Source organism: Eretmochelys imbricata, chromosome 10, assembly GCF_965152235.1.
Source record: "Eretmochelys imbricata isolate rEreImb1 chromosome 10, rEreImb1.hap1, whole genome shotgun sequence".
NCBI classification, from domain to species: Eukaryota; Metazoa; Chordata; order Testudines; family Cheloniidae; genus Eretmochelys; species Eretmochelys imbricata.
The window spans coordinates 2387730-2459818 of NC_135581.1; the positions used below are offsets into that span (position 1 = coordinate 2387730).

General features: G+C 41.9%; 1 protein-coding gene and 1 long non-coding RNA gene across 4 annotated transcripts; one reads left to right on the plus strand and one right to left on the minus strand.

Moving 5' to 3' along the window:
• Positions 1–6463: 6463 nt before the first annotated feature.
• On the minus strand, positions 6464–52159 carry RBBP6 (RB binding protein 6, ubiquitin ligase). 3 transcript variants are annotated; one of them, XM_077828168.1, is made up of 18 exons: positions 51542–52159; positions 37501–37600; positions 35652–35690; positions 33936–33972; positions 28632–28676; positions 26023–26111; positions 25816–25912; positions 24441–24580; positions 22372–22544; positions 20830–20933; positions 19965–20269; positions 17848–17947; positions 17688–17766; positions 17546–17603; positions 15934–16299; positions 15479–15580; positions 11371–13119; positions 6464–9384 (listed from the first exon to the last, which is right to left on the minus strand). In XM_077828168.1, exons 1-18 carry the CDS (start codon positions 51705–51707, stop codon positions 7806–7808), a joined length of 5328 nt encoding a protein of 1775 aa, XP_077684294.1. In that variant the 5' UTR covers positions 51708–52159; the 3' UTR covers positions 6464–7805. The 3 variants fall into 3 exon arrangements, with proteins under 3 accessions (XP_077684294.1, XP_077684295.1, XP_077684296.1); XM_077828169.1 differs by lacking the exon at positions 35652–35690; XM_077828170.1 differs by lacking the exon at positions 15934–16299.
• LOC144271087 (uncharacterized) lies at positions 51520–57020 on the plus strand. Its single transcript, XR_013347301.1, has 2 exons — positions 51520–51654; positions 56249–57020. It is a non-coding gene; the product is annotated as an uncharacterized LOC144271087 (long non-coding RNA).
• Positions 57021–72089: the final 15069 nt, after the last annotated feature.

Consider the following 72089-nt stretch of genomic DNA (forward strand, 5'->3'; position numbering starts at 1 on the left):
ACTGCAGACAGGAGAAAAGAGTACAAAACTTCCAGGAGACCCAGAGTGTGTGTGAAATATTTGTTTTCTGGGCACAGAGAATGCTCGTGGTTGTCGCTAGAATGGGTTTTTCACACAATGCACAGTCAACCTGTGGAACTCTTTGCCAGAGGATGTGGTGAAGGCCAAAACTATAACAGGGTTCAAAAAAGAACGAGATAAGTTCATGGAGGATAGGTCCATCAATGGCTATTAACCGGGATGAGCAGGGATGGTGTCTCTAGCCTCTGTTTGCCAGACGCTGGGAATGGGCGGCAGGGGATGGATGAACGGGTGATTGCCTGTTCTGTTTATTCCCTCTGGGGCACCTGGCCTTGGCCACTGGGCTAGATGGACCTTTGGTCTAACCTAGTATGGTTGTTCTTATGTTATCACAGGCTGACATAGCAGGTTACGAAGAGGTTTTAAGATGAGATTGATTCAAGTACAGATATGCCACCTACCTAAATTACCAGGCTGACACAACCCTGCCTCGCTTTATTGCACAATCAAGGGCTAATTTCTCCCATCGACATCCAGGCTCTGATGGTTGCACCTAGAAGAAGGGGAAAAGGCACCCCCCCGTTTGCATTCAATTTCTCCCGGCTCGCAAGGCATGGCTGTGTGCCTGGCCGACACCCACTGAGCTGGCAGGGAAGGCTGGGGAGTGGGGCAGGGTAGAGGCTGAGGATTTGGGGCATCGTCAGCATTCTAGGTGTTTCCCGACCCTAGGATCCTGGGGGAGCAGTTTGTCCTTACACCAGATTCCTCCCGTGTTCTGGGGCTGCCCAGGTGCAGGGTGCCAGGGCGGTGGAAGTGTGCAGTGCCAGCCAGCTTTGTATCAGCTGGGTCCGGCTAGCAGGGCAGCCTTGCTTTCTGCACGCGGAGCGTGCCGTCGTGCCTCGGTGGAAGCTGCCGTCCCCGGGCCACATGGCGAAGCGGTCCCCTGCAGGTGGGGCTAGGCAGAGGGGTGTCAGGGATCACCCTGTGTCCCCACTGCTGCCCTCACATGGGACCGTGGCAAGGGCTGGTCAGGAGATGCTTTGGGGCCTTTTCTGCACCTGCCCAGGGTCTCCAGCACACCTCAGGGTCGGGGGGCTGCCTCAGAGCCAGTTGTTCCCTCCCCAAACTCTAGGCCCAGGTGACCCCTTCCCCAGCAGGGCCTCACAATCCCCCATCTCTCCCGCACTCTGGGGCACCTCCCCGGTGTGTTAGTTGCACTCTGCCCTGCCCTGCGGGAAACTCACCTGCCAGGCTGCCCCACTGCAAACACCAGTCACACCCCAGCACTCCCCCTAGTGGCGCAGGGCTGTGCTGCAGAGCTGGCTCCCTCTGAACCTGGCCGCTGGGAGCAGAGCGGCAAGATAGGAGGATTCCCCGGGGCAGCTGGCTCCCTCGGCACCCAGGGCCCTGGCATCTCTCATCAGCTCTGGGGGAGAAACACCAGCATCCACTTTCCCCACTCAGGCTTCCACTCTCCTATGCACCAGCAGGGCTTGATACCAAGTCCCAAGCGGCCACACGGGGCCTTGCCTTGCATCTACTTTATTTACAAGAATCATTAGGAAATTATTGTTGAAAGGGCTCCTTAAAAGTTCCCTGCTTCCCCACCTCTGGGATCCCTGAAGGGAGTTGCACAAAGCTCAGACAGAGCTCCCTGCACAGACTGCCCCAGTCCCTGTGAGCTCCTCCCCACCTGTACTTCTTATTTGCTTTAAGTCTAAGGTGGAGTGCAAGCTCCTGGGGGCAGGGACTACGTCATCTTTACCCATCAAAAGCCGTGCACATGCCCCTCAGCTCTGTACGAATAATCACGCACCTTTGGCTCCATGTAGCAACACTGCGCACAACCCAGCACAGCCACCCACAGCGGGAGTGGCTGTGAAGAGAGGGGCAAGCTAGCAGAGGGCTGAATAGCTCAGCTTTAGGCCTTGGTGCCAGTCAGATACCATTGATGAGCGTTACAAACAGTAAATGCAGCCTACGGCCAGGGTCTCTAATGGCTGCAGTTCCAGTGCACCAGAGAAATGCACCCACGCACTGTAGTGCACCATAGTGCCCCAGGACAATAGAAGCTTTGCTATGTCTTTTTGTTGTTGTTGCTGTGAACACACAAAGCATGGGCTCTCCTGACCTTCCTCATCTGCTGTCATGGCTCGTTGTTTTCAATCACAAGCCCACTGACATAGTTCTGCTTGCTGTTACAGCATCACTTTGTCACACTAAGCCCAATCCATGCACTGGATGACCCATGGAGGGCTGGGAGCTCACATGGTGAGTAGTAAAGGAGCTTAACACCAGCCTTATTTTTCATGGGGAGGTGGATTATTACTGGAGAGAGAAAAGCAGAGAATTTAACATTAGGTTCAAGTGGAATTATTGCTACTCGGAATGTTTCTCGTAAGTCTCCCTAAAGAAGCGAGCATGTGGTTAAGTCAGACTCTAACCAGTGAGTTTGCAGCTGTAGAGGCTGAAGACTGTATGTTGACCCAGGGCCCACACGAAGAGTGCTGGATAAAGCTCACAAAGGCTACCGTACCTTACACTAGATTTCTTCCCAGTATTCAGTATACAGCGACGACACTCACAGCAAAGCTTAATGCTCCCCCTCCAGTACAGACCCTAACTTTTAAATGGTTTTTACCACATCTCATCTCTGCTACCTGACTTCCTCAAACATTGTACGTCCTAGCTTGTGTTCAACTACAGGGAGAAGCCTAAAAAAATGCAGTGAGAAACAGTGTAGCTTTATAGACCTTCAGAGTGCAGGTAGAAATTAATGGCAATTTCTCCCCACCCCCACCAACCATAACTTAATCGAAGACTATGTGGAGTGGAATCGGTTGCACTGCTGATGCCGCTTCGGGGTGTGGAACATTACAGGAGATGGAAGAAAACAAAAGATACCATAAAAAATAGAGCACAATGCCTGTAATTATAAGGCGGCCATTGTGGCAACATAAGGAAAGACCATGTAGTGCATCAAATTCCTATTTAGCCGGATGACTTCCACAGTGTAAATTTCAGGCTTTATATCATGGGACTCAAACCTTTGCTTGAAATTCCCCCCCTCCTGATACCAGTCTCCATTCTCCTTTAAGGTGGCAGGGAGCTCAAGGTCTGAGAGGAGACGCAAGCAGTTTTGGAGTTTTTGATTCTTGCCCCAGCACATTAAGGTATGTATCTAGCACCAAGCAGGCATTAACGGGGAATGAGGGGTTTAAATGCTTTCCCATATCTGAGTTTCATATACTAATTTCAGAACATTCCAGTGCTTTATAACAACTGGTAGGATCTTGCACATATACCATCTTTACATCTCTCGACTATTTCATTTATTAAGCACTGTACAAAACAAGATGCAGACGCTCCTGGCCAGAGCTTACCAAACACTAGAGATGGGGAGCAGAGACACTACATGGAGGCATTATCTAATACAAGGGCTTTAATTTTCTTTTCATAGCATAGACTAGATCTGAAAAGAGAGATTGCCTTAAGGGCCAGCTGTTATTGGCAATTAAACATCCCTGTGCCAACTACAAGTAGTGTTTACATGGAAACCAGTAGTAGTATTTAAATTTATTTACATTTATAAAAATGTACAAAGATACCTTAGAGTGGAGGCATCTGTGTCATAAGTTACAGAAGCAATCAGCTAAAACTAGCAATCCAGGTATGTTTAACTTCTTCTAGCACAATTTAGTGCCAAGATGAGTCGGCACATAACAGACTTCTTTGGGAGCTCCGCTCTAACAACGTATGTTCTTATTGGATTGGCCATTCTTGCAGTTCCCAACTCTACCAGGGCCCCAGCCTTGACTGAAGTCTCTGGGTAATACCACAATATACATTTTAAAGGGTTATTTTTAAACCACCTGTGCATGAGTATGTGGGGGATGGGGTGGGTGGGGAGGAATGTGTGTGTGGTGGGTGTGAGAAGCAGCCCTCAATCTTCTGCACTCAGTGGTACCATGTTCTCAGAAGAGGGATTAAAACAGGTACACATTTCACTGACAATTGGGACTTAGGAAACCAATGTAGTTAAAGGCCAGGGCATGTTTCTCTAGATCTCCAAAAAGTTTTTCAAAACCTTTATCCAGAGGCATAACAGGCAGTACATTTTGCATTGAATATTTATTTTTGCTGCAGAGGCAGGGTAGTGGTCTTCAAGCTTATAAATTCCCAGTTTCAGGATCAATACCTCACTGGGCAGATGACAATGTTGTGCGGTTTCTTTCTGTTGCATCATTGTATTTCAACTAATGTGACTGTAGTTTCTAGAGCCAATTGTTGTCACCAGCCCAATGCCAGTTCTTCCAGCAGTTGCATGAAATATGATCACCTGGCTGGCCTTAGCGAGGGCAGTGACAACAACATACACTGTGTACAAAGCAAGCCTAGTGGGGCTGACAGGTGTATTCAGATTGGTCTTTTTGTTGCCCCCCCCCATAGGGGTGTGTGTTGGGGGGGGTTGTTTTTACGTTAAACATTCAGATTGGAAGCACTGATGGTTAATACAGGACTAGTAAGTTTATGGCAGAAATAGTGAAGTCTGATTTTAGAAAGAATTAGTTTTAATCATACTGTTCAAAGCTCTTATTTCAGTTCATTTTTGTTAACATCTAACATGCTTTTGGGAGAGTTGTTCAGTAAAGAGACAAGCCTCACACCTCCATGCCTTCAGGTAATGGCTGAGCACTTACAATCTCTGGAACACCAATAAAAACAGATGTAGGTGGGTGGAGGGAGCCTTAGTTGCTAAACATTTATCAGCTTCTAAAACTGAAGTGATCACTGATTGCAAAGCCACTTTCAATATTTAACTGTGCCGAATAGATCGCAAAGGCAATAAGGTCCTCTGCAGTTCATGAGAGCCATCTCCACATCTCCAATTCCTGCACTTTTACCTTAAAGTACCACATTTCATTCTGACAGGCCATTCCATGTTCAGCTCAAATCACAGCATCAAATATCTAATTCCTTCTGTATTGCAAATGCATTCTGATGGCTGATTAAAGACTGGATCAAGGAGAGAGACCCTTCATTAATAAACAAAACCCTAGACCAGATGGAACACTAGTGGATTTTCCCAAGGTTGGAAGCCAGAAACTCTCATAGGTCATTCTGTTGAAGCGATATATATCAAAGGAACTTGGCCATTTTGACAAAATTTGAAAAGCTGGTTTAGATGTTAGAAACAAGCATCTTTTGCTGTGTGCATCCAGCTCTCGACATTCTTGGTTAAGGACATCTCAGTTTCACTACATTGAAGTCACTGGAGTTGCACCAGAGATTAATTTGACCCCACAAGTCTAGAAAACGTGTTTGGAGCTACTCCCTTCATAGCACACTATGGACTGCATGAAAACAGAATACATTAATACCAAATCACATTTCCTTCAGAAATTTGTTGGATATAAAAGGTTGCTCAAAAGTGACAGTGGTACCGAATGCTCTTACATTCAGGGTTGAACACAACAGCTGTATTTCAGTCTTTTCCATCCCAAGAAATTTGTAAAGGAAGATAGGTGATCACAGAGATTCTGCACATATTACCTCAAAATTCACTGGAGACAAGTGCGAAAAATCTCCTGAAAAACCCTAATGTAGGTTTTACAGCTCTGACAGCAAAGGATATATAAACTGAAGTTCTAAAAACAGCGGCATTGAGAGTTTTTTTTAGCATTGGATTATGAAGAACTACAGCATCTTGTCTTTTTTGTGAAGGCACATGGTCGTAATCAACTTCCAAAACCTGACTGCTAAACAGATGTCTTATTTTGAGCCTAGACAATAAAGAGCATGTTAACATTTTCTTCTAACTGGAGTTTTAAGAATTTAACTGAGGCCTGAAGAAGGCTGCTGTACTCATCAGGTCCAAACAGGGCCATAGTGGTGAACCCTTTTCCATTTTCAGTGGCATCACTCTAGTGAGTAAGAGATACAGGAACACAGAGAATAGAAGAGGTCAGTTTTACAGATGCATTCGAATACCAGCACATTTGCTGCGTACTTAGCTATGAAATAGCTGCACTGGATTGGAATGTAGGAACATTTAGAAAGAGGTGCATGCAACAATTCTACTTCCTTATACATTTGCATAATTGTTTTGATTCTTCAAAGCAAAAATTTGACTGCCTTATCCCTAAAATCTGCTACTCCTTTGTACAGCAGAAGATTCCTTAAGTCCACCGTAAGAAAAATGCCTTACCATAAAAATGGGAAATTTGCTGCTGGAAAATGCAGTCCAAAATTCATCCTGATTTACTATTGTTTTAGCTAGCACAAGCACCTGAATGCTCATCTTTAAGCCAATGCTTACTGCACGAAGGCCCCCCTGTAAACAGGCTGGAACGAGTTTACTTTCTCTCCTGATTGACTCGTCAAACTGCTGCCACCACAAACAACGCCACTTTTGAAGAAAATAGTCTCCACAAGCAGGAAGCCCTGAAATGCCACTTTTAATTTAAATAGTTTCAAACAAAACTCAGTTTAGATCAAATCCCAGAGCCACTGAAGTCAAGGAGTTTTGCCACAAGCTTCAAGTGGTTATCAGGATTTGGCTCTTAATTCACAGTGAAAAATACTTCTCACCATGTTAACTTTCCAACTGTTGAACAACACTGCTGTCACTTTAATAAAAGAAAGTGACGCTATAGGTCTTCTTTACATTATCAAAATCATTACTTTTACACTTTTTCTGCATTTCCTCTCACCATTCAGAAATGTTTATATAAAAAGCTTGCCTTTCTAATTGGCTTCTTCCTCTTGACAGACTTATTCACGAACCCCAAAATTCAATGGTAGCGATAAGTCACTTCCATGATGATATACAAGGAACTGTGTCATCACAGTATAAAACAGCCCATTATAAAGCAAAAGCTTCTATTCTGAAGACACAAATATCTTGGTGATCAGCAATGATACAAAAGGAAATACAGAATATAGGACATGTTTCCTAAAATACATTTGTAAACATTTGCCAGAGTGTGGCAATGGCTCTTTAACATAAATTGGAACAATGTTGACATGTGACAGCTTCATATATATGACATTTTTAAGAGTCAGTACCGGCTACGTAGAGTGGCTATTTATTCAGGTAATATACCTTTTTAAATATAAAAACATCTAGTTGGCATAACCTGGCACATAAAAAAAGCTTTTTTGCAACACCACCCTTATTAGCTCAGCTCAAAACTTTCCTCATGTTCTACTGTTTTTTTTTTTTTTTAAAAAAAGGTTAGAACTGTTATGTTCAGTACATTTCGGCTGCCTAAAAGCTTTTATTTGTCATTTTTGTCTGCTGCTGTTCTTATCCATACCCTGTTTATGTTCAGCTACTATTGCAAATTCCATCACATTGAATAAAGTTTACTGAAAACTTTTTATTGTAATCAAAAAGTGACATAACAGGGCTGTAACGTATTCTGCAAATCATTCTGCTGATATTTCAGAACGGATATCAGCTTTTTCTGCCAGGCAATTAAAAAAAATTCAAATGTGAAAATTTTCACAGTACAGTAAACTCCACCCAAACTAATTAACGGTGGTTAAAAATAAGATGCCTTAGCAAAACCTTTCATGTTACATGGTCACAACTCACAATTCTGTACAAAATGTTCACTTTATAAAGCTCTGATGTAAAAATCAAATAATCAAGCAGCAGTATTTTAAGTGCAGCACAGGGTCTTTCATGTCATTATTTACAAAGCTTGAATTTGTTTACATTATAACAAAATTTAATACAGATGACTTAATAATTAAGTCAATTTTTCTTATCTGTCATTTTATACAGCGACAGATTTCACTTTTTGGTCATCTTTCTCTTTCTCCTTTTCTTTATCTTTGCTCTTCTTGGATTTTTTCTTCTTGTGTTTGTGTTTTTGGCTTTTCTCCAATTCAGATTCATTTCCAGTGTGTTTCTTATGTTTCTTGTGTTTTTTATGCTTCTTATGTTTCTTTTTGTCTTTTTTCTTTTTCTTTTTCTTGCTGTCCTGACTCTCTGCTGAGCTTGCGCTGCTGCTGTGGCTCCGAGTCTGACTTTCAGAAGGGCTCTGACTACGACTGCGGCTAACACTGGGACTACTTTGACTCTGGTTTCTACTTACGCCAGGTTGGCCAAGCGTTGCTTTAACTGCAGTCTCTTTAGTTTTATCCACTGCCTTTTCTTTCAGTTCTCTAGTATTTCTTCCTATAGAGTCTTCATCTTTTGTCGACACATTACTCTCGCTGTCACTTTCATTGTAGTCTGGTACAAATGCAGCCTCATCAGTTTCTCTAGTTAAGTCAGAAGAGAGTCGAGAGGAGTGGCTTAACGGAGGCTTAGGTTTGATGGTGCTCTTGTCACTTTGCCCAGTAGCATGTTCTCTCTCATTTTTTGCATCCGGTGATCCATGTTTGTAAGATGATTTATTGCCACTTGTGTCTCTGTCTTTATTGCTCTTTGTTTCCGTTATGTGTTTCTCTCTCTCTTTACCCGAACTTCTATCTAAAGATTTGTGTTCGTCAGATGAACGTTTGGACTCATATGCTGTTTTGTGATCATGCTGTCTTCTGTCCCTCTGAGGACTATAGCTGCTCCTTTTGGACTCTACGGTTCCCTTTTTGGACAATTCTGTACGTTCTTCTCTTGGTTTACTCTTCTGGCCTGATGCAGACTCTCTATTTCGAGAAGGGGAGTCTTTTCTCCTTGTTAACTCATTCTTTTCATCTCTACGCTTGAAACTAGAATGATCCCTGCTGCTATCATGATCAGATTTTTTGTCCCTGTTAGGAGTAAAATCTCTAGTGGAAGAGCCACGCCCAATATCATGTTTATCTGAAGATCTGCTGTCTTTGGAAGATTGAGAAAGGTTTTTTAGGTTTCCTTGTTCAGTCCCACGTTCTGAGTGGCCTTTTTCTGGTTGAACACTGCTCTTCCTTCTCTCAGAAGTGTCCTTGTCTGACACAGAATGATCCCGCTCTTTGGTTTTCCCTTTTTCATTTGACACAGAACTTTTTGAACTTTTTGCTTCATGCTGGGAGCTTTCATAATTTGCTTCTTTTGCAGTTTTCTGTGTTTTTTCCAAAGGCTCATTTTCTTTTTCATTGTGTTTCACAGGGTTTGTGGGCTTAGCACTGACATTTTTTACAACACTAGCAGGTTTTCCTACATTTGAAGGTGTTTGGGTAGATTTAACGTCTTCCTCTTCAGACTCAAAGTCATCTTTATCCCACTTTGACTGAGGAACCTGAATCATAATAATGACATCTTCAGCAGGGGCTGTAATATCATTATTATACTCTTCCATGGTCTTAATGACCGTTCGTTTTGCGTCTGGCTTTTCTTCAGACTTTCTAACAGGGCTGCCTCCAGTAGAGCTAGTGCTATGGTGGAGGGGTGGGGGGGTGTGGGGGGGAGGAGAAGTAAAATATATACATTAATAAAGACCTAAAATCCAGTTACAGCAGATTATTTTTGTTAATCAAAGTGATATACTCTATAAAGTGGTTTTTGTTTAATTTCACAATTTAAACTCTATATCTTCAATATTCCTTCCAAACAAATTCATATTATAAAAGTGGGCAAGAGAGGATGATTCCACAGGGTAAGAATTACGAGCAATAAATTAATATAGCTTCTCCCTACTATGCATTTAATTAGTTTATGCACTAGATCATCAGATTGGGGAATCTCTTGTCTGTAATTCCTGTGTCCCCTAGTTCCACCAGTACTAAACAGATAAGATAGTCCTCTTCAACTTGCAGTTCAGCAACCAATGACACTCTAATTTTCATCTGTCCAGCTGACCCAGGCCACCTTTGTGTTAGGTTTTTTTCCAGATATCACATTTATTTTTAAAATGCATGTTACAGTAATCCAAATCTCCCATCCTGGATGAGTATTATCTTGTTTTTAGCAGTAGCCACACCTGATGGAACAAAGGACAGCAACATGTTCTTCCCAGCCCCCACAATAAATGAGGCATAGTACACACCGCCAATTGGGCAATACTATACATGAGTAGGTGATAGATGGGAAGCAGCCGCAGCATCAGGTGGTGTATCTCTGCACCCCCAACCTGGGTCCTGCGTGGAGTGGAACTTGTCTGAATTCAAGGATTTCGCTCAAAGCATCTGCTTGTTTTACACAAGTTTGATTTTTAATAGATTAGATTGTAGTTTAAGGGCTAGTCTATAGGAACAATTCGTTCACAGCAAATTGGGGTATGAATCTAGCCCCACACTAGCCTGCTGCAGACTAAGGCCTGGTCTACACGTGGAAATCAGGTCGGCATAACTACATTGCTCAGGGGTGTGAAAATCCATACCCCTGAGCAATGCAATTAAACTGACCTAATCCGGGTGTAGAACAGTGCGAGGTGAATGGGAGAATTCTCCCGCTGACCTAGCCACTGCCTCTTGGGGAGGCGGAGCACTTATCACAAAGGGAGAACCCTTCCCCGAAGTGAAGGTAACATCTTCACTGAAGCACTGCAGCTGTGCGCCACTATAGCAGTTTGTGTTTAGACAAGCCCTAATTGTCCATGTGGACCCTGCTGATGTGCATTAACAGTTCCTTAACGTGCTTTGATCTAGTTCCATTTCAAAGAGGACCAGATAAAAGTGCATTAAACTGTTAGTGTGCCTCAGCAGGGTCAGACCCCAGCTTGCTGTGAACTAAATGTTCTGGTAGTCAAGCCCCGACACTACAAGAGTTTGTACAGGTTGAACCTCTCTAATCCATCCGGTACCCTCGGGACCTGACTGGGGCCAAACCAGGTAATTTGCCGAACCACGGGAAGTCAATGCAGAGTGCCGCGCGTCTCCACTGGCATTCGAAGTAGGGGTGCAGGGGGTGCTGCAGCACCCCCAGGCTTTGCGCCGAGTGTGGCCCCCCACCCGAGGGCCCCGCTGCCACCCAGGGTTCCTGTCACCGGCCCCCCACCCAGGGGCTCTGATGACAGCCCCCAGGTCCCAGCTGCTGGCCCCAGGTCCCCACCCCCAGCTTGAACGCTGCAAATCAGCTGTTCGTGGCACTCCAGAAGCGCTAGGAGGGAGGAGGAGGAGATAACCATGAGGCCGCCAGCGCGCAAGAGGCACTGGTGGAGGGGGGAGCCTGGCAACAGTGGATGCTCCGCACCCACTCATTTTTCCCGTGGTGCTCCAGCCTATGCCGGACCACAGATGTTGCCAGACCAGGGAGTGCCGGATTAGAGAAGTTCAACCTGTAGTAGAACACTACCATTGCTTGATTGTGGTTCATATGCTCATTTTATTATCAATTTAGTTGTTCCTGTCATTAGACAACCCAAAGATTTTATTTTATGGAGAGCAGAAGAGAAAACGAGCAAAGAGGAAATCAGAAGGTACCTGGTGTAATCTACAAGAGTTGAACTGGATCCATCAGCTGCTGTTACTTTTCTTCTCATTTTTCCTTTCACTTTTTCTTGTTTAACTTTGCTACTGGGTGGCTCAGGTTTCTCGGCAGGTTCTTTTGTAGGAGGTACATTTTCCCCACTTACAATCTTTTTGCCCGTTTCTCGGTTTAGTTTAATCTTTTTTGCTGGGGCAATCAGAGAAGCACCTTTGTCCTTTTCAGGGGATCTCTCTGCTTTTTCATCATCAGGCTCAGTTTTTCCCTTTGGTGATGGTTTCACTTCAGCAACTTCTGCTTTAGAGGTTTTTAATGAAGTGGTTTCATGTTCCTTTTCTACTTTTTCCTCTGCCTTTCTTTTTCTTTTTTCAGGTTTTGTATCAGTAGGTTTGCTTTTTTCCATCGGTTTTTTTGACTTCTCTTCCTTGCTTGATGGCTTTTCTGGCTTGGATTCTTTTGGATGCTCTTTCTTAGCTTTTTCGTCCTTGGCTGGTCTGGTTTCTGGATGCTCTTTTGTCACTTTTGGATTAACTTTCCGTGGTGTGCCTAGCGCCTTCTCATCCTTTTGAGATGAAGTCGATTTAGTACTGTCTGTCTTTGGTAACTCCTCCTTTGCCTTTTTCACAGGAGGCTCAGTTCGAGGAGACTTTTCACGATCAGCCTCTGCTTTTTCTTGGGGTGCTTTAGATGGTTTTACTAAACTGTCTTTCTTGGTAGTGGCAGTTCCTTCTGTTTTCCGTTTTGTCTTGTCAACTTTTACTTTAGGTTTATCTTTCTCTTTTTTCTCCTTTTCAGATACTGGTTTAAAAGCAATAGAATCTGCTTCCATAGGCTCATCTCTGACAGGTGTAGCATCATCCCTACTTGGGAGCATGAACAGCGAGTCTGTTTTAATTTCGTCCCCCCCACCAGGCTCTCTGGGCTTTCGTGAGCCTTCCAACAACTCAGCATTGGGAAAGCCTTCACTCTCTTCCCCTTTCCTTCTCTTTCTATGCTTTTTATGTTTATTTCCTTTGCCATCTCCTGATGGATTTTCAGCTTCCTTTTCCTTTGATTTTGTAGGATCTTTAATGTTGTGGCCTTCTCGGCCTGAAGTCTTTTCTGGGTAATTGCTACCTATATTGCGACTTCTATGGCTTTGTCCACTAGCAAAATCCTCTCTACGACCCCGAGCATATGGGGAATTCTCTCGCCTGGATCCTGGTGGACCAAATCGGTCTGGAGAAAAGTTCTCTCTAGTCACTGGAGGTCTAGGCTGAGCTCCAGCAGCATAGCCCTTGTAAAACTTTTCATACCACTCTCGATAGTTCCTTTCCCATTCTCTGTATCGTTCCTTTTCAAATGGATCCCTAAAATCCACAGATCTGCCATAGTATGCTTTCATGTCATATGGTGGAACTTCTCTATACCGGTTAAAATATTCTCTCTCCCCCTCTCCTTGAGGTACAGTCCGCTTAGTGGGGGATTGGCCTCTAAAAACTGGAGATCTTGATCGTGAATGGTATCTTCTATATGGGGGTGACCTTGATCTTGAACGATGATATCCATGGGACCTTGACCTAGAACGATAGTTACGACTCTTCCCCCTGCCTCTTCTAGGGTATGGAGGTGATCGTGAGTATGAACGAGAGTGTGAGCGACTAAAGGATCGAGAGTAGGAACGGGAGCGGGATGAACCTGATCTTGACTTAGAGTAGGTATATGAGCTTCTAGAGTAAGATGAAGCACTATATGGTGACTTGGACCTTAAAAACAAAAAACCAAAACAAAAACACTTTTAATGTAAAATAATCCCTTCACTCTGCTTTAAAAAAAACCAAACCCATCCTCCCAAAAAAATGTTTTTCCATATTTTGTTACCAAAACCACAGTAGGCGAGTTAACACAGTCATAATGACACTGCAAACTTCTTACGAGTAATCTGTTGTGTAGAAGTGTCTCTGCATGACATGCAAAAGTTGCTCTTATGTTTCGGCTAGCATAACAATTGGTGCAGGAAGACAAGCCCAGCGTCTAGCCCCATCACTCATTTCCATCATATTAACTACCAAGTTTGTTAATTGATTTAAGGTGGTGTATAGTGGCCTCTACTGGTATGTGTAAGCACAGACAAATATTTTGCTACTCGGCAAATCAGTCTGTACAGATCATTTATGTTGCAACAGGATGCTAAAAGGGCAAGTCTTAATGGCTGAAGTGCAGAACCAAGCATTAGAAGACCATGAATTACTTGAAGGCAAAGCTAAATCTTAACAAAATGCCAGCTCAGTCACAATTTAACTTTACTGCTGATTTGGTAATTTGCACAGTGTGCATAATATTCTGTACTGCAACATGACACACAATATTATTTAACTAATGCTTTCAGTTAGGACTCCTCACTGGAGGTAAGTGCAATACATTGATAAAGCCTAAGAACAGTGACCTTGTTTCAAGTAAAATCACATTTAAAAGCTTTTAGCTTTCAACTTGTAACTTTTGGTAATATTATAAACTATTCAGTATTACTACCTATACTGACAGGTTTCAGAGTAGCAGCCATGTTAGTCTGTATCCGCAAAAAGAAAAGGAGGACTTGTGGCACCTTAGAGACGAACAAATTATTCCGACGAAGTGAGCTGTAGCTCACAAAAGCTTATGCTCAAATAAATTTGTTCGTCTCTAAGGTGCCACAAGTCCTCCTTTTCTTACTACCAATACTGTGATTTGTATAGTATTACTGAAGAATTATTCAGACCAACGATGCCGAACAGATCTGTACTATTAGGGTGGGAAGCTTTTGAGGACTTTCAGGACCCTGAAGATATTTTCCTTGTAGAAACTTTTAAACAAGATGCCTAATTTAACATGCCACTACACTTTTATCAGTTCCCTGTGAAGTAGCCCTTCAACCATAATTTAACAAAAATGTTTTCAAAAAATTAAATACAACAGCAAATTAACTTTTTCTCATTTCTGAAAAAAGCTTAATGAAGTAAAGTGAACTTAATGCTAGTGAAAGGCACCAGATACGCAGTCCTGGAAGTTAAACGCTTCCGAAATATCCATAGATTAGATGACACACAGGCAGAACTAGTGGAGTCTTTTCACACATTGCATAGAAACACCTACAGAGTCACGTAGGGAATTCAGTAAGCACATCTACTCAGTTTTAGGCCTGTGATGAGATGGTCTACAAGGGTGTCACCGTAGGCATAGGGATCTCCCTTACGCAAACCAGACTAAGTCATAATTCCAGATGGGTCAAACTGCTGCAAGATTATAACAATTTCCAGTCAATTACAATCAGGACCAAATTTTGCCAATGATCTAACCAATGAACTTGTATCATATTGCTAATCCCTCTGAAGAAAGAGGGACGGAGTAGAACTCTTTTTAATTCTGCTAGATTAGTTGGCTCTGCATTACAGACTGTGACAGAGTTGGGCAAGATGGCTACAGGATAGTAATAGAAGGCAGATATATTAGCCCCAGGCTAAGTAGGTCTCTTTTCCCTGGGTAAGGTAACAGGGAAGGTTCCAGAACAATCAGGAACCTTCCGGAGACAATTAAGACAAACAGGCTGATTAGAACACCTGCAGCCAATCAAGAAGCTGCTAGAATCAATTAAGGCAGGCTAATCAGGGCACCTGTGTTTTAAAAAGGAGCTCACTTCAGTTTGTGGTGTATGTGTGAGGAGCTGGGAGCAAGAGGCACGAGGAGCTGACAGTGAGAACACGGACTGTTGGAGGACTGAGGTGTACAAGCATTATCAGACACCACGAGGAAGGTCCTATGGTGAGGATAAAGAAGGTGTTGGGAGGAGGCCATGGGGAAATAGCCCAGGGAGTTGTAGCTGTCGCACAGCTGTTCCAGGAGGCACTCTAGACAGCTGCATTCCACAGGGCCCTGGGCTGGAACCCAGAGTAGAGGGCAGGCCCGGGTTCCCCCCAAATCCTCCCAACTCCTGTTCAGACACAGGAGGAGTCGACCTGGACTGTGGGTTCAGAAAAACGGCCAAGCTGAGGGCTGCCTTGAAGCTCCAAGGCGAGCAAATCCGCCAATAAGCGCAAGACCCACCAAGGTAGAGGAGGAACTTTGTCACAAAACATGTAAAACAATTACCTGGAAAATGAGCGTCTACGTTCCTTTTGAATCTTCTTGTATTCCATCAATTCCTTAGCAAAATCATTTGTAAACTCATCAAGTTTGGACTTTTTCTTTTCTCTGTTAAAATAAAATTATGATAGTTTGAACATATAAACACACAATAAAAGACATCAAGAAACAAACATTAATATTAAAATATTTACACTGCACGCAAATAAAAAATGAACATCCTATATTTTTGAAAAAACACTAATATTTCCTATATGAATTTCATGGCAAACTTTAGAATTACAGTTGTCTTGTTTTAGTTTTGTAGGTTTACCACCTTGTAATGCAAAGCACATTGGAAAATTTGCTTTATATGTCACTTTTGCTTATGACAGATGCACTTTAGTGTAATTGCTGTCCAATATGCTATTGAAATAGAATAATGAAAAATAATGCAACTTCATTCAGAGCCAAATACTTACTCCTCTTTAAGTCTCCGCTGCTCTCTGTAAAATTCCTCCCTAGATAAAGGAGGTGCTTGTGTCGTTGGGATGGTATTTGAATGAGCCGTTGGTACTGCTGTTGGTACCCAAGGTGTTGATATGTTTGCAGGAGCTGGGGGGTATCCCGGTGGGGGGACATTGTACCCAGCAGGTGGAGGCTGACCAGGTGGAAACTGAGGAGGAAACTGTGGTGGAGGTACCCCCGGTGGAAGAGGAAGTGCATGGGGAGGTGGAGGAAACAGGGGAGGAGGAGGCACAGTCACAAAGACAGGTGTTGATGCTGGTAATGTTGGGGCCTGAGTCCTTTGTGTACGTTCACTATGCGGGCGTCCTCGATTTGAACTTCTAAAGAAACCCAAAAACACGTGTCACTGTTTGTTACACTCTGCCCTTATTTTAGAAGAGGAAAGTGAAGGAAGCTGGTGTCCATCTGAGGGCATTTCCTGTCCTTGTCCTCAATTTAAGTCTCAAACTCCACCCTGCTTATATGTCTGCTCATTTCATCCTATACTCCTCTTGCTCCTGACTCTCCCCCTCCATATCCTCACTCCCAACTGCTCCCTCAATCTTCTTTCCTCACTCTTTGTTTTGCAATTTTGGACAGATGCTCCCTATGCTTACAACAGTCTCCCACTTTGCGTGTACCAAATGCCCACCGCTCCTCTGCCAATTTTTGACACATTTAATACTTTGCACTTTGAGCACTTCTCATCTTCAACACACTGTACAAATGTTAACTAATCTTCTCTTGAACTTCTTTAAACTTCTTTCTTAGCGTCTTCCTATGTTGTTGATCTCACGATGATGCATCTGCACTTTCTTGTGCCTGACCTGCTGTCCTGTCTACTGATTTTGAGAGTTTAATATATTTGTGGTATGGACCTTTTTCCTTTTCTTTTTTTTTTTTTTGAAGTGTTTTGTAAAGTGCTATGTATGCTTACAGCACAACAGTAATCAAATAAATGATTATACATCCCAGAAAGAAGGATCAGCTGGATGATGATATATAGGATTGAAAGGAATCAGCTTCACCATTTGAAAGCACTAAGTCAGAGAACCCAAAATTGCTGTCAGGTAAATGTTATGGGGGTTTTTTTATTTGCATAAATTTAATCATCTTAAACAATATTAACCAAATTCTTTAATGAACAGAACTTATAGCTGTGAAAGTGATTTCCAGCAGCTCCCAGTGGCGAAGCCAAGTCCTTCAGCCCTGTTCTGCAAACTGTCACAAGGGAACTTTTCTGCCTGATTGTTTAAAATTATATTTGAGATTTTAAAATCTTTTTAATAGTTTATTCTTTGAAAGTGGGTTTATTTTTTGCAATATTTTGCAGATTACACTGAAATTTTTCTTTAGGTAATCCTAAGGGAATCTAGTGTTCCAATTTGTTAAAACAAATTCAGACTAAAGCATATAGAAATGGTGATTAGCATTTGGCTTAGATTCACCACCCCTGTCTACATATACTTAGATAACAGGTGGTTTACAATGAAATACGTTCAATAACCAAGTCACAGTTATATTTAACAAATTAGCAAACTGATTAAAAGCACTAGAAAGTGAAATATTTTTTGCAAATATACTTACGGTTCCCAGCCTGGCCTATTGCCTGCAGAGCGAACCGTATTGGTTCTTATTGGCTGACCTATTGGTGGGGGGGAAAAAATTCTGTTCAGTTTATCTGAAGAAATATTTCTATAAGAACAGGGCTAAAGTTGTGGTTACTCACCAGTAGTGGGTATTGACTGTCCTTGTGAAGTCAGCTGGCCTTGTAATGCTGGCTGTCTTAGTACAGGAACCTGATAGCCCTTAGGGATCAAGAGGGAAAAATCAGAAGAGCAGCTTTCTCAAAACATAAAACTCATTACATATGCTCAAGAAAAATTTACCTTCTCTTCCATCACAGTGCTAATCGATAGAGAGGAAGAAGTTTTAGAATGTTCGGAGGCCGGCACAATAGCAGCAGGAGGTATAACACTATCAGCATCGCTGGAAAAAAAACCAAAGGACATAAGATTTGTGACATATTCAAATATGGAGTTTTAAGTTATTGAAAGAAAAAGGACTGAGGTATATAAGAAAAAGCTGCACAATTTTTAATTATTGCAAATAAGAAAATGTTGCATAAAAACAGATTTAGGACTGTAAAAAAGGTAAAGTACAAGTTTACTGAATGAGAGGGTCAGAAGGGAACACAGGTTTCCAGAGTAGCCTCTATATTTTCACATGCAAGTTTTAGAATGTGTACATTTAAACTTTTACATACAGATCTCGGTTCCAGGGTATGTAAAATTTAGTACATACATACTTTCAAATAGAAATTTAGTGGCTGGGATGAGATAATTTTGAAATATGGCCCTCAGGTGTTTAATGATATAGGTATGCTATACTGTATTTGTATTGTATTGTATTCTTGTATTTTGCTATGAAAAGCAGCTGTGTGTAAGCTCAAAAGCTCGTCTCTCTCACCAATAGAAGATGGCCAAGTAAAAGTTATTACCTCACCCACCTTCTCTAATAGGTAGGCTGACACTTTGTTTGACAGAGGTACTGTCTTGTAGGTTCAAACCACAGAGCTGGAGATGTGAGCCCTCAACTACAGTTTATTTTTTTTAAAGCAGACTTTAATATAATTTAATAGGAAGTTGTTCTGGACCTTAAATTTACATTGTGAAGAGTTACATTTACATAGCTGCTAAGTAATGCTCTCTGATTCACTATGCCTCAAACCTACATATGTTACTGTTGCTTTGACTTATGTATTTCATTGCAGCTAGGTCAGACCCTGTATGATGTAGATGATAGAACTTGAACAGAAGGAGCGATATGAATGTAAATGATAAGTTTTACCTGTAGATGCATTTTTGTAGTTTAAGAAAATGCACCATGTCTCCTCAATAGTAAGAAAAGCAAACCTAAGGGTATGTCTACACTGGAAACTATAAGCGCTCCCGCGGCGGTGCTTTGAAGTGCAAGTGTGGTTGCACACAAGCGCTGTGAGAGAGCTCTTCCAGCACTCCTGGTAATCCACCTCCATGAGGGGATTAGCTCCCAGCGCTCGGAGCCTGTCTACACTAGTGCTTTAAAGCGCTCAGACTTGCTGTGCTCAGGGGAGTGATTGTTTTACACCAACAAGTTAGAGTGCTATAAAATGTCAGTGTAGACATACTCTAACAGGAATCAAGAATGCTTTCCAATTGGAAGAGACTGATGTATCAAGTAACAAAATGGTAACTTTAGCTGCTGCTGCTCTCTGCTAAATTTAAAGAGTCTTCCCCCAGAAAAGATACTGGGAGAAGAATTCCTATAAGAAAGTAATCCTACACTGGGAGAGATTTAGTAGTGACCAAACAGTCACCAAGACAAGTGCTTCTGGGGAATTGGCTGCTCTTGAGTGATGCATGTCACCAACGTATCACAAAACTGCATCTTTATTTAAAAGAATGGTGAGCATCTCCATAGGAGCAGACTAACGTAACTAATTCTTCTACAAAGAAACAGATACACATGAATTAAATAAGACTTGGTGTGCCGTACCTCAAATAGATAAGAAAAGTCTACGGAAACAAATGCTTGAGTACCATTCTCCCAGTACCTCATGGAGTCCCTACTAAAAGCATAAGGTCTCACAAGGTCATGAAGTGTTCATATGTTGGATATATATAATGTGTCAAAGAACACATCATTGATTTCAAGGAGGAGTGGCAGAGGAAAACTAAGTTTGTGAATTCCACCCTATCAGAATACAAGGTGAATGAAACTTGGCATCTGGATTACTCTCAAGACCTGTTAAATTACAGCAGGGAAAGTGAAAGACAATATGATAAATGAAATCCTCCAAGGCTGTACTTGGAGCTGGAAAGGAGAGGTTTGTCTGTCAACCATCACTAAAGCACATATAAACAGCTACCAGACAAGATAAAGCATTAGAAGTCAATGAAAGTGGAAAACCAGCATTAACATTTTTATTTCTTTTTCAGTTGCGTTAAACTACAAGTTTACTTACTGAAAAGGTCCTTCTGGTTTTTCAGAGTGAAGAGATATGGACATTGTTGCAGAGATATCAGCCGCAGGTGCGGTGGCAGAAGACTGATTTACTGGCAAAGTAGTTGTCACAGATGATTGACTAGGAGTCAGTGACGATGTTAGAGAAGGTGCAGAAGTGACTGGAATCATTAGAGGATCCTGTTGTCTGGAAACTGGAGGCCTTACTGCAGGTTGCAGGTTCCGCTGAACTGTCTGTCTTGGTGGTTGTATCTGCTTACGGAGCCTTTTTGTGTAGCCAGTTTCATTTTTGAAGTTGTTTACAGCCTAGAGGTAGAAAAATCATTATTACATAAAAGTTACTAGTATGTATATTATGATCCCTATAAAAGACTTCCTTCACTAAGTGTTACGGTTGAACTATTCTCTCTAGTTTTCAGAGCTAACAACTGCACGGAGGTAAAAAAGGAAGTTCACTCTCTGCAGAGCTATTGTACGAGGCTGTCCTCAGATGGGAATAGCACTGCATCTGTTTGCACTTTCTTCATATTTTCAAGCTTGTCTTTGCAACAGTGAAAACTGGAAGCATGATTTCTTTTTGTGTAAACCAACATCAGAGCATCCTTTTGACAACATATATATTCAACAATGAAAACATGTCAATGTTTTTTGCTGAAATCTAGAAGTGAGCCAATTTTCTAATCAGGAAATTGCTCTGTATTTTTAAAGTGATCATTTCAAAATAAGCCATTAACAGATTTGAAAATGCAAATCTCAACCTGTCTTAATTATAGTGATGGCTCCATGAAGTAGAATTTTCCTGCTTCTTAGCTACTTACAAATAAGATGAGCTTTTCGTACATACATTATATGTAAAGTGAAGTTACCTGGCGTAAGAATTTGTTGGCAATTAAAGCATCAGGGGAAACATCTGTTTGATGACAAGTTGGGCAGGTATGTTCCTCTGATTCCAGTAGTGATGTTCTGATACCTGTGAACAAACAGAAGCACCTGAGCTAACAAATATTTGGGTCATACTTTACTCTCATATCCCTAAAAGAAAAGGAGTACTTGTGGCACCTTAGAGACTAATGAGTTTATTTGAGCATAAGCTTTCGTGAGCTACAGCTCACTTCATTGGATGCAGTGAGCTGTAGCTCACAGCTTATGCTCAAATAAATCTGTTAGTCTCTAAGGTGCCACAAGTACTCCTTTTCTTTTTGCGAATACAGACTAACACGGCTGCTACTCTGAAACCTCTCATATCCCTGTACACAACGAACAATGGGGTCTAGAGGAAACATGGACGGGGCGGAAAACATTTAAACAGGGACTTATTGAGAAGTTCTAGTATGTAGTATTATACTTTAAAACAAATTCTGTGACCACACACTCATAATTAACATGTTTCAGAGTAGCAGCTGTGTTAGTCTGTATTCACAAAAAGAAAAGGAGTACTTGTGGCACCTTAGAGACTAACCAATTTATTTGAGCATAAGCTTTCACTTGCATCCGATGAAGAGAGCTGTAGCTCACGAAAGCTTATGCTCAAATAAATTGGTTAGTCTCTAAGGTGCCACTAGTACTCCTTTTCTTTTTTCATAATTAACAGTTACTTTTACTAACAGATAAAGAAATGACAGGTTGATTACAAAAAATATTTTTTGTAAAAATAAGGATTTACAGAGTATAAAAAAACCCATTTCCATGGCTTTTTGAAAACTCCACCTTAAATAAAAAAGCACCACCTTGTTTGTACTTAAACATTGTTTAGTGTTTGCAAATCACAAAGTACAAGATAAAGTTAGTACATGACAATCAGTCAGTGAAACTGATTTAACTAGTTTATTTTCATTGTCTAGTGGAGTGGGATACAATAAGTAATCAATCTCTAGATTAACGGGTAAATTTTATTTCTAAGAAAGCATTAGTAAATTAGGTTAAGATTATATTTTTAACTAACTGTCCTTTTAAAAGAGGAGTTTGAACAACAGTCTATCTTTCCTCTTGTTTGAGCCTCCAGTTAATTGCCGGTGTTGTATTTGGGATACTAACAATTTATATGGCAAATTGATGACAACTATTACCAAATCAAACAACAGAAACAAAGGAGAAGAAGAGCTTGAGAAAGCATTTATTCAAACTAGATGTCTTCAACATCAGGGACTATAAAAAATAATAATACAAGTGTTCACTTCTTATGTTTTTCCATCCCTATGTAAAAAATTCCTCTAATCTGAGTTCCAGCTAAAATCATCTCTAGCATTCTTCCTTTACCCAAAGATAAAATGCAAGAATGTTCTGGTGAATAGATACCCCCGTTTCAGAATAAAGAGTAGCACAGCATTTTTTGTTAATTCAGATTCCTGTTCATTTTAGACGATCATTTGGCATCTGAGTTAACTATAATGTCAGACTATGGCACTTACATTCATCACAATAACTGTTTCCACAGCAGGGAATGACAACTGCATCATTCATTATATCTTTGCAGATTAGACATAACAATTCATCTGGAATAGGATCGTCCTCTTCTGAGGAGGACGATGGTTCCTCGGGGAGGAAAGGGGGCTTTTCCTTCTTCCCTATAGCATAAGCCTCCCTGAAAGAAATAATTTAATTTAAGACTATCTGTTTAAAGAAGGGGCATAAAAATTTCAGATTTTATAACAGAATTAATAAATCAAGAAAACACTTCCTAAACAGAATTCAACCATATACTTAGTATATATATTACGCAAGAGAGATTTAATCTCTAAACAGGCAAGTGATTATTTATTGCATAATTAGCACAGATCAAACATGATACTGTTTCTACATAAGGAGGTACACAATGGAAAAATGAATTGAGATTTAGAAAAGGTTGAGTTTTAGCTGTATAACAGGTACCTTTTTAAAATTACCGTATGAACTAGATATAAAGGTTATGTAGATCCCTCTCCCTCAACCCACCACACCAATATTTTCTTGGTTTCTATCGACCATAAAATATTCCACAAAAACATTTGACATATATTGGTATTTAATGGGATTTTATCAGGTCAAGTAGTTATTTCTATTTTTGGACAAATTTTGATGTACACTACATACAATGCAACCACATTCCTACCATCTGCCATCACCACCAAAACGTCCATATAAACCCAAGTATTTGCATTGATGTACTTTTGTAATCCTTATCCTTCCCTCCTTCTTATTGAGGATTCTGCACTATTTAAAAAAGTGTGTTTGTTGGATTAGGTAGGACCTTACAGAGGATAACTATTTTCTACTGAGTTAAAACAAACAGGGTGAACTCAGGTTTCCTGAACTTCCAGTGCCTTTACTAAGTGAGAGCAGCATTTCCACTAGACCTGAGTTTGCAGTGTGTTTTGCATGAAGGAGTTTTGGATTTCAACATATGAACAGCTTCAGCATCAGCAAGGTTTTCCACAGGCACATAGGTATTTATTAATTCTTGCTATTACTATTTTTTTGGTACATCTTAATCAGTTTACATAAAAACACTAAAGACCATCTGATCTTAAGACCTTTGGTGTCTTGGCTGAAACTGGCAGTTTCATCTAGAGCTGCTCAGTGTTTTGCAAGAAACTTATGAAGCAGATGCAGCATAAGCTGAAAATCAGCTTTTTTAAAAAAGTGCTTAACTACAGCTGCAAATATTATTTAAAACAACATCATCAGCACTCCTATAGCAGTGAAACTGAGGTAGAAAGTTTAGGTGACTAGTGCAATTCACACCAAGTCAAGGGCACAGAATCTCAACTCCCTGAGCTAGCCAGTAAAGAACGCTGCCATCTCAGTGTTGGCCATTTTTATAAAGTGTTCACTTTTAAGAAGCTTTTCATTCAAAGACCAACTATTCATTTTCAATACCTTGCTATTACACTTAAATGAAGGATTTATTTGTAAGCCAAAGCTTTCTAGCCAGCAATGGAAATGGACAAGATCAGATGCTGTTGCTGTGCATACCCCAAAATGTTTCAGGCTTTTGCTATGTTTACATAGCCCAATATTCACTGTCTCAGTGCTAATTTCTATGAACTAATATGCATGCTTTATGACACATTAAAATATTAGCCCAGCATATTTCAGTCAAGGTTTTCAAATCACTTTACTGCCAAAGTGAATTATTTGCAACAGCAAACTGAACACAGTCGGAGGGGCAGAGAGGGTGCCTAGACATGGTGACACACACACCTGTGTATTGTGTGCATATATCTGCATAGCAAGTTATGAGCATATGTACGAATGGAACAAGAAAAAGGTTAAAAATACATTTATATCAGCTTCAGGGGGTACCAATATTTTCCCAGTTAGAGCCACAATGACAAGTTTGCCACGGTTGCACCCCATTAGCATTATACAGAGCAGAATGCAGCCACTCAGATACTGTGCCAGAACCCCTGGAGACCACAGATGCCAACCTACATTGCTCCACTTTGATGTAGTCTCTGTTGGTTATGCTTTGGCCACCTCCTAAGTACTAAATACTTACGCATCAATAGTTGGTATTGCATATTTTCCTGTGTTTGTAAGCATAGCACCCTTTGTATTGGGATCTTTCACTTCCATCATGAAACTCCTGGGAATTCCTGTGCTCTTTTTAATCCTGGGAACAGACTCAAAATTTTTGTCCTGTTAAGAAAAAGAATCCAGATATATTTCAGCTTTAAAGGGAACCCATTTAAAAGGGCATCTGAATGCTTAAGTGTGTGAGAGGGATAAAAAAATTGTATTTAATTTTTTTTCCTTTGCAAATATGAGGACTGCATGATAAATACATATAATTCCTTAACTGACTAAGACACTGCAAAGAATCAGGCAGGTGTTTTGAACAAAATGGGACAACTCCTGTACTTGAAGTCAAACACAAGCACAGGTCTTTGCAGTACTAGGCCCTAAAGTGATAATCTCTCCATTCATGTAATAATGGCTGTAAAACATTTATGCTACAGAGTAGATGTCACATACATTTGAATCTACGGGAGGAGAATGGTTGGAAGAGGCATCCTCTTTACACTCATGTGTACAATTAAAATGATAAAGCATTCAAATGTGAATTGGTTTATTCATACAAAATTGATATTGAAACTATGGAGGATGTGACAAGTCTCAGGTAAGCATGAAGCATTCCACAGCTTGCAATATGAAAGTGCAAGACGCACTGGGATAAGGTAAAGAGAGGGCTTGCAATACCAACACACTGGAAAGTACAGGACATATCCCCTTCACCACAATTTCTCTCCTTTTCTTTACTGATAAACTTAAAATATTTTAGAAGAAAATTCTTCTAAATTTTCATTGATTTTTGACACCTCCACACACAGTTTTTAGAATCCATTCTATAAACTCACATTACTCCACACACTGAAATGAGGCTAACTATCATGAATATAAATAACTAAACCTTTACTCCTTACTTCAAATGTGCAATTACTACTTTTAAAAATAGATCAGATAGATAAACATATTGTAAAGGTCCCTCCCTCCCCCCTTAATGTCTTGCAATTCAGAGGAACACAAGGCAGAAAAACCTCTCAGAATGGAATGTTTATCTCTACAGTGCATTCCTATTCTGGAAAAAGATACTAACTCTGAAAATGAATTTTTTTAAATACGTAAACTAAATCCAGCCAGAAATCTGAATTACTAAACAAAGCTCTCCACTATCAGAGTGGATGTCTTATCAACAAATAGTATACAGTTAAACACTATCAGCTACTATGCATAGGCACAAAAGGAGAAATTCAGAGCAGAGTTTCAGCGTTTGCTATGAATTATCTTGCCTATGTGTTTAAGTTAAATCATAAAATGCAATAAACTCATACTACTAAAAACATAACAGTGCAAATCCCTCCATAGACTCTTACCCCATTTGTTGGGCAATTCTTTATGTAATGACCAGGTTTTCCACAACGAAAGCACGTATAGGATGGTGGAGGTGGACCCAAAGGTTTCTTCATGTAACTAAAAAGGTTTAAAAAAGGTGTGTCTACAGTTTTTAAACAGAACATAAGCATATCTGTACAATTTGTCCATAATCTTCAAGGAACAGATTTGACATTATAAACACTTACTTGATTGGATCATATTCATGGCCAGACTGTGACATCATAGCTTTTATTTTATCTTCTTCGGAAGCATTGGCTTCAGCCAGATTGGCAGTCTGTTTAATAGGTAATTATTTGACACACACATTAGAAACACAATTAAGTCCACACAGCCAAAGACAACACCACTCATCCAATCCTGTAAAGAGCAGCACAAATCTAACTGAAGTTGCATCAAAATTGCTGCTTATATTTTATATTGTCATGAAGATGTTCTGGGGAGTCCTTAAGCCATTACATGATGTTTGTGTGCCTGTTAGTCTACTTGAGAAAAGCTTTCTTGGACACTCAAAACCTTAGGCTCTGTTTGTACCTTACATAAAGACTTGTGTAACTGCTCCAATTTTCTTTAAAACAAAAGTGGACTTGGACTTAAGCTAAGTGTACAAAAATCTTATTCAGTACTTTTAAGTTAAAGAAACTGAATATTAAGCTCCAGACTACATGAAAAAGTAAGCTCAGTGTATTTGTATTTATTCAGAAATATGGATACAAGTAGCAGTATTTACATTTCAGTGTTAAAAGGACACTCAACTTGAATTATTTGAAACTTACTCTTTTGTTTGTTTTGTTTTAAATAAAGTCTGGGTCTCTGATATAGCACCCTTGAAGAGAATGTGCTTTTAAAATTCCTTTAGTTTTTTAAATAAGGGTATGTGTATTCCCCTCCTGAGATTTTTAGAAGGGTCTTTTCAGTAAAGTAGAAACTGACTATACACAGAGTTCTGTCACGTGTAAATAGACTAAAAATGTATTTTTGTTAACTTTACACTATGAAGTGTTGTAACTACAGCGGGTACAAAATTTGCAGATAAATAGCTTTCAAGTTGACTGTCTCTCTTTAATATGAAAACTGTAAATGTAATCCTCATATGTGGAGCTAACCTTTCAAAATACTGAAGCCAACTGAGGAAAAAAATTAAAATTTACTAGTACTCGTTAAAATATTTCATTACACACTAGTCCAGATACAAGCAGGGTCTAAGGGAGTGACTGCTAATTACTTGGATCTTCAAGCACCTAGCATTCAGATCAACCACTCAAAGTATTTTATCTTTTTATACATTCATTCACAAAAGCAACCAACTAGTTTCAACATTTTATTAAATGGTTGTTTCATATACATAGCTTTTCTTAACAGTAACATCAACCAGATTGACATCTATGAAACCATTTCCATTAACATTTACAGAAAATGTGATTTACAGATACTTAACTAATTTGTTTGAACCCAAACAGTTTACAAACACATCCAAAAGCACAAAACATTAGTAGGAATAGACCAAAATTCCAATATGGCATTTAATACATAATAGGAATAAAACAGAAAACTGTTAAACACATTGCCTCCATGCTAAGCCAATCTGTGCTGAAGAGGTTAAAGTAAGTAACAGTTTTGAGCTGCTTTATGTTATGTTTCTGCATTTTTCTGAAATACTTATGTTCTATCAAAAAACTTAAAAAGGAATACACCACGTGGACAGCTTTTCACATCTTAGAATAAGAAAGTTGACACGAGCTTACAAAACCGAGGACAGATTTAGGGACAGCACTAATGGAAGCCAATCTCTTTAGATGGCTATTTTTCAAGTTAAATTTCTTTGTTGCCAAATGAATGTAAGATTTTCATGTTTATAGTGGAGGGGAAGCTGTAGATGGAAAGAATTATATTTTTCCCTGGAAAACAAACACCAGTCTTTACCCTCAAAAGAAAGGAAGTCTAACTACTCTGTATAATGTCCTAACCTTTCTAATCTTTTAAATTTTAAAAGAGCAATAATTTACTTGGCTGATACTATAGTATCTTTTTAGAAAGTGTAGTCACTAGTGCTTTCCCAAACAAAGTCACACATCATTGAGCAGAAAATGCAAGCAGTTTCATAGCAAAACATGGCATATACAACAGTTTCAAAAGGTCACATTTGCCAATATGCCACAAATACACATTGGTATATTCCTATAAACAATTGATACATTTACACAATTTACAAGTCTGTGTTCAAACAAATTAGATTGTATAAATGTTGTCCACTGTAAATATACTACAAGTCTATAACTTATGAAATTATGTGCAACACTCAAAGAATTGGTCTAGCACTGGAAAGTCTAGAAATCCAAAAAATAACCGTGCAATTGTCCATGTTAACGAAAAGCTTCTATTTTGGCTGTTGCAAAAAACTCTGGCAAGTCCATAACTTACAGCCAAAATATTATTAAATTCTTCTTTAAAAATTGTGCTAGTTTCCAATGGAAAATTAACGGAACGTATGAAAGAAACGGTAAACAGCTTCTGAAGTGCTTCTTCCTTGTGTCTTGAAGATGAGTAATACTGCAACATTATGCTGAGGCTGATAAGGTACTCCCCTTCTATCTTCCCAAACTGGGAACTACTCTTTACAGGATAGTATCAATCAATATATACACAAATTTTCAAGTTAAAGTCAGCACTTTTCACTAAAATAAAATTTTGCTCATATTACAAAATTAGCCAGATATAGATCACAATATAAGACATTTAAATATCAAGCAAACAATTCATTCAGTTTTATTTGACAAGAATATATATGTATATATACCTTTGTAAGCTGGGCCAGAGAAATAGATGCAGAAGAGTCATCAATCTGTTCACAAAAAATTAAACACACATTCAAGTTCCACAGTCAAAACATAGTGATATTTAGCCTCTATTGTAGTTTGAATGTCTACTCTGGGTATTTTTGTGTGTGTCATTGACAGAGGCATTTTCCAAAGTAGTGCAATTTTTATTTGCACAAAAGAAATGGGGCCCAAAACCATGGCAGCTTTAAAAATGTGTGATAGATCAGGAGGGGTCAGCTTCTAAGGGGAAGACACTAAAATAGTGAAGCAACTTGCTTAAATCAATGTATTGACTCAGAGCCTCTTCTCCCCTTGATGAGACCCCATAGCGCCCTAAATCAATAGGACTCAATATATTATGGACAGAACAAATACTTCTCACTTTGTAGCTAACTGGATTAAATTTTTTAAAATAATTTTTTAAAGTTAGTTTGAGAAAGAATTGTGTTAACATATAAATATATGTTTACTATATTTTGTAATTTAACACTTAATCATGAATGAGTGTGGTTATGCTTTTGTGAAGTACACAGTCGCCTGTTGCCAAAAGAAAGAACAGGCATATCAGCCCAGAGATAAAATCTTGTCAAAAAAAATCCATTTCATAAAAGCAATCCTTCCACTTATCTATGAGTCGCAAAATAAACTGTCTGGATCAAATGAGGACAAGTAAAAAGCTGTATAATTCTATATGTCATAAGAGTTTACTAGAACAGGGAAGAAATTAAACAAGTCCATTTTATTAAAACAGAAGGGCATATTATAAAACTGAACTGAAAACATGCAATTGACTTTATAGAGATTTCAATATTTAACATCCTCCACGCCCCACGCCCCCAAAAAGGACAGTTTTTAATAGCAGTCATGAGGAGCGGTTATGGACTCCATTATGGACAAAAGCAAGAAAGCATACTTTCAGAGACGAAGGTAGACTCAGGTCCCAACCCTGCAAGCTGCTCATCCATGCGACCCCCCCATATGCTTGCCCAGACAAAGTACCTTGCAGGAAAGTGGCTGATTTTAAAGGCTTCAAATGGATCATTGACTGCAGCATAAATTAGATTACCTATTCAAAACGATTGGTAATATGTAATTTTTCCACACATGAAAAGGAAAATTCCTGTGCTCTTTGTAGAGGTATCAAATTGTAACATGCCACCACCACCAAGGATGAAATGATTAAATAATCAAAATAATACTTAATTATCAAAATAAAATTTGTAGAGAGAAAATATTTAGAAATTTTGGGCTCAGTGGTTATTTTGTCTTAAATAAAGCTGACTGGAGAAATGGAATAAAATTTCACAAGTTAGAGACCTCTCAAGTGAAGCCAATACTATCACTAGCATAAGCTGGAGAAAGATTAAAAAGAAAAAAAAAAGTAATGGAACAGGTTTTTAAAGAATCCTATAGAAATTCTACATTACTTAATGTAGTAGAAATATGCCACAGAATAATTGTATTATTCCAACTTTGGGGAAATGTTTCTGTAGTGAACCTATTCTTCATTCAATCAAAAAGGTCCAAGAGTTCATGATTCCTCCACCACATGGGACTCTTCTGCACATGAGCAGTACTTGCAACACAACTTATACACGGATTTTTACAGAATTGTTACAAAGACTTCAAGAAATGATACTCCTGAAAATATTCCACGGAGGGGAAGAATTAGAAGACTCAGAATATGAAGCCCCTTTTCAATGGTAATGCTTTGCGAATTTTTTTTTATTATAAATTTCAATTTAAGAAAATTTCAGTCTGTTATAAAATCTCGATATGCTACGTTGTGATGCTCTACATTCAATTAGGTTGAAAAAGGAAATGTAGTTAAATAACCAGAAAGCGGAGGTTTCAGAAGTCCCTCCTTTTTACATGTGGAAATAAAGAGTGCTCTGGTTTACAATTACAGCTGATAAAACTAGTTTCTGAGCTTCTGTGTTTAACAATTTATGAAGTGTTATGAATGTTTTATCAATTTTTTGCCAATGCTAGACTTCTCAGTGTTCAATAGTACAACTGCAAGAGTCCAATGGATAGCTTTTCTAAATCGGTTATATTTTCTACCTTGAGCACAGCAAGATAACATAACAGATAAAATTTTCTCATGCAAAAGCATTAATGGTTTTAGACACAAGTCTGACCTGATCTCTTAAGGAAGGGGGTAATGGTGTTATTCCTGAACATTAAATTACCACCAGAGGGAGTGAATAGTTGATTTAATGTCCGAGTATCTCCTGGTGGCCTCCCGGCCTGTTTTGTATTCTTCTCCTTTTTGCTGTCAACTTTTTCAAAATTTCTACTATAGTATGTGGTCAAGCTTCCTGCCAGCCACTGGATTCAGACACATGGAACCTACATGTCCAAGGTTCTTGTGACTCCAGGTGAGAGTACAACAGAACAGACCTGATACTGTAGTAGAACTTGAATAATAAAAAAGGTGAATGATTGGATTGGATCCCATGTCACCAGAAAACTGCTCAGAGGAACTGGAGTAGAGTTGGGGGGGGGAGGAAAGAGGTGAGAAGGACAACAAACCATTCAATCCCAAACTTTACACATAGACCACTGTTGGAGAACTATAGGGATTTCCGTTTCAATTATAAGGCCTACAATACTCAGGATTCAAGTTAACTGAAGAATTGGCCAACCAGGATTTCAGCTGCATTTTAGTGACTTGTGCTCTGAGCAAAGGACTGTTTTCTGTATTTCTACAGCACCTAAGACAATGGGGGTACTGATTCTGATTAAGGCTTCTTTTTGCTACTGACACTCTGATACTAATAAGGTAGTCACCAGTTTTAAAACAAAGGTTCAAAACCCTAAATCATATTGTGACAATGTCAGAATGGGCACAGTGTAGGAGGATATTAACACATAAAGAGCAAGAAATGCAGAAATAATCAGTCAAGATAATTATCAAATTACTTGAATTTATATCAGGTATACTAACCCATTTTAAACTTGCTGCCCTATGTTTTGTTTTTAGTGTGTCAGCTTTCAATTAACTTAATCCTAGTACACTGGAGCCAAGTTCTGCTTTTAGATACATGCAATGGGAGTTGTGCACATATAACTAAGGACAGAATTTGTCCCTGATTTTAGGTTGTCCTGGGCAATTACAGGTAATAAGTGTGCCCACATCACTGGAAGTGACTTATCCTGGATACTGCAAGGATTGAACCCCTACTGTCTTTGAGATTTAAAGATGAAAAGCACTAAGAGTTAGGTATTATCATTAACAGAAACTGCATATGTAGAGGACTGGCAAGATCAGGCCCCAATTGATTTTTTTCTGCCCACAACCTAAATAGCGTCCAATCATGCCAACAAGACAAGAGGGAATATTTTTCCTTTGCTTCCATTTTAATTTAAATAGTTCTAATTAGAATTAATACAGCCATTCTTTAAAGTATATTTTTTAAAACTGATGAGAAATCTATATCAGCTCATAATAAGATGCTACTTAGAAATGTAATACAGAGATGCCAGGGAACACACAAGGCTAAAAGAATGTTAACTTTATTTATGAACATGTGATCTGTGTTCATACACATGCTAGTAAACAAAAAGGAAAAGAACTGTTTTCAAGAAATAAAAACTCATCTGAATTAGACCAAATACTGTAAATGTGGGTCACATAAATGCATTACATTAACTTCTAGGGTCACTGGGCCAGTCAAGCTAATTTGAGCGAGCGCTGAGACATAAGTATGTCTAAAAACCAATTTGAACCAACTGCTAACAGAATTTTGGATTGCAGATTAGGTTTTTAAAGATGTTAATACCACAAGTACAGAAGACTAGGATTTTAGATTTATTGTTACATTTCTTGAGAACTAGAGGCTATATTCTTCACAGACCACCGACCCAAAGGTAGGAATTTCTAGATTCTGTTTTTTTAAAAGCTTATCAAGCAATCAGATCCAATGATCCAGGGTTAGTGTAATGCCTCATACCATTCTAGATAAAAATCAGTTGTACTTAAAGAAAAATGAAAAATAAACACCAAGTAATAATTCTGAATACTAATTAGATTAATACTAATAATACTATTTTGAAATGTTTGAATTATGCACAATATTCAACCCAATCAGCAAGTCAAAGTCTACACCATAACCAGTTAAATATTTGTTTGTGTAACTATAATTCTGTATTTTGCAACAGACTAACAATCAGTGTGTCAAACCTAAAGAAAAATGCAGCCCCTTTTTCAACTGTAAAAGCAGAAGTGGTGGTATACTAAAGAAAGGCTTGGTCACTAACAGCTTAAGAAGCATCCAACTCAGAATTGACCCAGATCAGAAAATGTGCTGCAGGTCAGAGTTAAGGAGGTTGGTAGGGGGCTTCACCTGGATTGCACAAGGGTCTAGCAGACAAGATGACTAATTAGCTGAAATTCCTACACCAAGTTTTAGATACTTTAGTCTGCAGACATACTAAACTGTATATCACAGAAAGTGGAAGAATCAAATGCAGAACTTTAGAATACCACTTTGTGTACCAAAAGTTAGTCAAATTCATGGCAACTGTTTCAAGACATTTATGTATTTAGAGGCGCCCAAACACTCCTTTTTAATCTCACAGTTTTATGGAATGTAAATATTCAAGTATTTAAGGACAGCAAAACGAGCCATTTAGCTGCACAGAAATGCGCCCCCTCCCGAAATGCTGGGATATATTTGGTTCAGCATTTGTTTGAACCCCAAATCAAAAAGTAAGAAACAATACCAAGTTTAACAATAATGGTTTCTCAGTGGTTTTTGATAACATTTTCAAAAACCATTAGGCAAAAAAAGTATTGAAAACAAAAGCTAAGTGATACAATGTGAAAATGGCAAAAAATACACTCCAAACATTTTTATTGCAAGAAACAAAAAAGCACACAACAACCTGTACAAACATACATATTACTAACTATAGACAGACAGATGTAGAACATGGCACCATGTTCAATTGTGCAAACCTTGAACCTTCATGATCTGAAATTGATCGTACATTATCTGTACAACACAGAGTCATACAGGAAGTATTCTAGCATATTCAATATGAAATACAATGCATTACTTGGCACAAATACTAGTATTCACATTAAAAGTGTGCAAATGATGGCATTACTCAATATTTTTACTATTTTGCATCAAATACATTGTATTTACAATATATACTGTGCTTTGTTGGAAGTTAAATTTTAAGTTAATGTTTAGAAAATTAATTTGCTACATTATTGTTTATAATTAAGTGCAGTGTGTAGGAAAAAAGTGTGAGATTGTGTTTTTACATACTGCTTTTGAAGTTCCACTCACTGGTTCAGTTCGACTTCTAGAAGAAGAAATAAAAAGTTGTCAGAATAAGAACACTGTTTACATCCTTCAAACAAACAATGAAAACATACTATGCTGTGATTACCAATATTATATGTTCTGATAATTTAGTGAATATAGAAATTTAGGTGACTAGAGAAACTGTTCTCCCTTGGGCGTCACAGCATTACTTTGAAGTTACATTTATATTTTGTATTTTCAAAACAAGTATTGTAAGACTCATGTTTGTGGAATAGAATTTATTTAGTAAAAATTGAATTTAAAATTCAACAAGTCTGCATTTGGACAATTGCCAACATATTAATGATCCTAAATATGAACTGCTTCATGCTACAATTCTGTATTCTCAGACTATCACCTGTCTAAGCAGGGGCTTACAGTATCCAAACAACTCTGACATTCCTAATGCAGTTATACTAAGGATCAGCTCTGAGTCTCACTGACTGTATTTGATTATTATTCTAGCTTCTGAAAAAGAGTGGTAGTCTAGACAGTTATTGGCCTAGTGGAAGGGAGGAAGTAGTAGACATGATATATCGTGATTTTAGTAAGGCGTTTGACACAGTCTCGCATGATTGCAAGCACTTTGGAGGACAGGATTAAAACTCAAAGTGACCTACACAAATTGGAGAATCAATCTGAAATCAACAAGATGAAATTCAATAAAGAAAATGCCAAGTGCTACACTTAGGAAAGAAAAATCAAATGCATAAACACAAACTGAGGAATAGCTGGCCAGGCAATAGTACGGCAGAAAGGATCCAGGGATTATAGTACATCACAAACTAAGTATGAACCAATATGTGATGCAGTTGCAAAAAAAGGCTAATATTCTGGGAGGTATTAATAGGTGCATGTATGTAAAATGCAGGAGATAGTTGTTCCACTCTATTTGACATGGTGAAGCCTTAGCTGGAATATTGTGCTCAGTTTTGGGTGCCACACTTTAGGAAAGATGTGGACAAATTGTAGAGTCCAGAGGAGAACAACAAAAATGATAAAAGGTTTAGAAAACTTGACCTATGAGGAAAGGTAAAAAAATCTGGCCATGTTTAGTCTTGAGAAAAGATGACTGAGGGGGACCGGATAGTCTTCAAAGAGGCTAAGGGATGTTATAAAGAGGACAGTGATCAATTGTTCGCAATGTCCACTGAAGGGAGAACAAGAAGCTTAATCTGCAGCAAGGGAGACTCAGAAAAATCTTCCTAGCATCTAACCTAACTATAAGGTTAGGAAAGTACTGGAATAGATTACCAAGGAAAATCATGGAATCCCTATCATTGGAGGTTTTTAAGAACAGGTTAGACAAACACCGGGTCAGGGATGGTGTAGAGGTATACTTGGTCCTGCCTCAGCATGGGGGGATGGGCTAGATTACCTCAAGGTCCCTTCAGCCCTACATTTCTATTGTTTGAAATGTGTCTGATATTGAAATATTATTGGATTCTATTGTTTGAAATGTGAATTTTAACTTGTAAGAATTGTGCTAAAAAGTAGAATGTTTGAGGTACAGTGAATAATACTATAAATCCTCAGCAATGTGGTACTCATACAGGATTTCTTTGTGGAAGCCCAAACACCCTGGTGAGGGATCTGCTGATTTTAGCCACGAAAGTGCCCAGATAGTAAACCTTTTATATATGCTATATTGACTAAAAGTAGTAGTAGAAACATCACCTGAAAGAAGTTTCTAGGATTTTGTGCGGTTTAGGAGTCCTGTGACAAAAAAAAAGTCTTAATTACCAGAATTTGCTCAAAATAAATCCTGAATATTCTACAGTATTTAGGAATTCCTTTATTACATTTGAAAGTGTGTTGAGGTTCTACATATTGATTCTGGATCTGCAAACTACTTAGAGAACTAGGCATGCAATTGTTGGTATTGTTAATAAGAGTTGTATATTTAATTAATGAAGTTGCGAAAAGTCTCCCATGAGCTGAGGCAGTTTAATGCCTCGCATGGAATTTATTTATGCATGTAGGACTTGTGCTTACAACAGTCACTACTAGGAAAACTGATCCAGGCTCACAATCAAATCAGAGGTAACGACATCCCAAAGGTGGGGATAGGTGAGGAAGTTCTTTAAGATATACACCACACATTTGTTGATCAATGTGTTTACCTTGAAGAACATGCTACAAGATGAACAGTAAATTTTGAAAGGCATTGCATACAACAATACTGTAGTTCTGGGCTTAAAATCTCAAAGCTGCTTATTTTTAAGTTAACTATACTAATGAGCAGCTTAATAATTAAATTGGCACACAGTATGCAACTACTCAGGAGTCACTTCTGCACTTTGCCTTCTACTTGTTAGGCTAGAAGCACCACAGAAGCAATGGGCAGCCTTTATGGAGAGAGCAAGATGCACCATTCTTTTTGTACCCCCTACAGATTTCTATCCAGATACTTATTCTATTCAATAACTTATCTGTTACTATCTAACACTTTACTTTGGAATAGCACTGAAGCACCAGGAAGATGCTGTCTGCTCAGCCACAGATTAAAATGACTCATTCAAACAAAGCTAGTGAAACTAATGTAGAAGTGGGATAATACAGGAGGAAAGAAGGGTAACAAGCAACCTGCAATCCTGACTTCATTCTTTGGAATTTCTGACATTTTAGCCAACACTACATCTGTTACTCCACACTGGGATTAACAGGGAAAACAGACATTTGGTGCTCAATGGTAACATAGTATAAAACAGAATTAATGAAAATCTTTTAATCTTGTTCACATGCAAAATGGCTGACCTGATTACTGAATTTCAGGGTGGGAAGGGATTATCACCTCCCTCACCACATACATTTGGGAACCTTGTTCTTTTTGCCTTCCACTGAAGCAGTGATTGTCTCTTGGAATCTGGCAGGCATATCCCCCATAAAACCTCCTGTGTTTGGAAGATATACAGAATGGTGGACCTTGGTCTTTCCAGTATGGTTTCTATGAAAGACTCCATGATTGTTGCCAATACTAATACTAGTTGTTTGTTGGTAAAGTACTTGTCCTGCCCTGTCCCAAGACAGAAGTACACCCATCCACTTACTGACAAGTAGTCATCTCTGACATGGGAATGAGTGCGTGTATATATATATATATTACACACACACACAAACATGCATAAGAGATGAGAGAGGGGAAAACTTTGGCCAAGCATTATAGGTTTTTCTTATAAAAAGTGCTATGAAATCTTTCCTGTCAATATAGAGCAAAAAGGGCCTCAGTTTAAGGGCACAACCAAAAGACCAACTCACAGAGTAAACTGAACAGAACTCTATCTACCTCAGAATGTAACGGTGGGACTAGAATCTGGAGTCCCAAGAAGGCTAGATATTCAAGCCATCCCTCTGGCAAAGATCAAGAGGTTACAGGTCTCATGCTTTCAGCTACAACGTGAACCAGTAGTAACTCTTATGAAAAGAAGAAAACCTAGACACATTTGAATGCTTCTAGCAAACTATTCATTACCAAAGTCTAATAGCCGCAACACCTGATAGATTATTTGATTTTATGAATACCTACATGACATATGTTTTGCTTGTAGATTTAACTCCTCCAATAGGGATTCTTCTAACAATTACAGATGAGTTCTTAGGAATCAGGGCACTATCATCTGTGTATTCTGAAAAGAGTAAAAATGCGGTAAGAAAGATCAATTTCCATTCCCAAAAAACACATTTCTCTTTTTCATATGCAATTTGTTAGGTATTTAGAAGAATTCATTTAACTGAGAAAAACCAAACCCAGAATTTTAAAATAAATACTGAAAAGGTTAAAATTAATCCACACAAATAAATAGTAGATTTCTATTAATTGACCACCAATTCTAGAGGGTTGTTGCAAACACACACACAGGCAAGTTCTACAGTGTTATAATCAGAAAGGTGACTAAACAGGTACTTTCTTACTCAAGAGATCCAACCCATGGCAAATGTAGGATTTCACTGTAAAATGAGGACAGCTTGGCCCATAACATCTTCATAACTGAACTGGTAACTATGCAAAAGCTACAGTGAATACAGATCTGAAGTAGAGTTTGCACGGCAGGCAGTTCGGAATAGTAATCTTTTAACTTTCAAACTTAAATATGCTATAATGCGTTTATTTACTTAAGTTACTAAAAATATGTTTGAATATTAAAAGTGAAAATTTAAAAAAGCCAATTTATCACTATTGTGTTTATTTTTGGCATTTCTTCAAGCTCAATAAAAATCAATGCCATCAGTTTCACTTTCAGCACTTGATGTTTGGATTGAAAACAAAGTAGAAGAAAGTCTGTATTAACGGTTTAAACTGGATTTCTTTTAATTATGGAAATGTGTCTATTCTTTCTTAAACTAAGCAACTGTCTAGGAAGTAATTGAGAAAAACTCCACAATGCCCCTTGTAGATAGATTCACTTTTCAAAGTAAAACCACTTTAAGACAAAATCGTAGGTTTAGCAAAAAGAAAGACTTAACACTTTAAAAAGCTAAACATTTAAAATAGGTTCTACATAGTGTTGAATTTGTCTTTGTGAAACATATTCTGATCTAACCTCAAGCTCACATAAACCTGCAAGTCTTTAAAAAACAATACCCAACATCAGGTTACTTTCAGATTCAAAATGTGAGTTTTGGGACTACCTCTGCTATAGTGTAACAGTGAGTGGTAACTGAGTTTCCAAGACTAATTTAGCTTGCTCAGGATGAAACTTCTTGCCATGAAAGAGGTCTGACTCTCTATGGCAGCTGGCTACCCCACCCCAAATGGTTTCAACACAGTGGACATCAGTCTGGGTTCAGGAAACATGGCTAAATTATTAGTCATGGAGGCATATAGGGGAAGACATAGTGGGATCAAGATCAAGACAGTGTAGTGTGCCAATGATCATTGAGAAATTCAAACAACTGGGATTCCTGAACAGTGCGGGCGCTATTGAGGGAACTCATGTGCCCAATCTGTGAATTCATATTCCCATATAAAGTCCAAAACGTAGATTAACAGAGAAAGTTACTGCTCAATTGTGACATGGCTTTGAGAGACTTATGACAGTTTCCTGGTTATTTATATAGGGTGGCCAGGCAAAGTGCAAGATGCACAATTTTTCAAACAGCCAGACTTCTAAAAGATGGGCAGAGTAGGACTACAACGCTGACAGTGGCATTTGTCCCCACTGTGATTCTGGTGATCCCACATGCCCGTTTCCTCTATTTCTAATTAATCTATTCCCAGATTACACCAGACTGAAGAGATATCAATTCAAACATACACATCAGGTGCGCATGGTGGTGGCTAGAGAAGCATAAGGTTTTGTGAGACTAAAAATAAAATGGAAATGTTTGTTGACCTCCAAAGGCAGTTCAGTGACCAATGTAACATCTGCCTGCTGCATTTTTAAATATATATTAAAACAAAGGTAGTCTTTTATGGAGAGCTGAAGAAGTAGGCAACTAGCTATGCAGCAACCTATGCACAGCTGGACACACAAGCAGTTGCATCTGAGACTGTCACTTAAATACAAACATTGTGCAATCCTCTTCAGAAATGCTTTGTATACACACACTTTTAAACTGTTGGTTCAGCGAAGTAAATATTGTTTTATTTTTAGCCATTTATATTTCTTTGCTGTGGGCTTCTTGTGTTTGGCATTTAATTATCCAGTTATCTTGATTTGTATAGTGGATGAATTTATGGAGGAGTGATTTCATGTACTAGAGAATAGTAACTGACAGCTGCTTCTGTGAAGTGCCTTTGCAGTTGTGAGCTTATACTCTTGGTGATTTTAATGCATTGGTTTTTCTCATGCTTTATTAGTGATTTGTATTAGTTCTGGTGAGGAAGTTTCATGGAGGAGTGAATTCATGTATTCCTATTAAAGAACATAATGCTTGATGCACAAAGCCTTTATTTTTAAGAAAATGTTTTATTATACAAACATTTGCAAGTCAGCTGCAAAAACAAAACAAAGTAACATTTGTACAACATGAAAGGCAACAGACATTCATTCACAAATTATCTTACTGGGATTCCAATTTTCCTTTCCATTGGCTTCTAAAGGCGCGAGTTGCCAGAGGAATAGAAAGCAAGGGAGCTGAAGAGTAGGTGGCAGCCTCATAACTATTATCCTAATTTAATGTTGTGTTTTACAGGCAATGCAGTGATCAGTTGTTCGATCAACAGAGCCATTTTCCTGAACACTTTGCATCAGTTGAACGTTTCCCTTTAGAACTCTGTCTCCCATTCTAATTTCTCCTCTTCCTGAAATAGTCCTGCCTCATTGTGCTTTGCCCTATATTGCAAATTGGCCCTCATTTTGTGTTCCTTGAACCAGTACACTGACAGATATTTCACCACTGTGAATCTATTCTGCATGACACCATGCCTCTTCTGGGACATCCATCCTACTGGTGTGGCCACTATAGTGAAAAATAAGGAATGAGTTAACCATAGCAATACTCATCGATCCCTAACCCTAGGAATACCAAGACGTGCAACAGAAATAAATTCAGTTTCAAATTTTAATACCTTCTTACAAGTAATTTTCTTCCTGGATTAGACTCAATGAATTCAAAACATTTATAAGAAAGAGGGTTCATTAGGGTGCTAGATTAAGGCCAAGAATGGAATTGAGGGGATAGGTGCTGGTCTACCAATGTTTACTTATTACAGGAAAACACAACACTTGAAACCATTTAACCGGCATTTGGGGATAAAGGAGTTCCTGAGGAAATGAAGGGAGAAGCTGCTAACCATTGCTAATTTATTTGAATAGATGCTTTTTTGACTGTTGCTACACACTGAGCAGAAGTCTTAATTGAGCTGTCCACAATAATGCCCGGATCTTTTCCTGAGGATAATTAATTTAAAATGCAGTAAAGTATGAATTGTTCAAACCATTATCTTCAATTTGCATTACTTTGTGTTGGTCAACGTTAAATTTGATCTGACATCACACTGCCCATCACCACAGCTTGATGAGAGTACTCATGTTAGTCTTCCTCAGTCTTTACTAACTTAAATTGTGTTATTTGCAATTTTGCCACCTCACTTCTATTTCCGTTTCCACACATATACACAGCACTCCTATTAAGGAATCTTGTCAAAATCTGCTCTTAAACTTCTGCTAGGATGATGGCAGCTAATCTGGTGCACCAGTCTGTTATATAGCTTAAAACAGCCAACACTTTTTTTTACAGTGAAGTTCTCATTTTTAGATTTTTTTTTTTTTTTTTTAAAACATTGTCGTCTCTTGCTCTTTGAATCCACCATGCTGAGGCAAACTTCCACCCTGACAGGAAGAATGGCTCATACAGCCAGAGGGTGGGGGAGTTATGTAGGGGCATGCCAATATTGTAGAATTATGGGGAGAACCAAAGCAACTAGGTATGGAAAAAGCTCATCAGCTACAGCTTATACTGTCTAGGTGGTGGAGAAAGGACTTGTGGAGCAGGAGAGGACATTTCTATCCTCACGTAAGACTATTATCTGCCCTTTCAAGAAATGACATTCATAAGAACCCAGAAAACTCTTCCCCAAATAATTAAGTCACAGACTCCCACACCCTGTCCCCACCAGTATATTTTACAATAAAATGACATATACCTGGTGTTGAGAGCTCTGTGTTTTCAGATTCCTTGTCCTGCCAATCTATCTTTGCTGCTATTTCTGGATCTTTCATGCACACAAAACAGTTCCTATGAGGTCAGCAACATGCCTGGCATCTTCAGAACTAGCTTCATGTTCCAGTGGTCCAAATTGTTGACGGAGCCCTCTTCCATCAATGCAATGCATGGGACCTTTGTGCTATGCAGAAGTATTTCTGTGGCTCTGGAAGGTTGAGCCTCAAATAATTTGTCCAGCTCACTATAAAAGGAGCACACTTTTTGCCCTGAACCAGGCCTACTGCCACTAGCTCCAGCCTCATTATACAGGATGTTCAATCCCTTTACCTTTTCTTGGCATTGCCTTCCCCTCTAGTGATGCCCATCTCCACCAGTCACTCAGACTCCCAGTCTCACACTATTATGAATGACCAAGATCATCTGGGCCTTATCTCCTTATATGGCCATTAGTGTTTGCACAGCAACCTCAGGTAGCTAATTCTATGGTCACATGATGGACACCTCCAAAACATGCTGCTGTCAGAACAAGAATAATTTCAGCAAAGTTGTAGAAGAAACTGATAGCCATGGAAACAACATACATTTGAGTTCCATTCTGTATGTAAAGCTATTTGCACAACTTGACCCTACACAAGAAACTTCAGGAAGTAGACTGACGAAGGTCACCTAGGCAGTGAATGCTGCACTGTGAGATCATAGCATGAGGATTACTTGTACAATTGAGGGATGTTACCCCAGCAATCCCTATCCACACGAGCACTGCAATAGATATTAGCACAGTGGTTAGCCTTTCTTCAAGAAAGGTTTTAGAGTAACAGCCATGTTAGTCTGTATTAGCAAAAAGAAAAGGAGTACTTGTGGTACCTTAGAGACTAACCAATTAGCTCACGAAAGCTTATGCTCAAATAAATTGAGGTGCCACAAGTACTCCTTTTCTTTCTTCAAGAAAGGGTCATCTATACAGTGGATGTAATGCCTGTGTACCACTGGAAACATTTTAATACATACAAAATGTGTTAAAGATGTGTTGGGGGAATCAAATGGTGGTTAACACAACAAGTTTTGTATTGTAGATAGCATTTAAGTGGCATCACTAAAGCTGCATGGTAGAAACCAATTTAGACAGGGCTCAAGCCTTTTTATTCCTTTAAAGAGTAGAATTAGATGACTGTGGTAAAAAAAAAAAACATCAGAGCTTGCAAGAACACTATGCAAGAACACAAGAACACAAAAACACATTTTTTCCAGTACACAGAAGGCCAAAGGAGAGGATGAAGAACTGCTCATTTCCCTTGCCATGCGTGGCAAGGGAGTAGGGCAAGAACAACTGCCACTCAAGAAGACTGAACTCCTGAAAAAAATCTACAAGAAAAACTGCCAAACACCTGGTTAATGGAGAAAATCATGAAATCAAAGATAGTTATGAATTCCATGATCTTAAGGTTCTCCTGCAATTTTTGATTAATTCTGTACTGTCTGAAAATCTCCACTTATTATAAAAGTATGATCTGAAATAGATTTTTGTTTTCTTTTTGTAAGTGTATGTATAAAGTGGGCATGAAAGGTATTTTTCCCTTTTAAGGAAGTGTCCCATACTGCTTATTTACCACCTTAGAAATACGAAGGGTGTCCAAAGTCTGAACTTTACTGGTTTTGCTTTTTCAATTTCAGAGAATGTTTAGTGTGAGCTTGAACACCTTACTTGAACATCTTACCATTTGATCCTCAGTTGTTTCAGCCTGACTGTTTTAGTGCCAGTCCATATGAAAACTAGTTGAAAAAATTTAACTAGTCCTCCCATTACTGTTCCACATTGTATCAGTTGTCTCTTCAAGTATCCCAAAATCACTGCTTCTGTGAGCTGTGTCAGAAACTGTGGGAAAAGTATTCATAAGGCACTGTAATTAGAATGGTTCAGAAAGCGCTAGTGTGGTTTGAGGCTGAGCATGTGTTCTTAACATGATTCAGCACCAAAGAGCATGTGCCTAAATTGGTGCTACAGAACCAGTTCAACAGTTGTCTAGTATATACATACAATGCCACAGACTGAAGTTTCTGCCTTGTTAAATCAGCCTTGTAGAAAGCTGTCTGCAGCGAAACAATGCACAACCTTGGCTGTTGCTTATCCTCTGATCCTATTGCGTAGTTTCATTTTTGAAAGAGAAACTGCTAAGGAAGTCAGCAATTAAAACAATAAATATTGAATTACAGAAGGGTTGGCTAATTAATTCAAACTTGCATTAATAAAGTATGCAAGTACTGGTTTTGGCTATGTACTCAACTTCCATATTAGACATAGCGTACACATTATAGCAGACAGTGATCAAGAAAGTGTTAAGTGCTCAATTTCTGTGCATTTGAAGTTGTAACCTCCATATTTATTACTGTTAACTATACCATTTAACATTCATAGTACGCCTACATATAATTCATCTGCTGAACATGACAGCTAGTACAACAGTTGCAACTGAATGTTTATTGACAACTCATGTAATAAGAAGGAGAAAGAACACCTTCACAACTAAAACATACATTAATGAAATGTGACTACATATGGGCCACTGAACTAAGACTTCACTCAAATATATGAGGTCACTAGACACCGTAGTGGAAGAGAGGAAAATCTGACATGGATAGTTCCACTGATTGAGAAGTAATTTTAGAAGTATCAGAGTAACAGCCGTGTTAGTCCGTATTCGCAAAAAGAAAAGGAGTACCTGTGGCACCTTAGAGACTAACCGATTTATCTGAGCATGAGCTTTCGTGAGCTACAGCTCACTTCATCGGATGCATCATGCTCAAATAAATTGGTTAGTCTCTAAGGTGCCACAAGTACTCCTTTTCTTTAAAAGTATCACAAATTCAACAATAGGGACTACAAAAAAAGCTCTCAGCCATACTGCTGCATCTCCTAGTGTCTACAGCTACATTTTTGCATGGTAGGACTGTGAGAGGTAGAGGATCCTTTTGAAAATTAATGCATGTTCCTGGATTGAGTAGTAACAGACTTCATGATGAGCAGATGTACCACACAATTCTATCTATCCAAGCTATTTACAACACTAACTTATCCACAAAACACTTAGCTGCACAACTGCTCAACTGCACAGCGGCAATGAAGATGGACATTTTACCTACAGGTCTCACTAAATTTTCCTACAACTTTACCAGTGTGTGTGCATGTGTATTTGTGTGTGTAAATAGCATCTAATTCACTTGTGTATCTTGCCATATCTATTCAACGATATCACAACCCAGTGTTTGACGTCAACTTGCTTTCAAGGACTGTAATATTCCTAACTGAATGAGGTTGGAAAAAGAAAAGGAGTACTTGTGGCACCTTAGAGACTAACCAATTTATTTGAGCATGAGCTTTCGTGAGCTACAGCTCACTTCATCAGATGCATACCGTGGAAACTGCAGCAGACTTTATATATACACAGAGAATATGAAACAATACCTCCTCCCACCCCACTGTCCTGCTGGTAATAACTTATCTAAAGTAATCTTCAGGTTAGGCCATTTCCTGCACAAATCCAGGTTCTCTCACTCCCTCACCCCCCTCCAAAAACCCACCCCCATACACACACAAACTCACTCTCCTGCTGGTAATAGCTCATCCAAACTGACCACTCTCCAAGTTTAAATCCAAGTTAAACCAGAACATCTGGGGGGAGGGGGGTAGGAAAAAACAAGAGGAAATAGGCTACCTTGCATAATGACTTAGCCACTCCCAGTCTCTATTTAAGCCTAAATTAATAGTATCCAATTTGCAAATGAATTCCAATTCAGCAGTTTCTCGCTGGAGTCTGGATTTGAAGTTTTTTTGTTTTAAGATAGCGACCTTCATGTCTGTGATTGCGTGACCAGAGAGATTGAAGTGTTCTCCGACTGGTTTATGAATGTTATAATTCTTGACATCTGATTTGTGTCCATTTATTCTTTTACGTAGAGACTGTCCAGTTTGACCAATGTACATGTCAGAGGGGCATTGCTGGCACATGATGGCATATATCAGATTGGTGGATGTGCAGGTGAACGAGCCTCTGATAGTGTGGCTGATGTTATTAGGCCCTGTGATGGTGTCCCCTGAATAGATATGTGGGCACAATTGGCAACGGGCTTTGTTGCAAGGATAAGTTCCTGGGTTAGTGGTTCTGTTGTGTGGTATGTGGTTGTTGGTGAATATTTGCTTCAGGTTGCGGGGCTGTCTGTAGGCAAGGACTGGCCTGTCTCCCAAGATTTGTGAGAGTGTTGGGTCATCCTTTAGGATAGGTTGTAGATCCTTAATAATGCGTTGGAGGGGTTTTAGTTGGGGGCTGAAGGTGACGGCTAGTGGCGTTCTGTTATTTTCTTTGTTAGGCCTGTCCTGTAGTAGGTAACTTCTGGGAACTCTTCTGGCTCTATCAATCTGTTTCTTTACTTCCGCAGGTGGGTATTGTAGTTGTAAGAAAGCTTGACAGAGATCTTGTAGGTGTTTGTCTCTGTCTGAGGGGTTGGAGCAAATGCGGTTGTATTGCAGAGCTTGGCTGTAGACGATGGATCGTGTGGTGTGGTCAGGGTGAAAGCTGGAGGCATGCAGGTAGGAATAGCGGTCAGTAGGTTTCCGGTTATGCCATCATGTGCCAGCAATGCCCCTCTGCCATGTACATTGGTCAAACTGGACAGTCTCTACGTAAAAGAATAAATGGACACAAATCAGATGTCAAGAATTATAACATTCATAAACCAGTCGGAGAACACTTCAATCTCTCTGGTCACGCAATCACAGACATGAAGGTCGCTATCTTAAAACAAAAAAACTTCAAATCCAGACTCCAGCGAGAAACTGCTGAATTGGAATTCATTTGCAAATTGGATACTATTAATTTAGGCTTAAATAGAGACTGGGAGTGGCTAAGTCATTATGCAAGGTAGCCTATTTCCTCTTGTTTTTTCCTACCCCCTCCCCCCAGATGTTCTGGTTTAACTTGGATTTAAACTTGGAGAGTGGTCAGTTTGGATGAGCTATTACCAGCAGGAGAGTGAGTTTGTGTGTGTATGGGGGTGGGTTTTTGGAAGGGGGTGAGGGAGTGAGAGAACCTGGATTTGTGCAGGAAATGGCCTAACTTGATTATCATGCACATTGTGTAAAGAGTTGTCACTTTGGATGGGCTATCACCAGCAGGAGAGTGAATTTATGGGGGGGGGGTGGGGGGTGGAGGGTGAGAAAACCTGGATTTGTGCTGGAAATGGCCTAACCTGAAGATTACTTTAGATAAGCTATTACCAGCAGGACAGTGGGGTGGGAGGAGGTATTGTTTCATATTCTCTGTGTATATATAAAGTCTGCTGCAGTTTCCACGGTATGCATCTGATGAAGTGAGCTGTAGCTCACGAAAGCTCATGCTCAAATAAATTGGTTAGTCTCTAAGGTGCCGCAAGTACTCCTTTTCTTTTTGCGAATACAGACTAACACGGCTGTTACTCTGAAACCTGTCATTATGCGAGGTTGGAAAAGAAAGTCAATTATAAAACAGACCACTTTAGTTAACACAAAAATCTCAATCCGCGACCAGAGGGGGAAGAAGAGGGAAAAAGAAAAAGGCTGAATCTTAAACCTGTCTACTACTGCATCTGTCCTATCCAAGCAAAGCTGTAATAATACCTCTCCCTGAGGTATCATGCTATCTTTTACCACTATCCTAGTTCACTAAACCACCACCATAACCTGATTCCTATCACTCCTAAAAACTTACTTCTTCCATAATGCTCAAAATAAGAAAATTAATTTGAAACTAAATTTTTCCTGAGTTTTCCTCTCAATTGCAAGGTCTCTGGGGGCAAAAACTCCCTTCATTCAGTCTTGTATAGCACAAAGTACGCTGTAGTATTTAAGTACTAATCAAATAGAATTTAATGAAAAACATGAAGCTGAATTGTAAGGATTTTTCTTTATCTTTTTCGTTGTTATCCTGAAGAAGTTTACAATTTATGACCAGTTTTCAGAGTAACAGCCGTGTTAGTCTGTATTCGCAAAAAGAAAAGGAGTACTTGTGGCACCTTAGAGACTAACCAATTTATTTGAGCATGAGCTTTCGTGAGCTACAGCTCACTTCATCGGATGCATACCGTGGAAACTGCAGCAGACTTTATATACACACAGAGAATATGAAACAATACCTCCTCCCACCCCACTGTCCTGCTGGTAATAGCTTATCTAAAGTGATCATCAGGTTGGGCCACCTACAAGATCTCTGTCAAGCTTTCTTACAACTACAATACCCACCTGCGGAAGTGAAGAAACAGATTGATAGAGCCAGAAGAGTTCCCAGAAGTTACCTACTACAGGACAGGCCTAACAAAGAAAATAACAGAACGCCACTAGCCGTCACCTTCAGCCCCCAACTAAAACCCCTCCAATGCATTATTAAGGATCTACAACCTATCCTAAAGGATGACCCAACACACTCACAAATCTTGGGAGACAGGCCAGTCCTTGCCTACAGACAGCCCCGCAACCTGAAGCAAATATTCACCAACAACCACATACCACACAACAGAACCACTAACCCAGGAACTTATCCTTGCAACAAAGCCCGTTGCCAATTGTGCCCACATATCTATTCAGGGGACACCATCACAGGGCCTAATAACATCAGCCACACTATCAGAGGCTCGTTCACCTGCACATCCACCAATCTGATATATGCCATCATGTGCCAGCAATGCCCCTCTGCCATGTACATTGGTCAAACTGGACAGTCTCTACGTAAAAGAATAAATGGACACAAATCAGATGTCAAGAATTGTAACATTCATAAACCAGTCGGAGAACACTTCAATCTCTCTGGTCACGCAATCACAGACATGAAGGTCGCTATCTTAAAACAAAAAAACTTCAAATCCAGACTCCAGCGAGAAACTGCTGAATTGGAATTCATTTGCAAATTGGATACTATTAATTTAGGCTTAAATAGAGACTGGGAGTGGCTAAGTCATTATGCAAGGTAGCCTATTTCCTCTTGTTTTTTCCTACCCCCCCCCCCCCCCAGATGTTCTGGTTTAACTTGGATTTAAACTTGGAGAGTGGTCAGTTTGGATGAGCTATTACCAGCAGGAGAGTGAGTTTGTGTGTGTATGGGGGTGGGGGGTGTGTGAGAAAACCTGGATTTGTGCTGGAAATGGCCCATCTTGATTATCATGCACATTGTAGGCAGTTTCCACGGTATGTATCTGATGAAGTGAGCTGTAGCTCACGAAAGCTCATGCTCAAATAAATTGGTTAGTCTCTAAGGTGCCACAAGTACTCCTTTTCTTTTTGCGAATACAGACTAACACGGCTGTTACTCTGAAACCTGTCATTGTAGGGAGAGTGGTCACTTTGGATGAGCTATTACCAGCAGGATAGTGAGTTTGTGTGTGTGGTTTTTGGGAGGGGGGTGAGAGAACCTGGATTTGTGCAGGAAATGGCCCAACTTGATTATCATGCACATTGTGTAAAGAGTTGTCACTCTGGATGGGCTATCACCAGCAGGAGAGTGAATTTCTGTGGGGGGGTGGAGGGTGAGAAAACCTGGATTTGTGCTGGAAATGGCCCAACCTGATGATCACTTTAGATAAGCTATTACCAGCAGGACAGTGGGGTGGGAGGAGGCATTGTTTCATATTCTCTGTGTGTATATAAAGTCTGCTGCAGTTTCCACAGTATGCATCCGATGAAGTGAGCTGTAGCTCATGAAAGCTCATGCTCAAATAAATTGGTTAGTCTCTAAGGTGCCACAAATACTTCTTTTAATTTATGACCAGTAAGTTGGCTAGGCATCTGAAACTCAAGGCCACCAGGCAGAGGGATTTGGGGTAGATAAATAGAAAAGTTTACGTATTTATAAATCTACTATTATACAGCTTTGCTTTCAAGAGCCAATACTTTTTTGCAACATTTTGCATTTCCCTCCAAGTTCTACATGAACCCTCCCCGAATAATCATACCAGACAAAATAAACTCTCTCACCTATTTCAGCATTCCATTTCCAGAGATTTAAAGTCACATTAACAATATTTATTTCCGTGTCTTATCTTTCCTCCTCTTATCCAAAACTTATCAGTCCTAACCAAAACTAACAGACTGATGCTAGTCAGTCCATGAATGGAACTTGAGTTATGTTCCTTCCATTTTAATCAACACTTCCTTTTAGGTAGGCAAGCACTCAACTTAACAGTCTGGTGAAACATTATGGAATTCTGTGTTTATTCTCTAAAGAAAACATTAACCTTTTACAAAGAACTCATCAAATCAATACAAATTCAAAATTAATGAGCCATAAACCCTAACCTCAAAGTTATCAGAGTCTCTTTAAAGTTACACTTTTCTCTGAAGATTGTTTACCTGCCTCTACTACAAACACCTTTAGGGTCCAATCCTATAAAGCTCAGGGCTTAACAACATTTTTTTTTTTCTTAATTTATCTTCAGTTTCCCATGCATTTGATAGCCTTTGTTTCAGTTGCATATTCTGTCTGTGAGTCTTTCACACAGCAGGGAAAGGAAACATGAAACAGTTGGCAGACAATGGCAGATATAGCATCCAAAGGTTTCACTTTTCAATTTTAGTTGACTAAATTGGTAGCATTCCTTTAAAGGTAATATATTGCATTTTAGAAGTCAGACACTTCTTAAAGCTGTTGCAAGTTGAATTCTAAATTTAATCAGATGTTAAAGTTATACCAATGGCTGATCCACCAATTTAAGACTCCTGTGGAGAAATATGAAATGAGAATCCCCCCAGAGCCAGCAGCCCTATTCACTGAATGGAAATAATGGTATTTCTAAAGACTTCTGAGAAGTGTGTGTGTTATTCACAAAGCCATTTACAATAGGACAGGTCATGTACCAAATATATCAAGGTTCAAATGGGATTTAACCAGGTGAGCAGATGTAATTAGTTTGTAGCAAAGTAGACAGACAATAAAAAAGTGATTGACAGTTTGAACTTAAAGAACTTCCAAATGACTGTAAGTCTTATGTTTGATTAAGAAAAGAATGGGAGTTACCTGTTAATGCAAAACCAAACATATCTACATGTTTGTGTGTGACTCTCTCTTTGAAAAGCATGTTGTAAGGATTTAATGAACACTATAACATGAATATACATTACAGAAAAAACCTAAACAGCTCCTCTTTATCCAAGGAGCTAATAATGAGCCCAGTTTCTATAACTGCCATCTAACCACCACCATCTAATTCTGTAATCTCTCAGCAGACAAAACTAACTCAAAGATTCTGTATTGTCACAGTGTGTAGTTCAGGAAGTAATCCTCCCCAATTGTATTAAAGTTCTGCATCTTTCATCCTCCTTTTTTGATACCAGTAGAATTCGGGCGCTTTGTTACTATAAAACTTTGCCCCATGTTTCCCTGCCAGCCTATAAACCAAGAAACCCAGAAGAGTTCTAGGAAATCAAGACTTCGGTGTCAAGGAATTCAGGATTTGCCACAGCAGCTCAAAGCCCAGCCAATTAAACTGGGCACTCTAACTATAACAATGGACGTAATTTGTCAGCGGTAGTTATTGAGAGAGAAAAAAAAAGACTATAGAAGTGGCCGTTTACGCTCCCTGAACATACATTCCAAGCCCTATCTACTGATTTCAGTTACCAAAATCCACCTTTATTAGCTTTTACGTCTGTTAAATACTTTGCGCCCCTGCGCGGCCGCAGGAGAGGGAGCTGGGTCTGAACTCCGACTCCCGCACCGACAGCGCCGATCAGCCCGTTCAGCTTCCGCGACTGGTGACGATGCGCGAGCGAGACAGAGCCCAGCCCAGCCCAGCCCAGCCCCCAGAGCCCGCGGCGGGCCGGCCTCCGCAGCGACGAGCACCCTCAGGCCGGCCTCTCGGTTTATTGCCCCCGCGGGGGGGCGGGAGGGGCAGTGGTCCCCCCGGGGCGCCATGTGCCCGCCGCGCCCCGCCCCGCCCCGTACCTTCTTTGGTCTGCGCGTTGGTGATCTGCAGGTCGCAGTCGGCCGCCTTGAGCTTCTCGCGGCCCATGATCTGGCGCTTGAGGTCGCACAGGGAGATGTGGAGCCCGTCGAAGGTGACCGTGTCATAGTTGAGCTTGGAGGAGAACTTGTAATGGACGCAGGACATGGTCGGGGGCGGGGCCTGCTCCGCGCGGGGGCCGCGGTCTGAGGGGGGAGACGGGTCCCGCGCCGGGGACGGGGCGGGGCCTGCGGGGGGAGCTGAGGCCCGCTCGGGCCCGGCCGACGAGCAGCCTGCTCGGTGTGGGGGGGCTGCGCGCGCGCTCGGGGCCCGGCGAGCGCTCACAGGCCGCCACGCTCCGCCATGGCCAGGCCCCGCGCTGTCAGGCTGGGCTGCCGGAGGCCTCAGGACTCCATGGCGGCGGCTCCGGCCTGGGCCCCGCAGCGATCGATCTGGGCCCCGGCGGCGGGGGCGCTGCTGCTGCTGCTGCTGCTCCTCCTCACACCCCAGCCGGGCGGACGGTGCGGCTCGGGCTCCTCACACAGCCGCGCTGAGGCCCGGCTTCTCGCTATGGCGGCTCCAGCGGCCCCTGCCTCAGCGCTCGACTAGGGGGTTTCCCAGCCGGGAACCGCACGGGCGAGGGGTGAGAAGCGCCGCACTGCGCGTGCGCCTCACAGTGCGCCACGCCCTCTTTTCCTCACGTGACGCGGCGCATTATGACAAAAGGCGCTGCCTGCTCCGGCATCACGTGACATGGGGGGGGAATGGTAAAGGGGGGGCGAGATGAGGAGGAGAGAGGGTGTGCGGGAGGGGAGGGATGGGGGTCAGGCAGGAGGAGAGGGGTGCGAGCTCCTCAAAGCCCCTGAAGTTCCAGTCTGCCTAGGACCTGGCTGAGCCTCACTTCATGTACTGTCTGGGACTGCACCCCCAGGCAGATTTAGCACCCCTTCAATTCCACCCCAAATAAGATTTCACCTAAAAAATTCCAGTTTCTAGCCCTTCTGCTTGCAAATAAAATCTCCCGAAGAGACTCAGTTCTATGTTACCTTCCTGAGTAAGCTAACCTGAGTCTGCACGAGGCTTTTTCATGCAAAAATACCCAATGTTGGTACCACTAGTTTGACTTTATTGCTAGTAATAAAGGAGGGACCTTTTAGGATAGACAGGACTCCTGGGGCCTCCTGACCCATGAAGGACTACTAACGCCATGCCATAGCGGTATAAACATCCCCATCTAGATGGTAGGATGGTCCCTTTTGGCCTTAAACTCTATGACCTTGTCTGCACTAGCATTTCCAGGAGGGGTCTGCAACTGGTGATAAGGAAATATTTCAGAAGAAAGGCTAGTGTAGACAAGTTTGTATTCATGCAGTAGGCTGTTAACTCTAAAACCTTATGCTGATGATTTTGGCTAAAATTCCTGTGAAAATCTTGCAGATTTTGGAGGCAAACTTCAGATTTCATCAAAAATCCTTACTGCTTTCTATTGCCACTGACTTGTTAGGGTTTTTAGGAAGCTCAGAAGAAGGGCAGATCAAAGCAATGGTAAATACACAAGAGGTTGTTAAAAATACTGTGAAAAAAGCTATATACAGACCACTAATCACCAGATCTGAAAAGCAATCTGTTACACAATGTAAGTGATTTTCTTAAGGTAGTAATAAAATAACTGACACTGGAGAAGAACTAGGTTACATGGATTAGCTCTTGGGAGCCTGCCAATATCAGTCGTGGGATGGACACATGACAGACTTGCCAAAGGAAATTAATTGTATTATTTCTTGGCCTAAAAAAATTAAATTAAATTAAAAGAAAAGAAAATTGTGTCTCAGAATGTCCAGTGAAAACTTGAGTTAATGAATTTCCAAAGACAAGGTAGGTGAGGTGATCTCTTTCCAAGTTCTGTTAGTGAAAGGGACAAGCATTCAAGCTTACACAGAGACAAATACAATTTTAGATGACAAAACTATTGATGTCTATAACGTCAAATGACAAATGATTTATAGTGATTTCCTGGATTATAGAGCAAACAGGGTCTGTAGCACATAGGGCAGTTATAATGTATATAAGGACCAACAAGTATATAGGTACATTGGGTCTTTAGAAAGCACTTTGAGATCTATGTCTGAAAAACACTATATAAGAATAAGTATTTGTATTATAGAGCCAATCACTTCCCATTGTAACTTTAATCCAACTTTTAATTGCATTGAACATATATTATAAAATAATTTTAAAAAACAGAACATTAAGAAAAATTGTGCTAAATTACAGTTAAGATTGCGCTGTGTAGTTAAAGGACTGTTGAACACAACTTTAAACGCAAACATTTAAAAAAACTGAAATCACTAGCTAAGGTTACATAAACAATTTTGACACCAACCTTAATATACACACCAAACAACAAGCAACTCCCATCTTTTCATGTACTGTTATATATATCTTCCTACTGTATTTTCCACTCCATGTATCTGATGAAGTGGGTTTTATCCCACGAAAGCTTATGCCCAAATAAATTTGTTAGTCTCTAAGGTGCCACAAGTACTCCTCGTTTAAACAATACTCTGTGATCAACAGACAAATAATATTAATTCTGTCCATGTGACAAAACTCAGTCTTTCCTTAGACTTTATTAGACCTTGCAGTTATTATCATTGTTTTCAATAGAAGTTGGATTGTGCTCTAAAATAGCAATATAAATACAGGGGCAGAGTTAAGGTTGTTCGATTACTGGTTTTGGGGATTTTTTCTCCTTCGTGTTATTTCATGTGCACCAATTTATGGTTAATGTAACTTTAATTTGTGACTTCCGTAACTGTTAATGCTTTGGTTTGATGATGTGTTCAGTAGTAAATCTTCTAATTTGCACTTAGCAACCTGAAAAGTAACTTATTGTTTTTTTTATTTTGTATTGTATTTGCAGATTAATGAGGAAAGAGGAGGAAAAAGGAAGAGGTTGATGAGGAGGATATGTTTTATTGTTCTACTGGTTAGTTTATAGATCAGTAGGAACCGCCTAGGGAACTATTTACTATTTTAGCTATATTGTTTTAGAAATGGCTAATTTCTGTAAATTTACAGGAATAAGCGATAGAGTCACCTTTTTCTTTGTATGACTGCGTCCACCCTGGAGGTTGTGCTGCTTTAACTCTAAAGCGGTACACAAACTGTGTGTAGACAGGGCTTTTGGTTTTGAGGTCCTTGGAGGGGGGAGTGACCTTGAGTGTTTGGAAAATGCCTAGTTAGTACATAATAGGCTCTACTTTACAGAAGAATTAAGTAAATGGCAGCAGCAGCTGCCTGTTGGCAATAGACCAGCAAATAAGTAGGACTGTTCTGTGCATTGCTGTACATTGGCTTCTCCCTGTCCAGAGTTTGTTTTGTTGGGTGGATCTTTAATTCCCTATTTCTTGAACTTTGGATAAGAGGAAAGTGGGAGGGCAAAAAGGACTCTGCATTGCCTTGAGATCCAGGGGAAATTACCAGTTTAAGAGCCAGAGACCTGTTGAGCAAGTTCTGGAATGTCCAGATCTCTCCACCTGTGACATCACAGGGTTCCACAGCACGTTCTGTCATCCTTGAGGCTCCTGACTGAGGCCATACGGCTCTTGTGAGCACAGCAATACTCATAATAAAGTCAAGCTTTAATTGTAAATATTTGGCATCTCCCATCCTAATAATTACCCTGTGTGGAAACTGGCATTAATAGACAAGAACTTGATTCATCCCCATTACACAATAACCATTGCCTTTGGCAACATGTTACATTTTTGGCATCTTGATCAAGACTGAGAGTCTGAAGGCAGGTAACCAAAACAAGGATGTTCAGACCATAAGCATGGGGCGCCCTACAGATGCCTATGCAGATTTTCACTTCTGTTTGTGGGGCGGATAGGGACATCACACCAGGATTTAGAGCTAACATGCCAAATCTGTTCAAGATGATTAAGTGAGTTATGAATGGCAGCATGTCAGATATATGCAATCACTACTTTGATATTTATAGCCAAAATATCACAATGTCTAGTACCATAACACTGTAAAATCGGGCACATTCACAGTAGCAAGACCTCCATCTTTTTTAGAGCATATCTTTTAGAAGAAAAATCCAATTTTGATTTAAAAATTGCCAGGGATGGAGAATCCACCACAATGCTTGTTCCAATGATTTAGTACCCTTACTGATAAAGATTTGCCCCTTATTTCTAGTCTGAATTCATCCAGCTTTGACTTCCAGCCATTGGATCTCGTTATACCTTTCTCTACTAGATTAAAAAGCCCTCTATCATCAAATTTCTGTTCCCCATGTAGTTATTTATAGACTGTGATCACCCCTTAACTTTCTTTTTGATAAGATAGACCCAGAACTCAATCTATTTATCACTGTAAGGCATGTTTTCAATCCTTTAATTATTTTCATGGCTCTTCTCTGAATCCTTTCTAATTTTTCAACATACTTCTGGAAGTGTGGACACCAGAACTGGACACAGTATTCCAGTAGCAACTGAACCAGATGCAGAGATAATATAACCTCCCTATTCCTACTCCTGTTTACACATCCGAGAATCACATTAGCACGTTTAGCCACAGAATTACACTGTAAGATCATGGTTAGCTGATTTCACGGGCAGAGAAAGATCTGACAGGCATTTGAATGCCTATAAATGATACTTGAGACTCTCATTGATTGTCACATTCTCTCTCTAAAGATACCACATTGATTGAAGTACTACTTTTGGATCTGAGCTCCCTAGGGTGAGACAGGAATTACAAGACTAATTAGAAGTGAAGAGTTCTTTGGGGTCTGTACCAGTCTTGGAGACAATATCCCAAATTCTGCTGTTGAGAGCTGAGTGCTTCAGATCCAGTAAGGCCTTCAAATGAGATTCCTCTTCTGAGTCCAAACTGTTCTTGGCATGAAGTGCTTCCAAGGCCTTAAAATGGATGCCTGCCCCCCCGCTCCCAGCATTCTGGGTGTAGCCTTGCCTCGTGGCTTTGAGGAGAGAGACCCTGAGACGATGCTTTGTGATTTGGGACATCCACTCAGAACTGTCCCTAACTTTCACACGTCAGTGCAAAATGGTCCTTCAGCTTAGGACGCATTGGGGCCACTGAGTTTAAGGTAAGTGGACTTCACCATGAAGCTAAAGAACAGATGAGCGTCATTCTCCTTGTTAAAGCATCAACACATTTCAGAAAGTATTTTGACACTTCAATGCAAACAGCTTTGATTGTTCAGACCTTAAAATGGCGATGACATCAAAGATAAGCCACCTACGCAAAAGGAATTTCAGCTGCCCACTGTGAACAGCTTTCTACTATGCAGCATACGCTAGCCAGATATGATGTGCGGAGGTTCTGGTCTAATAAATAACTCCCCAAAACCAAGAAGGCTGTTAACCTTGGACCAAGTTGTTCATTTGGAATCTGGCCCTTTGACTCCAGTGGAGCCAAAGGAATGTGTATTAAATATTAATCATACTTTCATAGAGCAGTAACAACCACACCAATTATAGCAAACTGGGTTCCCATTCATGAAATTCAGAATACAGGTATGTGTCCTTATATGTTTGGGGAGGGCAGGACTCCTCTGCAGAACTTCTTCTACCCAGAATGTTTTTAGCATTTTCTAGGAGGTAACCATGAAGCTTTCAAGTCTCCAGTTCCAGAGGTGTTTTGGGGGTTGTATGGAAGTACTTATGGAGGGTGCTGATCGACAGCCCAGATACGGAGACTGGAGTCCTCTGTTTATCCTGAGATAAATACAGATACAGTTAGGGATGAAGAAGCGCCAGCTTCTCGCATCCTGCCCTGCCAACGTGCATCACCCCATCATTTGGCCACTCTGGGAGCCCAATTATTGTGTATGCTTGTCCACTGCAAACTGGACAGAGACCACAAACACATCTGATGGCTGTTCCATGGGCTAATGGTTTTTGGCCAGTACCTACCTATTCTGAATCCAAACTGATGACCCAGAGGTGAAAGCCATTTTTGTTTAAGCCTATTGGAGACTTCTAGCCTGTTAATATCTTTCTACCCACCCCATAAACTCTCTAGTTACTTTTTCATGAAAAGGAGTACTTGTGGCACCTTAGAGACTAACCAATTTATTTGAGCATAAGCTTTCGTGAGCTACAGCTCACTTCATCGGATGCATACTGTGGAAAGTGTAGAAGATCTTTTTATATACACACAAAGCATGAAAAAATACCTCCTCCCACCCCACTCTTCTGCTGGTAATAGCTTATCTAAAGTGATCACCCTCCTTACAATGTGTGTATGATAATCAAGTTGGGCCATGTACATTGGTCAAACTGGACAGTCTCTACGTAAAAGAATAAATGGACACAAATCAGATGTCAAGAATTATAACATTCATAAATTAGTTGGAGAACACTTCAATCTCTCTGGTCACGCAATTACAGACATGAAAGTTGTGATATTACAACAAAAAAACTTCAGATCCAGACTCCAGCGAGAAACTGTTGAATTGGAATTCATTTGCAAATTTGATACAATTAACTTAGACTTGAATAGAGACTGGGAGTGGTTAAGTCATTATGCAAGGTAACCTATTTCCCCTTGATTTTTCTAACACCCCCCCACCCCCCAGACGTTCTTGTTAAACCCTGGATTTGTGCTGGAAATGGCCCACCTTGATTATCATACACTTTGTAAGGAGAGTGGTCACTTTAGATAAGCTATTACCAGCAGGAGAGTGGGGTGGGAGGAGGTATTTTTTCATGCTTTGTGTGTATATAAAAAGATCTTCTACACTTTCCACAGTACGCATCCGATGAAGTGAGCTGTAGCTCACGAAAGCTTATGCTCAAATAAATTGGTTAGTCTCTAAGGTGCCACAAGTACTCCTTTTCTTTTTGCGAATACAGACTAACACGGCTGTTACTCTGAAATTTTTCATGAAAGAATCCATTCTAGTTTCAGGATAATCCATTAAAGATTAGGATCCATCTGATTTATTCATAATGGCCAGAGCTGTACTGCCAGTCAGTCATTTATAATCAGCGTGCTAACCCTTTATAGCGTGCTGGGTTGGGATGCCAGTGCTCAGATGATGTATCAGCACAATACATCATCGTATTACCTTTACTCTGTTGATATATTACTTCTAGGGTGGCACTGACTGGGAAGAATGGGCCCAGGGGCCCTAGTAAGGTGTTATTTATTATTTTAAATACTAATAAATATTATAAATATCTTTGAAGAACTGCTCTGCAGTTTATGAAGTGCAAGGAAGAAGAAATAATGAACAGACAGGGTGAGGGGCTCAGAAACCCTATGATGCTGAATAGCAATTTGATTTCACCGGGACCAGCTGTGTCGTTTTTGGCAGCGCCATGTATGTTCAAAAAGCAACGCAGATTTGGCACTGTCCCCTAGTCCAAGAGGCAAAGAACGAAACCCCACAGGAGGGCTTGTGGTACGCCTCCCTAGAGCCTCTTTACTATGTGGTGCATGAACCAAATTACAGTGCACTAATGACGTTGCTGGATTCTGGCAGCGTGGCCAGTGGGTATGAAGATTTGGCATGGATTTCACACTATCACATGTGCTGAAGGTTTTATTTAAAGGACAGCGTCTTCTTTCTGTCCAAATATCTGTGCCACACACACTCCTTGTTCTTTCTTCCAGGGGCCTATCCTATCCCTATTGTTATTGGGCTGGTACGCATAATACTTCGATGCATAATGTTTGTGCCGTGCTCTTTTCATCTTTAAATTGCTTTGTAATCATTCATTAAGCCTTACGGCGGCTTGAAGAAAAGCACGGTGTAGCTCGAAAGCTGGTCTCTCTCACCAACAGAAGTTGGTCCAATACAGATGTTACCTCATCTGGCTTGTCTCTGTAACGTGCCGAGACATAACTACACCACTACTGCAGACAACACCCTGGAAGGCAGGCACGTCTTATACCTCCAATTCTGGGGAGGGCAATGAGGCATAGAGGTGAACTGATTGTCTGAGAGGTTTCAGAGTAGCAGCCGTGTTAGTCTGTATTCGCAAAAAGAAAAGGAGGACTTGTGGCACCTTAGTGACTAACCAATTTATTTGAGCATCCAGTTGCATCCGATGAAGTGAGCTGTAGCTCACGAAAGCTCATGCTCAAATAAATTGGTTAGTCGCTAAGGTGCCACAAGTCCTCCTTTTGATTGTCTGAGGTTGGTCTGCCAGTCGGTTTCAGAGCCTGTGATAGAACTCAGCTAGACCACACCTCTCCCCTCGCCCATGTGGTGGGATTCCAGTTTTATCACATGCCTGTAACCTGAGGCCAGGAGGTTTCAGGTATTGTAATCGCTCTTTACATCTTCATGTGTCTACAATCACTAACCAATCAGGAACTGGATCGAAGAAGTCAGTTCTGACCAAGAGCCAGCTCCTATCATCCTCTCCTCCTTAGTTTCATTATCAACTGCCCAGTCTCACCTCCTTTCCTTGCTGTAGCTGGGAATGGCTTACACAGCACTCCTTCTTCATACAGGCATACGTATGTCCCACCGGTTCAGGAGGGGGGGACCTTACAAACCCATCAGAGCAAGCCAATCTCCCTCCTTGTTCTCCAGCTGTCTTGTAGGAATATTTCACTTCACTCATGCTGTTGGGTACTTCTGATCCAGAATGAAGCTAAAAACCCCAAACATCACCCATGGATTGGACTGGTACATTTTCCACAGGGAGAAAACTCTTCAGAGAAGGGGAGTGTTTATTGCGGTAACAAGGTGCCTCTGCCCTTCTAATTCAGTTCTACTGTAGGTCTCTCCTCTAGCTTCCCATCGCCCAGTCTGATCTTTGTGGGTTCAGCCTCCCCTACCTGATTGTGTGGGTGTCTAATCTCCCCACTGCTGGGTGCTTTGTGAGGCAGGAGGGATGACCAGATAGCTAGTGTGAAGGATCGGGACACTTTTTTTTTCCAGGGTGTGCGGGGAGGTCGAGTTGCCTATATAAGACAAAGCCCCTAATATTGGGAGGGTCCTGATAATATTGGGACGTATGGTCATTCTAGGCAGGACTGGAGTCCAGGGCATGGTGCCTTAAGTGGCTCTAGACATGGTCACACTACTACGTGTGTTAAAGGAGCACCATCAAACTTCAAATCTCCCAGATTACCTGCAGTCCCAACAGAAGCCCTACTCTCCCCAGTAACATGGGCCTATACCTGACCCTGTTTCACTCCCAGTTCTGCTCTGCCAACTCTGGGTATCCTCTCATTCCCATCCCCCCTGGCCATGTACCCCAGTTCACATATTCAGTTAGAGGCTTTGCATCCCTCCTTCAACATCTTCCCTCTTGGGGTGGCAGTCTGACAACCCCACCACCCCCGCTCAGAAGGGAGGGAGGGTGACCAAGAGCCCATTACGTGGTCACACCTCCTGCGTTATGCAGTGTTACTAGGCTGAAATGTAGCCCAGCGTTTTCATTCCAGCGAAGGAGATGCCTGTGGAGTCTCTCTCCAGCTGGAGACAGATCGCCATCTAGGGGTTTACACCAGCCCATGTCCTGGGAAAAAATTCTGTGTCAGCGTAAGGAGGAAACAGGAAGTGTCAGAGATGTTTGTTGAGTGTTGGCGGCAGGCTCTATGCTCTGCAAGACCCAGGTAAAGGCACGGCCCTTGGAGCAGATTACTTACAATATCTGAGGAGGGCTAAGGAGGAAATTCTCAACTGAAGAGAGAGCATTGTTTGGAGAACACGAGCATTAGCTTGGATCCCCTCATTGTGTTTCCCCCTCATCGTTACGTCCTTCACGCTAGGTCACACCATGTCCCCGAGACCCGCCACATGGAGGATGAACACAGATCTTCCCTGCTCTGCACGGAAGACATTGGGTGCAGGCGTTCAGTTCTCTCAGCAGCACTGCCCCCTTCCAGGGACCATACAGAAAGCTCGCTGCAGGCTCAGGATGTGCTCAGGGGGAGGGGGAAGACCAGGCAGGGCCAGGCCAGGCCAGCCACGTTGTCCCACCATCACGCTACACAGTTTACTAATCACAGACAATCCAGGTTCACTGGAGCATGCTGTCACGGTGCCAGCCAGGTGGGCCCCTGGGTGTCCACAAGGCAGCACATCCACAGGACTGACCCTGTGCGAGAAACCAGAGCTCACCCCACATGGGTTGGCTTTGGAAACTCTGGCACCGCCCCACAGGATGATTTGGTGGGGACTCAGCGTGCTGATCCTCACTTGGTGTTCATCTCTCACGGGCATCTACCTGAAAGGGGATGCCCTGGACCACTGTTCTGAACGACACTAACCTGGCTGTGACATGCAAGTACCACAGTCTCCCACTCCAGCACCATTGGGGCGGGGGGGGGGGGGGGGACGGGACGGGACAGAGAGGGTTGACAGGGGAAGAGTCTGGTGGAACATTGCTTCATAAATGAGATAATTTTTAAATGAAAGAAGGGTTTAAATTATGTCATCTTGGGGGCTATTTTTATTAATCTTTAGATAAAATTACAGTCATGACAATCACAAAGGAAACAAGCACAGCGTTAAAACTCTCCTCATTGCAAAAAATCCCAACTTTCCCCCTCAAGCTTTGCAAGAAACCCACTAAAATACCAGAGGAGCAATAAAACAAAGAGGCAAAAATCCACTTTGCAATTCAACCACAAGAGCAAAGGATACTGCATTTTGGCACAGACAGTAACAGACTCACAAGAAATCAATTCACTATCAAACACGTCAGTGTCCATAGGCACGTAATAAAGAATTAGACTAAACGTCCTCATTTGAACATCCATCATCATCTTAATCCTCATTTAGATGAGATTCCTTTTGGTCTAATTTTGTTAACTAGGAGACTTTGGCATCACTATAATTTTTTAAAAAAAAATGTATTTTAGAAGCCTTTTCTTCGCATCAGTATTGCCAGCAACCAAACAGATGCTTAAAACCCAAATGGGAAGAATTCAGGGAGTAGTGCCAATAATTTTCTTCTATGATTTTGAGTAAAAAAAATGTCTATTTTTGCCATCTAAAAATTGAATATTACCCTTCCGTTTCCACGGAGGGTGGGAAAGACAAAATACTTATATAAACAAACCTCCGAATCATATATATATATATATACACACACACACTCTACAGCTAGAATAAAAACGCCGGAAGTTTGGCACTTGGCCTGAACTGAGCTCACACTGAGGATTAGCACTTTTTTACGTATGGAGAAGAAATTTTAAAATGTCACCGAGGATTGAAAAGTCACTTCCGGGCATGCTCAGGAGGCATGTAGTACATTTTGTGTTTTTTTATGCAGTCTACTGAAGACCCCTCCCAGTCTGGGACCTTGCTGCATATTTTCTTCACCCTGGCTGGCAGGCCCAGGGACTCCTCTTTTCAGGGCGACTATAAAAGTTTCATTGATACACATACAGCACAGTTCTCCCAGAAAACAAAACGCACCTTAGTATCAGGGAGAGGAGAAGAGCAGATGAGAAACCCAACCAACCAATGTGCGTGCACATTCTGTGAGCTGAGGGCCTCGCCACAATCCCAGCTGCACCCTGCAGTGTTCCACAAACCCTAAACCTTCATTTAAGACCGCCTAGGTTCTTGGCCTTATTTTCAGAGCATCCACAAATCCCACAGAAGTCAGAGGCAGCTCCAGGCGCTCAGCACCTTGGAATATCAGCTCATCTCTATTTTTCCTGTTGCAAATATAAAACCAAATCCAAAACCCATTGAAGTCAATGGAAAGGCTCCCGTTGAAGACAGTGGGCTTTGGATCAAGCCCATACAGACTTGTAATTCAGAAGAAGATGCCCTGTGATGCCAGCCTTGCAGGTAACTGCCTCCAAACAAACAATAGCTGGTAGGGAGGGAATTCTCACTTCACGTCAGGGATGTCCATGCAAGGAAAATAACTGGAATAGCTATTGCAGCAGAAGCTATTCCACCACAGCTGTTCCTGATGAGCTCTTACTCTGGAACAACACGTTGCAGAAAAAGGCACTCTGAGTGCCAAACATGAGTCTGCATACGGGGAGCTACACTGCTATAAGTACAATAGGAGAATTATACTGATCTCTCCCTGTGCAGACAAGCCCTGAGTGTATTGCTGCTGATCTCTAAAAAACATAAAACACGTGTAGCCTGGCTGCTGAGGGAGCGTTTCATGCTGGGAGCTACTCCACATTAGCAACAGGTGTCCCCTTCGGCAGGTGTTTCTTTGATCAGGCCCCAGAGTGATGGCGTTGCAATGGCTCTTTAGATCAAACCTGGGCACAGCAGGAAGGCACCAAGCACAGGGCTACTTCCTAGCTGATCTTCAGAAGACAACGACGAGTGTCCTCATTATTCTAATGAGATAATTTGGGGAAGAAAAGAAATAGGACCAAGACTTGCCCTGTGATTTTCCCACATGGGACATGGACTCTAGGCTTAGGCTCTATCGTCAGGCTGTGTCCATGGTCAGCAGGCTGTCTGAACAGCCCCAGCTCTCAAGGGGGGACCGAATATCCCCACCGGCCCCTCTCAGCTCTAGTGGCTGACAAGGGGGAGTGGGCAGGAGACCCCCCAGTCTGGCAGCAGCATGGCTGAATCTCTGCCCTGTGTTACACACAGACCCAAGCCCGTTTAGTTCTCACCAGGACTTACCACTTACGGCCTTACACCTAGTCACTGCAGAGGAGTGAGACAGCATTCACACCCGTGCAGAGGAAGAGACACCACCCCAGAGCTGGGGAATTGCCGCCTCATTCCCTTCTCTGCTCAGCGTCCCTCGCTGTTGCTCCCTCCTTTCCCACCACAGCTGCTCCCCTCATGCACTCTGCCCCACCCCCATGACTCTCTCCTCCCTGCTGGCTCCCTGTCTCTCCCCCTCTCCATCCTTGCTGCTGTGCCTACTCTGTCTTCAGAACCTCTCCCTCTCCCTCCAGCTGCCTTGGAAGCTTTCTGGAAGTGTCTCTTTATAGCTGCCTTCCGGCTCCAACATGTGTCCTTCTCTCCTGCATCACCCAGGGCATGGCTCACCAGGGACCTATCCAACACCTGCTGGGCATTGCATGGAGCCCTGTTTGAATCGCCCTGGTAGAAAACACACGGTCACATTTGCTCCAGCGATTAGCATTGTGGCTGTCTCTCCCCAGAAAGCTGGTGGGGAATTCTGCCTGTCGGCTGGCTGGCAAACCCTAAATCACAGCGTATAAAGACAAGGTACAGAGCTCAGCTTAACAACAGCTCCTCTTCCTCAGCAGCATGTATTAGCTCCAAGAAGGTGCTGGAACGTTACCCAGTGCCGTCATGCTTCTGCGTTCTGCTTCTCTTCTCAGTCTAATCACAGCTCACAGCCTGCGCTGGAGAATGCCTGGAGTGACCTTGCAGTTTAATGAATCCCTAGTAACTAATTATTCAGCTCAAGGAAAGAAAGTGACAACATTAACAATCCTTCCCCCTCCCATGCATGGGAGAGTCTGAAATGTCTCAGCAACGTTAGCAGCACGGGGCGGAGGCTCCACGCTTGCGGTTTGCAGAGCTGGCTTGCTCCCCGGGAGCTGACCTTCACTTTGGGCCTGCTCCAGATGAAGTCAGTGAGGAAGGGGGGTCTTCTGGTTAACACACTGGTCTGGGACACGGGAGGGGCCTGCGTTTAATTCCTAGCTCTGGAACAGACTGCCTGTGTGGCCTGGGGGAGAACCGTCCCTGCTGAGGGTCTGGAGGATAAATTCATTCCTGTGTGCGAAGCGTGAACTACACCAGTGCAGACCCCATGTTACCCAGTGCAGTGCAAGGGCACGGGAGGTTTGTATCAGCGTAGCTACCGGAGTGTTGCTAGACCACTGCCAAGAGGCCCTAATACCAATACGAAATATGCTAGAAACTCCAGAAGGACACAGCCTGTCAGTGCTGCTAGCTGACAAGATCAAGCCATGTTGCTCTAGGTGTTGCCCCTGGTCCTTGTTTCTTTTTAACCTGGCCTAGTTAAGCTACTCAAGGCCAGAGCAAATGGCATACCAGACCCTCCCTTTGCAGAGATTACTGCAGACAGACACATTTGGCAGCAGAGGGCATCTGGCCACTTCTGCCGACATTCACAGGCTTCCTTCTACCCACACGGTGACATCCCACCCCCCTGGTCAATACTTACATCGCATAGCTAATGAGTGCAGGTGAGTCCTATACAGAATTTGGGCGCATGCTCCAAATCACACCCAGACACAGCCTTGACAGGACAGCAGCTACCGCCCAATATCCATAACAGTTTGTTGCAGAATCTATTTCACAGCTAAGACTCTTTCTGAAAATCCATGTCTGCTGCAACGTCCATGCTGCTCACCTGCCTTCCCTGAGTAACTGCGTCATTTTATTGCTGCAACCTCTGCCCTTACCCTCATTAACTGACAATTATTTATAGCACGGTGACACCCAGAGGCCCCAACCCAGATCAGGATCCTAGTGTGCAGGGCACTACAAAAACACAGAGGTAGATACGGTCTCTAATCCAAAGAGCTCACACTCAAAGAGGATGAGCAGCATAGGTGGGGGAAGAGGTACACATTTATAATATACTGTACGGAGAGAGAGGATATAATTAAAACAATAAAGAAGCAATGCTGCCTCTCAGCCCACCTGTTTAGACGTTGGCTGGTTATCTATTGGTATCGTGGCAGGGTGGATTTCAAGAATGGATTTGAAGGCCCAGGGGATAGCGCCCTTACGGATTTGTCCAGGCTGGAGTTTCCACATGCCCTCACCCACTCTTGGCTCTTTGGTTGTTCCCGTTGCTCCACCACATTCTGAAATCAAATAGTGAGCTCTTCGGGCAAGAACTAGCATTGTGATGAATCAAGTCGTCATTTACTCCTGAGGGCATTCTGCACCAAATAATTACAAATTCTGCACCGAAAAAATAAAAATTCTGCACACAAGATTTTAAAATTCTGCAAAATTCTGCAAATTTTATATGTCAAATAAATGGGGAGGCTCCACTATGGCACTGGGGAGCACAGGCCACTGGCTGCACAGAGATGGGAGATCACTGTGCAGCTCCGCCCCGGGACACAGACTCAGCAGTGAGGCTGCACCCAACCCTGACACAGCGCAAGGACCAGGCCTGCCCCAGAAACACCGCAGGAACTTGCCCATCTGTGCCAGATGCACCAGCTGTGGGCAGGCAGGTTCAACAAGGCAGGATCCAAGTGTAGAGGGGCTTAGTGTGGAGGGATCCAAGTGTGGGTTGAGAGGGTTTTGTGTGGGGCCATCTGGGTGTGGGCAGCTCAGTGGGGGATCTGGGTGCAGGGGGATCTGGATGCATAGGGCCTTGTTTGGGGTTCTGGGTGCAACGGTAATGGGACTCTGCGGGGGGGTGTGTGTGTCCAGGTGAAGGTAGTTGGGGCTCAGTGGGTGTGTGGGGGGTCTCGGTGTGGGGGGGCTCAGTGGGGGTCCAGATACTGGGGGAGTGGGGATCCAGGTGCAGCCAGTTGGTGCTTGGTGGGTGGGGATCCTGGTGTGGATGGCTCGTTGGGGTGGTCCAGGTGTAGTGGGAGTGGGGCTCGGCAGGGGGGTTCTGAGTGTGGGGAGTGAGGCTTAGCGGGAGGGTCTGGGTATAAGGGGGTCTGGATGAATCGGGGTTGGGTGGATGGGGGAGCAGCTCCCTGTACAGGGATCCCTCCCCCTGCAGCTGAGGAGTGATGGGTGCATGAAGCAGGAGCAGGGATGAGGGGACAGACTTTGTAGAGCTTCCTGCAGCTAGGGGAGAAATCTGGGGGTGGGTCTGACTCAGCCCTGGATGTTGTGCAGGGAAAGAGGAAGTCCTGTCCTCCTCCGCCCAGCTGGGACTAGCAGCTGAGCCTGGCACAGGGTAGGAGCCACCTGCCAGGTCTTCCCCAGTCCTGCCTCCTGCCCCACAGTGATTTACCTCTCTGCAGGTTGCCCTGGGCCCCTGAAACATACTGCTGGGAAGGGTCATGTGACTGCTCTTGTATCTTCCTTTTGCTTCCCTGTCAGAAAGTCATTTTTCTGCAGGGAAGCAAAGAACTCTGCGGGAGACATAAATTCTGGACATGTGCAGTGGTGCATAATTCCCCCAGGAATAGTATTGTACCTACACTGGGAGATGCCTATGCTACTGGGCACTCAAACTGAACAGAAACAGTAGGAGTAGATGGGGCCCAACATGGTGCCAGAGCCATCTCCCATAAGATTCTGAATTCTGCCGCATCCTGCCCCACCTACTGCATGCATCCCCCTCCCCATCTTCTCCTCCTCTTTCCCCGCTGATGCTCTCAGGGGTCAGGTGGGGGTGAAGGGAGGGAAATGGTACAGTACTACTTGGGCTGTGCTCACAATACCTGCATTGCTGGACGTCTCTGCTAAAGTAATCGGCAACAAAATAGTTATCAACGTTTCCATTCGCATTGTCAGCAGTAGGTTAGAGAGCTAGCACACAACTCAGACAAACAGGGAGGGTGCACAGTTCCCAGAGCTATTGTTTCGGGTTGTCTTGAGGTGCAGCCATCAGGTCATGGTTGTGAAGTTTCCTTTGCAACCAGAAGGCTAAAAACTTTTTTTTTTTTTTCAATGAAAGCTTCAATTCTGCAGAAACTAATGGGGCCTTCAGGCAATTCCAACTCCTGACTGATGCCCCGTGAGCAGCTCCTTGTAGATTGATCGTGTTGTGACACCCCACTAGGGCAATGGTACCCAGCCACAGGGAAATGGGGCTCACAGACGACGTTAGCACAGAGAGAGACTCTTGCAAGCTTCGTTTTAGCCTGCGTGTGTCCTGGTGATAAGGTTTATTATTTTGCATTTTTATCTTTACATTGTGCAGAAGGATGGACTGCTCCCCAGGTTTCTCGGAGTCACTGCGCTAATGAATGGCTGGACTGTTTTTAAAAACAGCTTGAGATTCATGCAGAGAAAAAAACTTGCTGATGGAGACTAGGAGTTCATGTGGAATTGACTCCACCTAGGGAGAGAGGGATCTGATGACACAGACAGTTAGGAGCTCTCCAAAGCCAGGCTCTGTATCTCGCTGCAGCCGGTCTGTTCTGCACTGTGTACAATCCTGCCCTGGAGAAAAGGGAGTTTCATCAGTTTCTGTTTTGCCACTAGAGGTCATTTGAACACTAAAATAAGGAGCAGGTTAGTGGATGGCCAAGGCATGATTTGATTTGCATCTTTGCAAGATTCTCCTTTTCTTTTATCTCCATAGGCAGATACCTTCTGGCATTCTGTCTTGCCGCAGAGTACACCATGCAGGACATAGTGTGTGCTCTAGAATGTGTGTGTGGGTGTCCCTCTTCTCCAAGGCAACTGCCTAGTATCCATTTAAAAGTTTTGCCAGGGTAACAGTTGGTCAGTGTGAAGGAACAGAGAGACGGCTGCCAGGCACAGCAGGGGTTAAGAACACCTGTGGGTTCAGCTAGCCTCGCCCCGTTATACCTGCAGCCAGTGCCAGGTCCGGAGGGGGGAGAAAAGAAGGGAGCCTGGCTCAGTCAGGGCCTGACTGGCAAAGAAGCAGGAGCGCTCTGTGTGCCTGCTTGATGGCACAGACGCAACCTGCCTGGCAGTGCAGCCACTGGAAGCAAGCAAGCAAGTCTTCCCCTGCCAAGGGCAATCTAGCCCCAACTGTGGGGAAACTGGACTAGCAGGGCCATGCCCCCAACTAAAGGACTTACATAGGGAGCAGCTCAGACAACAGGTCCTGAGCCCCCCATCACGGCTGGGAGCAAAATCCATCTCCTCTGTCTAGGCGTGTGAGCGGCCCAGTACTCTGAGCTGGGACCTGAGGGAAAGAAGGGCAGGTCCCCCCCTCCAGCCCCTAACCAACAATCTAGCCGCTAGGCTACCTGGCCACTGATGGCCCTATCACAGTCAGTTACGAGTGTGAAAAAAAATCACCCCCAGCAGACACAGCTGTGCTGGCCAAAGCCCTAGCATAGATGCTGTTATACCAGCAGAAACCTCCTTTTGCCAGTATCGCATACTCCATGCGGGGAGCTGGTTTAAGCTACACCAGTGAAAGAACTCTCTGGGAAACAAGTTGGAGGGTTTGTCCTTACGGCTCTACCTGCAAACTCTTCCTAGTGTAAGCAAGGCTACGGCCTAAGCCAAGAGCATCCACATGCTGGTGCCCGCACTTCTCCTCCTCACTCCTTTCCTGGCAGAGGGACAATAACCTCACTGGTGTGACCCGCAAGGCAGATCACAGATCACCGTGAAGTGAAGTGCTCTTCCACAGCTCCACTCTGAAGTGCTCTTCCACAGCTGGGCACGGGAGGGTGCCAGAGTGCAATGCATGCAGCATCCTCCCACACCCTATGCATGTCAGCAATGCAACATTCTGAGTCCCCAGAACTATCTGGAAAGCGGACACCCAGCTGGTCCTGCCCTGAGCCTCCCCAGAGAGGAATGATGGCCCAGTGGCTCAGGTGTCAGCCTTGGACCTAGGAGAGCTGCATTCAGTTCCCAGCTCTGCTGCAAGCTTTCTGCGCAACCTTAGACAAATCTCTCTGTGCCTCGTCTCCCCATCTGCACGCTGGGGCTAACAGCACTTCCCTGCCTCACAGGGGGGCTGTGAGGATAAGGACATTAAAAATTGTGATGTGCTCGGATAGTGGGGGGGAGGAGGCATAGATGTATTGTAGCTAGATGAGCAACGTGCAGCGCTGTCCATTAAGCCACCCTGCTTTCCCCACTCTGACTTTACTATCACGTTGAGCAAAACGCATTATTTATAATGATAAATAATTAAATTCATTTTGTGAATGTTATCGAAGGATCCCAAAGCCTCCCCAGAACGTCCCCCACCAATGCCACCACCTCTGAGGTGTAGCTACTCCCAAGAGGCAGCAGAGCAGCTGCTTAGCGTCAGCCAGCAGCATTACACACCCGGTTAGGACAGGAAGGGAAGACGAGCCCTGCACCTAACTGAGACTCGGGGAGAATGTAGGTGGGGAGAATGTAATTGCACAACGCTGAATTTGTGGAACTTTGCCCAGGACATCTAGGGTAGCTTTCCTACTCTTGCAATTTGTGCCACAGGATCTGCAATAACCAAGAGCGTTCAGGGCCTCAGTTTTTGGCCTCACCCTAAAATTATTTCTCAGTTTGCAGATTTTTTTTTTAAGTTGAGGCCCACAACATTTGCTTTTTGCTCAAGACTGAACTTCAGCAAAGGAGGTTCCTTCTGTTACGGAGACAACGGCTCAATAAGATAAAATTTGCTTTTGAGTGCAGATGATTTACAGAACTTCTGTTTGTGGGAGGCCTATTTTGTCAAACAAAATGGTTTTGATCACATGAAGTCTGGGTCTGCGGCCATTTTATCTCCAATCACTTGGAGTTTAGGATGATTGCTACTATAGCAATTACTGCTGGCTTATAAAAATGAACTCAGGAAGAATTTGGTGCCAGTTATGGGACAAGGTTCTTGCCGTTTAGTGAGTCACACTAGGAATGGCAGGAAATGCGGTAGTGACATTTGCCTCAGGAAGCTGTGCTCATTAGCAGAACCAGTGACCGTTTATCTAGAGTCCAGCTCTGACTGACAAAGGGAGTAGTCCTTGGCCTTTCATTCTCTCTGAACGCAAGCGGAAACCTTTCCAGTTGCGCTGATGTGGGGAGTCTGTTTGCTCTGCTACAGGGTCACAGAGCCACTGCAGTGAAACATTGTGCCTGGGTCTGAAATCCCAGAGTTTACCGGCTTCTGCATCAAAACTCCTGAACGGGGTGAACGCAAAGACTGGAAGCTGCTGAGAAATCCAGAGCTTTACCTCTTGGCACCTTAAGCCCAATTGTCATGCTAAAGGTCCTCAGAGAGGGGCTGACAGGAAGTTTTAAACCGTGCACATGAATGAGCATCACCACACTTCGCCGTTATAATAAAAAGGCCTTTCTCACCCTTCCGCACTAATGGGATTAATACAATGTATTCCTGCCCTCCCTGGGCTGCTGGAGCAGGCCTGCCATGCCTCAGGGGAATGTACGTGGCCTGCCTCGAGGGGCCCCATCTTCTTCCGCTGAGGCAGGATAGGTCCCTTTTCTCTGTGGGGTCTGGCCACAGGGTTCAGTGCGGCTGTGCTAAAGGAATGGAGTCCCTGCCTGCTGGCTCCTGCTGTGTGTCATGCACGCCGGGTGTGGGGTGAAGCCGCTGACAGGCAGCGCTGCGACTGATAATAGCCATCTGGCTCGTATAGCCACACACGTAGGTGCCTGGGAGCTGTCTCTGCTCTCCTCTAGAGCATAGCCTTTCATGGAACTTCCTGGGTGACGCCCCCGGGGCCCCGCCTGTGCACCACCGCACACTGCTGCTGCTTGTCCCGCGTATGGGGAGTGTGTGACTTCGGCTGGGAATGCTTTGGGCAAGGCCCAGTGAACGCTGCTTACATGACTAGTGCTCTGTGAATAGTAATCACGGCATTACAATGGCTGGGGATGGTTGGGAGCAGATGGCACCTGGGATGGGCAACAAACCGGCTCCCGAACTCAGACCAAGACTCTTCTGGAATCCGAATAAATTGGTTAGCTCTGTATTCTCCATTCCAGTCTGTTTTCCTGCAGCTCTGCCTTGGACATACAGAAAT

Excerpts from the sequence above, each read along its gene's own strand:
- RBBP6 (XM_077828168.1), bottom strand. The coding sequence starts at position 51,707 with ATGTCCTGCGTCCATTACAAGTTCTCCTCCAAGCTCAACTATGACACG. Across the intron at positions 20,934-22,371 it reads AAACAGTTATTGTGATGAAT|GTATCAGAACATCACTACTG; the intron begins GTAAGTGCCATA and ends GTTTGTTCACAG. Across the intron at positions 13,120-15,478 it reads CGTAGACGCTCATTTTCCAG|GTCCAAGTCACCATATAGTG; the intron begins GTAATTGTTTTA and ends TTTGTTTTTAAG.